Source organism: Balaenoptera musculus, chromosome 5 (assembly GCF_009873245.2).
Source record: "Balaenoptera musculus isolate JJ_BM4_2016_0621 chromosome 5, mBalMus1.pri.v3, whole genome shotgun sequence".
NCBI lineage: Eukaryota > Metazoa > Chordata > Mammalia > Artiodactyla > Balaenopteridae > Balaenoptera > Balaenoptera musculus.
In genome coordinates this window covers 117,168,072-117,240,160 of record NC_045789.1, presented here as the reverse complement: position 1 = coordinate 117,240,160, position 72,089 = coordinate 117,168,072, and the positions used below count along the sequence as shown (strand labels likewise).

Genomic DNA, 72,089 nt, shown 5'->3' with positions numbered 1-72,089 from the left:
GCTACCTGTTAACTATTTTTTCCAGATAAAATATGCAAGTAGATGTGTTAAAAAAAAAAAAAAAATTAACTGCACTAACAGTTTAAAGGTTGAAAGGGATCTACTCATTAATATGTAAAACAGAAGTGTATTTTGGTTCTCACTGCCATGAAAATAAGTGACTAAGATTATTAACAATGACATTAAATTTTGACTGATGATTACTCTCTCCCTAGTATCTGACTCCAACAATGCTTCTACCACACAGAGAGAGTGGTCCACTGAACCCTATCAGCTTCATTACCCAATACTCCTCTTAAACTCATTCCTAGAGCAGATGGAGATTTCATAGGGCCTGAGCTGCAGACAATTTAGAGGCCTTTCTTATGATGAAGAATAAAGAATTCAAATATAAAATTAGAAATGAAAAAGAATCTCAGATAAATATTCTAAATATAGCTAAAATTAAGTAAAAACGGGAAAAAGCTCAACAAATTGCAAATTTTAAAGTTAAAAAATACCACAAATAGCCAAAAAAACAGAAAAATAGCACATATGATATTAACTGTTTGACTCACCCTTTATTGTTCTTTATTTAACACTTTTAGTTGGAATTACTTCTTTTTATGATAATGGCTTTGTAATATAATTTCCTATAGAGAGACCAGAAGGATTTTTTTCCAGTATGAATGGTCAAAATTTTTGTTTTTAGTATTAATAGGTTATAAAAATGTCAACTTCCCAAATTGTGGTTAGTAATACCAAGTGATTTTTTAAATTGTCAAATGTGGAGAAAGCTATATCAGATTTCTTTCATACACAAGCTGAAAGGTTCAAATGACACTGTGTATGTTGTCTCTATACCTGTCCACTCCCCAGCCACATTTATCTAGTTGCAAATGCTATAAGCTACTTCAGTATCTCAGTGTGGCCACTGGCCCAGCACCTTTGTGTCAGGGCTCATGGTATGTGGTAGGAATATTCCTGGAAAACATTTTTATATTAGAACAGTTAACATCAGTCACCATACATAATTAAATTTTTTTTCTTGTGAGGAGAACTTCTACGATTTACTTTCTTAGCAACTTTCAAATACGTAATACAGTATATTAACTATAACCACCATGCTGTAGTTATATTCTCATGACTTACATATTTTATAACTGGAAATTTTTACCTTTTGATCCACTTTACCCATTTTGCCCACTCCCTACTCCCTGCCTCTGGCAATCAACTATCTGTTCTCTTTATCTATGAGCTTGGTTGTTTGTTTGCTTGCTTTTTTGTTTTTTAGATTACACATATAAATTAAATTATACGGTATTTGTCTTTCTCTATCTGACTTACTTCGCTTTGTATAATGCCCTTGAGGTCCATGCATGTTGATAATGGCAAGATTTTGTTCTTTTTTATGGCTGAATAATATTCCATTGTGTGTGTGTATATCACATTTTCTTTATTCATCCATTGGTGAACACTTAGGTTGTTTTCTTATCTTGGCTATTGTAAATAATGCTGCAATGAACATGGGGGTGCATACATCTTTTCAAGTTAGTGTTTTTGTTTTCTTTGGATAAATTCTCAGAAGTGGGATTGCTGGGTTGTCTGGTAGTTCTATTTTTAAATTTTTGAGAAAACTCCATAGTGTTTTCCAGAAAGACTGCACCAATTTACATTCCCACCAACAGTGCATAAGCGTTCCCTTTTGTCCACATCCTTGCCAACACTTGTTATTTCTTATCTTTTTGATAATAGCCATTCAAACAGTGAGTTATCTTGTGGTTTTGATTTGTATTTCCCTGATGTTTAGTGATATTGAACATCTTTTCACATACCTGTTGACCATCTGTATATCTTCTTTGGAAAAATGTCTATTCAGATCTTCCATTTTTCACTCATACCTTTTTTTGCTATTGAGTTATATGAGTTCTTTATATATTTCAGATATTAACCCCTTTCAGATACATGATATGCAAATATTTTATCTCATTCAGTAGATTGCCTTTTCATTTTGTTGATGATTTCCTTTACTGTGCAGAAGTTTTTTAGTTTGATGTAGTCCCACTTGTTTACTTTTACTATTGTTGCCTTTGCTTTTGGTTTCAGATCCAAAAAATCATTGCCAAGACCATTGTCAAGGAGCTTACCCACCTATGTTTTCTTCTAGGAGTTTTATGGTTTTAGGTTGTCTTTAATCCATTTTGTGTTAATTTTTGTGTATGGTGTAAGACAGCGGTCCAGTTTCACTCTTTTGCATGTGGCTGTCCAGTTTTCTCAGCACCATTTATTGAAGAGACTGACCTTTCCCCATTTTATACTCTTGGCTTCTTAATTTCTGCTGTTTTTAAGCCACTCAATTTGTAGTAATTTGTTATGGCAACCATCGAGTACTAAAACACCTTTCTAGACCTGAATGGGTTCAGAAAGCAAAACAAAGCATATGCATAAGCATACACATTGACACAAATGTACAAATACACACACACACAAACATGTTTTCTAACCTGAGGTGGGAAATGGCACCTAATTTTCTAAACTGGCACTCCAGTTTTTCAAGACATTTTGATTGTTTTAAAATGTTTGCGAGTTATTTGTATTGGAAGACAATTTTCCTTGGGTTTCTTTTTCTGTACCTTGTGTGAGCAAGCTATAGAATTTTCTTACTTTTAGGCTGTCTTCTCAAAGATGTTTGAGTTGAAAACAATCTTGGAAAATAAGGGTAGTATCTCTCACATAGGAAAGAACAGACATATTAACTACTCATTATCTAGTATTGGGATTCCTAAGCTCTGAGTCTTCTATAATGCAACCCTCTAAGCATGCAGGTGTCATCTGGTCCTCTTTATGTGGCCCTGTGAAAACTGGGGCTTGTGGCACCAGTGCAGTGGTGATACGCTGGCTAATTTTTTTGTCATGAGTAACAAACTGTTAGTCTCTGATCCAGGAGTCTCACATCTTCTACCAGCATCCACAAAACTGTGACAGGCTAACTTGTTAGCTTGCAAGTAGTATAAAGTCTTGACAAATTGGTCTATTTTTCAGTAGTTTTCTTAATTTGTATGACCATCAAACATACTCTCTGGCCTTTGTCTGTGTTATGAGTTGATGATGAATACTTATAACTGTCTGCTAAGCATCATTCCCCAGAGGACCCATAATATCTCATTCGGGACATGTCCCAAAATTGAACTCATAATTTTTCCTTCAAGTACTCTTTCCTCCCTTTTTGAAACCTCATTTAATGTGATCACCATTTCACACTTGAGTAGTACTTGCTTCTTATTTCTTCTGCTTCACAAAACCAGCTAATATTTCCTGTTAATTTTACTTCCAGAATTGCTTGTTATGAACTCCTCTACTGTCTCTGCCCTTGTGTTAGTCTAGGTCCTTTGAGAAACAGATGTGAAGATGGGATTAAACATATTAGAATATTATTAGGGGAATTATCCATGTGTGAAAAGGTGGTGTGAATTCTGGAACGGCTAGAAGAGCCGTTGGGCCATGATGCATGATTGCCCTTGAGAGAAAGAATAAAGAGTGGATGAGAGCATCCAAGAATGTCATGCAGTCTGAGAGAAGCTGGGAAAGCCATGGGAGATTCTCAAGGTCAAGCCAGCCCTCAGAGGATCTTCCTGTCCCCGAGTAATGAGCCTGCCTTAGTGTTCTGCTGAGAACTGCAACATTCTGGAGGACAGGCTGTGAGAAGTGTGGGTTGGCATAAATGCCACAGGGTGGCCTAAGTCACTTACTTTCCCTTTATTTAGAGTCTGTAAAATGCTTTCTCCTGATTGCCACAGCCTCATGCAGGATTGTGTGTTTTAACAATAGTTTTAATATTCAGCCTTACCCAGAAACTCCCTGTGCTAATCTGTCTTGAAACATGTTCTAACAGTTATGTTCCCTAAAGTAAAAAATCTGACCATTTACCTCTTCATCTGAAAGTATCAATATTTTCTTATTCTCAAACCTATCCTTCAATGTCCCATACTTTTCAAAGAATATGCCTACCTTGACATTTCAAGCAAGAAAATCCCAAGCTCTGCTCTCAAATTTGATTAGTTAATTGCACATAGCAACATTTTTGGGACCGTTTTATCCGATGTTTAGTGACATAACCAAAAGTTTATAAATTTTAGCATTGGGTAAGAGTTTCCTTGTGCCATTTTCTCTGCTTGGTGTTTTAAATTACAGTTACAGCACTTACAACTAGAAGTCTCTTGGTTAGGGCCCCAAGCTCCTCTATGCACCTTATCTTTCACTTCATTCCTCTCAGGCTTCCGATTTTGACGTTAAAATCTCTGAGGTAGCATGTCTGACAAATTAATTAGATCTCAGACAGCTCTTGTGGAGAATGTCATCCTCCTTGGGGCCGTGGAACTCATCCTTTCAGGGCAGAGACTGGAGTACACATGGAAATATACTTGCATTCTCATGGCTTTTGCCAGTAGTTAATATTCATCTAATAAAGACCTGGTTTTGTTCTCTTCATAAATTTCAAGTGGATCATGCATTATAGATGTATGTTCACTTTTATTATTTAAAGGTTTTTAAAAAATATAATAGGACTGCATATTTAAAGATTTTTGTTTTCTTTTTCTCCTTTTAGAATTTTTCTGATATTTATTATTATAGTTTTATTTTTCCAAATCTTAATTGCCTCATTCTCAATTATTTAAAGAATTAAAAAATAAAAGTAATTGTATTTAACGTTTTCAAATTTGGTTGTAATTTCATTAAAAATTAGATTAAATGTAAGTCAATAAAATGACATAGTATTTATATTTTCAAAGACTATTTTTACTGAAGTATTCAAAATCATATATTAAAGTTAAAAAGAATGATATACATTGTAATTGAAAAGTTAAATAAAATTAAATTAAAAATTTTAAAATAAAACAAAAGTTTTACTTAATTTTAGGCATTTTAATTAAGTCTTATGAAATATTTTCTTTTTTTTTGGATTGGAAGAATTAATATTGTTTTTTTCTTGTTTTGTTTAAATTTTTATTTATTTTTATTTCTTTACTTTTTAAAAATATCTTTATTGGAGTATAACTGCTTTGCATTGTTGTGTTAGTTGCTGCTATATAACAAAGTGAATCAGCTATACGTATACATATATCCACACATCCCCTGCCTCTTGTGTCTCCCTCCCACCCTCCCTATCCCACTCCTCTAGGCAGTCACAAAGCACCGAGCTGATCTCCCTGTGCTATGAAGCAGCTTCCAATTAGCCATCTGTTTTACATTTGGCAGTGTATTTATGTCAATGCTGCTCTCTCACTTCCCCCAGCTTCCCCCGCCTGCCGCCGTGTCCTCAAGTCCATTCTCTATGTCTGTGTCTTTATTCCTGTCCTGCCACTAGGTTCATCAGTACCATTTTTTAAAATTCCATATATATGCATTAGCATATGGTATTTGTTTTTCTCTTTATGACTTGCTTCACTCTGTATGACAGACTCTAGGTCCATCCACCTCACTACAAATAACTCAATTTTGTTTCTTTTTATGGCTGAGTAATATTCCATTGTATATATATGCCACATCTTCTTTATCCATTCAGCTGTCGATGGACATTTAGGTTGCTACCATGTCCTGGCTATTGTAAAAAGAGCTGCAATGAACATTGTGTACATGACTCTTTTTGAATTATGGTTTTCTCAGGGTATATGCCCAGTAGTGGGATTCCTGGGTCATATGGTAGTTCTATTTTTAGTTTTTTAAGGACCGTCCATACTGTTCTCCATCGTGGCTGTATCAATTTACATTCCCACCAACAGTGCAAGAGGGTTCCCTTTTCTCCACACCCTCTCCAGCATTTATTGTTTGTAGATTTTGTGATGATGGCCATTCTGACTAGTGTGAGGTGATACCTCATTGTAGTTTAGATTTGCATTTCTCTAATGATTAGTGATGCTGAGCATCCTTTCATGTGTTTGTTGGCAATCTGTATATCTTCTTTGGAGAAATGTCTATTTAGGTCTTCTGCCCATTTTTGGATTGGGTTGTTTGTTTTTTTTTGATATTGAGCTGCATGAGCTGCTTGTAAATTTTGGAGATTAATTCTTTGTCATTTACAAATATTTTCTCCCATTCTGAGGGTTATCTTTTCGTCTTGTTTATGGTTTCTTTTGCTGTGCAAAAGCTTTTAAGTTTCATTAGGTCCCATTAGTTTATTTTTGTTTTTATTTCCATTTCTCTCAGAGGTGGGCCAAAAAGGATCTTGCTGTGATTTATGTCATAGAGTGCTCTGCATATGTTTTCCTCTAAGGGTTTTATAGTGTCTGGTCTTATATTTAGGTCTTTAATCCATTTTGAGTTTATTTTTTGTGTATGGTGTTAGGGATAATTCTAATTTCATTCTTTTACATGTAGCTGTCCAGTTTTCCCAGCATCACTTATTGAAGAGGCTGTCTTTTCTGCATTGTATATTCTTGCCTCCTTTATCAAAGATAAGGTAACCATATGTGTGTGGGTTCATCTCTGGGCTTTCTGTCCAGTTCCATTGGTCTATATTTCTGTTTTGGGGCCAGTACCATACTGTCTTGATTACTGTAGCTTTGTAGTATAGTCTGAAGTCAGGGAGCCTGATTCCTCCAGCTCCATTTTTGTTTCTCAAGATTGTTTGGCTATCCAGGGTCTTTTGTGCTACCATACAAATTGTGAAATTTTTTGTTCTAGTTCTGTGAAGAATGCCATTGGTAGTTTGATAGGGATTGCATTGAATCTGTAGATTGCTTTGGGTAGTATAGTCATTTTCACAATGTTGATTCTTCCAATCCAAGAACATGGTATATCTCTCCATCTGTTTGTATCGTCTTTAATTTCTTTCGTCAGTGTCTTATTGTTGTCTGCATACAGGACTTTGACCCCTTAGGTAGGTTTATTCCTAGGTATTTTATTCTTTTTGTTGCAATGGTAAATGGGAGTGTTTCCTTAATTTCCCTTTCAGCTTTTTCATCATTAGTGTATAGGAATGCAAGAGATTTCTGTGCATTAACTTTATAACCTGCTACTTTACCAAATTCATTGATTACCTCCAGTAGTTTTCTGGTAGCATGTTTTGGATTCTCTATGTATAGTATCATGTCGTCTGCAAACAGTGACAGTTTCACTTTCTTTTCCAACTTGGATTCCTTTTCTTTTCTGATTGCTGTGGCTAAAACTTCCAAAACTATGTTGAATAATAGTGGTGAGAGTGGGCAACCTTGTCTTGTTCCTGATCTTAGTGGAAATGGTTTCAGGTTTTCACCATTGAGAACGATGTTGGCTGTGGGTTTGTCATATATGGCCTTTATTATGTTGGGGTAAGTTCCCTCTATGCCTACTTTCTGGAGAGTTTTTGTCATAAGTGGGTGTTGAATGTTGTCAAAAGCTTTTTCTGCATCTATTGAGATGATCATATGGTTTTTATCCTTCATTTGGTTAATATGGTGTATCACATTGATTGATTTATGTATATTGAAGAATCCTTGCATTCCTGGGATAAACCCCAGTTGATCATGGTGTATGATCCTTTTAATGTGCTGTTGGGTTCTGTTTGCTAGGAATTTGTTGAGAATTTTTGCATCTATGTTCATCAGTGATAAATTGGCCTGTGGTTTTCTTTCTTTGTAACATCTTCGTCTGGTTTTGGTATCAGGGTGATGGTGTCCTCATAGAATGAGTTTGGGAGTGTTCATCCCTCTGCTATATTTTGGAAGATTTTGAGAAGGACAGGTGTTAGCTCTTCTCTAAATGTTTGATAGAATTTGCTTGTGAAGCCATCTGGTCCTGGGCTTTTGTTTGTTGGAAGATTTTAAATCACAGTTTCAATTTCAGTGCTTGTGATTGGTCTGTTTATATTTTCTATTTCTTCCTGGTTCAGTCTCAGAAGGTTGTGCTTTTCTAAGAATTTGTCCATTTCTTCTAGGTTGTCCATTTTATTGGCACATTGTTGCTTGTAGTAATCTCTCATGATCCTTTGTATTTCTTCACTGTCAGTTGTTACTTCTCCTTTTTCATTTCTAATTCTATTGATTTGAGTCTTCTCCCTTTTTTTCTTGATGAGTCTGGCTAACAGTTTATCAATTTTGTTTATCTTCTCAAAGAACCAGCTTTTAGTTTTATTGATCTTTGCTGTTATTTCCATCACTTCCTTTTTCTTTATTTCTGATCTTATCTTCATGATTTCTTTCCTTCTGCTAATTTTGTGGGTTTTTTTGTTCTTCTTTCTCTACTTGCTTTAAGTGTAAGGTTAGATTGTTTATTTGAGATGTTTCTTCTTTCTTGAGGTAGGATTGTATTGCTATAAACTTCCCTCCTAGAACTGTTTTTGCTGCATCTCATAGGTTTTAGGACACTGTTTTTTCATTGACATTTGTTTCTAGGTATTTTTGATTTCCTCTTTGATTTCTTCAGTGATCTCTTGGTTACTTAGTAGCATATTGTTTAGCCTCCATGTGTTTGTATTTTTTACAGTTTTTTTCTGTAATTGATATCTAGTCTCATAGTGTTTTGGTCAGAAAAGATACTTGATACGACTTCGGTTTTCTTAAATTTACCAAGGCTTGATTTGTGACACAAGATATGATCTCTTCTGGAGATTGTTCCATGAGCACTTGAGAAGAAAGTGTATTCTGTTGTTTTTGGATGGAATGTCCTATAAATATCAATTAATTCCATCTTGTTTAATGTATCATTTAAAGCTTTTGTTTACATATTTATTTTCATTTTGGTTGATCTGTCCATTGGTGAAATCGGGGTGTTAAAGTCCCCTACTATGATTGTGTTACTGTTGATTTCCCCTTTTATGGCTGTTAACATTTTCCTTAAGTATTGAGTTGCTCCTATGTTGGGTGCATACATATTTACAATTGTTATATATTCCTCTTGGATTTTTCCATTGATCATTATGTAGTGTCCTTCTTTGTATTTTGTAATGTTCTTTATTTTAAAATTTATTTTGTCTGATATGAGAATTGCTACTCCAGCTTTCTTTAGATTTCCATTTGCATGGAATATCTTTTTCCATCACCTCACTTTCAGTCTGTATGTGTCCCTAGGTATGCAGTGGGTCGCTTGTAGACAGCATATATAGGGGTCTTGTTTTTGTATCTGTTCAGCCAGTCTGTGTCTTTTGGTTGGAGCATTTAATCCATTTACATTTCAGGTAATTATCAATATGTATGTTCCTATTACCATTTTCTTAATTGTTTTAGGTTTGTTTTGTTAGGCCTTTTCCTTCTCTTGTGTTTCCTGCCTAGAGAAGTTCCTTTAGCATTTGTTGTAAAGCTGGTTTGGTGGTGCTGAATTCTCTTAGCTTTTGCTTGTCTGTAAAGGTTTTAACTTCTCCATCAAATCTGAATGAGATCCTTGCTGGGTAGAGTAATCTTGGATGTAGGTTCTTCTCTTTCATCACTTTAAATATGTCTTATCACTCCCTTCTGGCCTGCAAAGTTTCTGTAGAAAAATCAGCTGACAGACTTATGGTGCTGTCCTTACTTATGACTTCTTATTTTTCTCTTTCTGCCTTTAGAATTCTCTCTTTAACTATTGCCATTTTAATTATGATATGTCTTGATATGGGTCTGTTTTGGTTCATCTTGTTTTGGAAACTCTGTACTTCCTATATGTACATATCTGCTTATTTCTTCAGGTTTGGGAAGTTTTCAGCCTTAATTTCATTAAATGCATTTTCAACCCCCTTATCTCTCTTCTCCTTATGGGACCCCTGTATTGTGAATGTAGATACACTTGATGTTATCCCAAAGATCTCTTAAACTGTTTTCATTTTTTACATTTGTTTTTCTTTTGGCTGTTCTGATTGGGTGATTTGTATTATTCTATCTTCCAGATCACTTATGTGTTGTTCTATATCACCTAGTCTGCTGTTAATTCCTGCTACTGTGTTTTTCATTTCAGTTATTGTAGTCTTCAGTTCTGACTAGTTCTTTTTTATATTTTTTAGCTTTTTGTTAAAATTCTCAGTGTTCATTTATTCTTTTCCCTAATTCACTTAGAATTTTTATTACTAACACTTTGAATTCTTTATCTGATAAATTATTTATTTCTGTTTTATTATTTGTTTTTTTTCAGGGCTTTTATCTTGCTCTTTCAATTAAGACAAATTCCTCTGTCTTATCATTTTGCTTAATTTTCTCTGTCTCTATGAAATTAGGTGAAATAGTTACCTATTGCAGTCTTGAAGGGGGTGTCCTTATGTGGGAGTGTCCCTATACAGTCTGCATGTGCCCTGTGCCTTTGGCGGGAGAGCTGGATGTGATGTGAACACAAGTCATGTCTCTCCTTACAGTGTGCTGGCAACTATCACCTTCCTAGGAAGTAGGGCCAGAGAAGGAGGGGCTAGTGCCAGAGCCAACTGTGAGCCAGGTTTCTCCTCTACCCATTGGTCATCACCACACTATCAGGTTCATGGGTGTGTCCCAAGTTGCTGGACAGAAGCCACGAGGGTCTGGTCCAAGCTGGTTCTGTTCTTTAGGTATGCGTTCTCCCCACTCCCAGCACCACCATTCTTGCTCCAGAAGGGAGCAGTGCTGGCAGAAAAGGGGCCCACGGTCTCTTGGCATGTGACTTAGCATGGGCTGCAGAGGTCTGGCTGCAGACAGAGGTTCAGGTTGCTTCTGATGTGCTGCTTGTGAAAACTATAGTAATGGCTGTCCCTGCCCTGCTCAGAGGCCAGTTCAGGTCTGAGTCTCCTTCATCCTTCACAGCCAATCTCTTCCTCTGTTCTCTGCTGCTCCTGCCTTGATGTGGAAGTGTGCCACATGGGAGGTGGTGCCCATTTATCTCTGGCTGTGGGTCAGAGTGGGAACTGTGGTGTTCTGGCTGCAGACAGAGTTCAGGGCTGCTTCTGATGTGCTCCCAGTGTAAGCACCAGTAACAGCTTTCCCTGCCCTGTTCAGTTGCCACTTTGGATCTGAGCTACCACTGTGTCTCATGGCTGAGTGCTTTCCTTGGTTGTGACAGCCCTTGGTCCAGTGTAGAGCTGCGATATGAAGTAAGCAGGCTGGAGCTTTCACTTGGCTCAGGCTGGGTCTCATACAGGGATGCTCATAGGAAGCCAGTCAACCACTAGTACAGTGTGAATCCATCCTGCCCACCCTGTTTCAGGAGTAAGCAAGTATGCACACACTCCTCACAAGCAGAGTCCAGGCTTCCCACAGCCCACCTGTTAATCCCACCAGCCTTCCAACAAGCCAAGGGGACTTGTCTTCCCTGTGTTTGTACCCAGGCCTGGATGCCCAATATGTGGCTCGAACTGTTCACCCTCCAGGGTGGATCTCCCTCTGTGTAATCTTCCTTTCCCTCTGAGTCCAGTCCCAGGGGCACACGTCTCAACCCTTTTCATCCCTTCTTACCTGATTCTATGTGGACATTTCTTACCTCCTTGGTTGTACAGGAGTCTTTCTGCCAGTTTACAGTTAGTTTTCAATGAAATTGTTCTACTTGTAGATGTATTTTTGATGTGTTCATGGGAGGAGCTGAGTTCTGTGTGTTCCTACTCCATTATCTTGATCAATAACCAAAACACTAGTACCTTCTACTCCTATCTCTTTTAAAGGAATGGAAATGATGACAAAAACCATTATAATGTAGCACTGGCTTTTGTTTTTATGAGTATATTATTTCTGCCATATTTTGAAATAAAAATATATTGTCATGCAACAGGGGAAGAGGTTTTTTGTTTTGTTTTGTTTTAGTAGTCATCTGACTAATGATTGCTGGTTTACTGGACGGGGAAACCTTACTGATGTCTTATGTATTCAGTATCCATTTTGACCAGGCCGGATCAGCCAGCAGCTAAGCACTAGCCAATTGGCAGGTAACTGTGGGCATCACATCCACTAAAACCTCTCCAAATAGCAGCAGACACTTCTTGTGATTTACAACAATCATACCTCTATAGGACATCTATCCAAGGGAAACATTACCTCTTAACCCTGGGCAGTGGGATAGATGTAGAGGGTTTAATTAAATGCCCAGTACCCCCTCTCATGGCAGCTGTTATACCTGACCACTGTGTGGTGAGAGAGACACACTCTTCTCATTCTTCCAAAATAAACAAGATGCTCTGTAAAGTGTTTATGTCAACATGTTTGCCACATATTTTACATAGTGGCTTGACCAAGCTCCTCCTTTTAAACTCCACCCTTATTGGACAACTCAACCACATCCAGTCAAATGTCCAGTGACATATTAATGCACCATACATCATGAGATCCCATTCTCATTTGTTGTCCTTTGTCCTCTAACTATAGGACTCTTTTTGGTACTCCTAGTTAATACAAATCTCACTCTTCTGCAAGATCAAATCCTAATCCATCTACCTAAACCCACGTGCCATTACCAACTAGGCTACAGAGGCAAGAAGGGTTATTTCTGACAATACAGCCACAGCACAATTATTGGATCAATAAAACATGATAGTATTTTTAATGTATTCATCCTGTAAACCAATAGTATTAATAAACTTTGTGGACTATTTGAATTTGGGGATGTTTTCTAAGTGTAAGTGTTTTTGAAAGGACAAAATATCAAGGACCATTTGGCATGGACCAAATATGTTGAACAGTTTTGATAGAACCAAATTTCAAAGACCTTTTGGCGTGAACCAAATGTTTCAATGGACATTTTGGACAGAACCAAATGTCTGCTAATTGTGTAAAGTAGACTGTCTTCTTTACTGTGGGTAGGCCTCATCCAGTTAGTTGAAGGCCTGAATAAAGAAAAAAACTGACCCTCCCCCAAGGAAGTGAGGATTCCTTGATTCCTTCTTTCTCTCTCTTAGTCTTCCATGTGGGACGTTGTTTTTTTCCTGCCTTTGGACTTCAACTGAAACATTGACTTTCCTGGATCCCCAGCTTGCCAACCACCCTGCAGATCTTGGAACTTGTCAGCCTCTGTAATCACATGAACCAATTCCTTCTAATAAATTTCTCTTCTCTCTGCCTTACTCTGTCTCTCTCTGTCTCTCTCTCTCTATATATGTATTTTAATGGTTTTGTTTCTCTGGAGAACTCTGACAAATACTTATTTCATGCATACACAGTTTAAAAATAGAACAGAATATTTAATAGTGAAAAAAATTCCTCAGCCACCGCATGCCATTGTTTGACTATTGTACTAACTTGTGGGTACCTTGGTATCACACACTCAGGCATCAAGAAAAACAGGAAAGCAGATGCTTGACACTGTACCTCATCATGCAAGAATCTATTACATTCTTGCTATCGGAGAGGAAGTATTTGACAAGTTAATTAAATTGTCTTTTTTCTTATCTAAGCACTTCCATCACACAGGTCCTCTCTGCAATGCAAAATAGTATTTATCTTCAACAATGACAGCAACACCTTCTGCAAACCTTCATGACATTCAGATATAGTTGTGTTTTGTTATGAAGAATTAGACATATAACAGTAGACATACATAGTGTATGTGAGTGCTGGCTAGTGCATCCCAAGTGAAAGAATTGTTTCTGTGGTGTGTGTATGCATAGATGTATTTCTATGCCCATAATTTCTGAGGCTCTTAAAAATGATGGATACATATCAGTGGTTCCTCTTGCCTAGGTGTCATGATGGTAGTGATAGAATCAGCCCATAGGTTTACCAAATTTGTTGGAGTTTTAAAACTTTAGGGCCCAACATTATGCTCTCCCTATATGCTATAGACTGAATGCTTATGTTCCCCCAGAATTCATGTTAAAATCTAATTTCCAATGTGATGGTATTTGGAGATGGGATCTTTAGAAGATAGGTCATGAGAGCAGAATTTATGCTGTTGGGAGGAAAAAAAAAAAAAAAAGAAAATCTTTACCCTTTTAAGTTCTTCTGGCTAGTCTAAGAATTAAATTGACATGAGACAGATTAACAGGAGAAAAAAGACAAAAGTTTAATAACATGTACACTTCCTGTACACGTGGGAGAGATCCAGGGAAACTGAGTAACTTGCCAAAATAGCCAAAGTCCTCACGTTAAATATTATCTTCAGCTAAAGACAAAAGAGAATGTTGGGGAAGAGGTTTGGGATTTGGAGGAAGGCAATTTATATGGAGATAAAAAAGCAGATGTTTGGTAAACAAATATTTGCTGGGCCCTGCAGAGACAATGGGGCAGAGTGGACTCTGGTTTCTCCCCCACCACACCTAGCCCATATTCTTTGTAGATGTCTCTGGTGATAGCACTCTTCTTGGAACAGACCTTTTATCTTAATTCTTTAGGCATCTAAAGGGGAGGTAAAAAGAGAGACTTCCCGAGTCTTCTGTTTCTTAAAATTAATCAGCCTAAATTAATCATTACGCTAAAGAGCATATTTTGGGGTGGCACATTTTGCTTCCCTACGGTGCCCTCATGAAGGAGGCCCCAGAGTGCTCCCTCACCCCCTTCCACCATGTGAGGTTACGGTGAGAAGACTGTCATTTCTGAGCCAGGAAACAGCTTCTTGATCTTGGACTTCTCAGTCTCCAGAACTGTGAGAAATACATTGCTGTTGTTTACAGGCCACTAAATCTATGGTATTTTATTATAGCAGCCTGAACAGACTAAGATGGTATAAAAGAGAAAGTAGACCTACTTGGGGAAAGACACTGTGTTAATCTTAGTGCTTCAATGTTAAGCAACAGACATGGTTTCTAATATTGCAGTTGTTACAGTCTAATGATGTGTACATGTGTTAAACAGATAATTACTCATAGAGTCTTGCTAGGAACTATATAGTAAAGTTACAAGGTACAATGGACATTTAATTGGTAGGCCGTGGATCACTGCTATGGCTGGGAAGATGAGGTATCATGATGATCTTGGGTGGCCTCAGCCTGCAGCGGCTTGAAGCAGGATTTCGGTTCCCGGCCAGAGATGGAAATCAGGCCGCAGCAGTGAGAGCGCTGAATCCTAACCACTAGACCACCAGGGACCAGTGGCCAGTGACAAGGCCCTGGTCCGTCAGCTTTGTAGAAATGAATTTCCACATGGAGACGGAAAGTAGTGAAACAAGTAAAGTGTTTATTAGGAGGGAAAAGGGTACTTGTGGATAGACACAAGGGTGGACTCAGAGAGAGAGAGTCACGCCCTCGTGGTAGTTTGAATCACATATATGAGGCATTTCTTCTGGGTTTCCTTTGGCCAATTATTTTGATTTGCCTGGTTCTGAGTCCATATTTGGTATATCTCAGGGTCCTGCTATGTGTGTGCATGCATCTCTTAGCCAAGATGGATTCTAGCGAAGAGGCCTATGGGTAGGTTGACATTACTTACTATGAGGTGGCGCCTCCTCCCTTTTTGACCTTCACAGAGCCTTTCTGCGTGTGTGTAGTTGGGAAGGTCTCCTTGACTTTGAGAATGAGGATTACGTGGTCTTTTGTCTCTTATCTGGGCAAGGCTCAGCTCTTCTCTCACTCTTGCTATTTTGGAGTATCTGTCCACAGGGAGAAACTCCAGTTGCTCAGCCTGGGGCCCATCTATCTCCTGCCTCAACGAAGGTTATTTTCTACTAGATACATATGTTAATGTTGAAGAAGGTGGTTTCCCAAAGTTAGAGGATTATCTGATCATATAAATGTTCTCTATTATGAGAATCAGCATTTAGGAATATTTCTGAAGAATGAGTATGAGTTAGGGCTGGAGTCTTCCCTTTGAACTTTATTGCCACATAATTTGTTCTTGGAGTTATGAGAATGTGTGAGGACCTCAGTGACAAGGTTTAGCGTGAATATAAGTGAGAAGAGTGTCCAGAACAATTTTAGCCTTTTATCTTCAGGCAAACAAAACTGAGCCATGCTAGCTAGAAAACAAAGTTTGGTTAGAATGATTAAAGCAATTTCAGAGTTTCCTTGGCAAAGGCTGTACCCTTATTATGTTTAGTTGAATTATGAATCATGCTTTTGTAGCTCTGTAGACTTCCACAGTGTCATTGTGCTCTGGGAACTGATTGTTCCCACAGGTGTTTAACCATGCCTCTAGGATGAAAACAGTTCAAACAAGTTAATGAAATCTTTATTATTAACTTGGGAAATTTTAGAACAAATTTCTGAGAGGAGATCAACAAATAAGTACATCAGCAAAAAGAACTATATCAATAATTTGGAAATTATGAGCCAAATATAGCACATTTAATATGTATCCATGTAGAGTCTGAAACCAGAGTTCCAGAAATAACTGCAAAATCTAACAGGTCACAATGCCTCAATAGAATCACATACAATTTAGGTATTTAAATTTCCAGTAAGTTGAGTGTGAGACAACAGTAAAAGGCAATGGCCAAACATGCTAATAAGTACTTTAATAGAAGTGTGGCCTCTAGAATGAAAGAGGTAATGTATTCATTTTTTTTGAGTTTTAGACAGGCAAATAAAAAGTATTATGATAAAATGGAAAACATTTAGAGGACAGTTACAGGAATGATGAGAATACACAAAACCAGGAGATTTTTTATCCTGTAAAAGAGAAAACTCAGTTGTCTTTATGTGAAAAATCATCCTGAAAAACTAGGTTAGACTTGTTCTTCAGGTCCTGGCTTTTATTTAGATAAGGTTGTCAAGAAAGAAAAGTTGTAGTAGGTGACATTTTATCAGAGAAGTGAGGAATGTGATGGGTTGAGCAGAATAAAGACCTGGAGGAAATAAGTTTGGTTTGAGAAAACAGCAACTCACAGCCTAAGGCCGGAATGAGAAAAGGGTGTGGAAAATAATAAGATTCTATACACATATACATGTGTTAAAAATACCACGTGTGTTGCATAACACGGATATATTCAACTATATATGTGCTCTGAAAATCCTTTCGACAAAGAGCAGTCTAGAGTCTTAGGTTATAGATGTTACTTACAGTGGAAGAAAGGTTGTATGAAGCTTTTTGGCAATGAGATCCCTCAAACAATTGGTGCTGCTTTCCTAAATGGTGGTTCAATAAGGGCAATTAATCCTTTAGATTATTTTCAATGATATAATCTAGAAAAACAGAGAAATTCTACTTTCTTTAGCTGAAAAAAAGTTGGAGTTGTAATGACTGTTTGAAAATTCATATCCATTTAAGCAAAATTATTGTGATTCAAGTTCATTTTCTATGTGAAATAGGAAGACTTAAAAAATGCAGTAAACAGTTGACTATTCAAAAGCAGATTATTGCAAATATTTCTCAAGTTTTGATTGACATACTTATCACCGACTTTGCTAAATTAACTCCTCTGTTAATATTGTCTCACCTTCTTGACTCCCAGAGTTATTTCAGGATAACGTTCTTGGGTAAATTTCAATCACACTTCTATAGTCAAAAATTACCTTTTGCTTGATTATAATTTCCTGAGGAGAGTCTTAAAGATTACATCAGATCTGTTCTCCTGTGTGAGTACTGCATTCAATCTTATTAAATAAATGAAAGAAATAATTTAAATTTAGCAGATGAGATAGTAGAAAGGTCTGTAGTTTAAAAAAAAAAACACTTTTTTTTCTAAAGCATAAGTATCTTCCTTAAGTCATATGATATTTTGCAAAGTATTTTCATATGTATACTGATTTGATCTTCACAAAAATGTTTCAGTAGAATAGGAATCATGTATATTATTTTGAAAATCAGAAAACAGATTCATAGATGTTCAGCACCTTTACCAAGTGAATAAGAACTGGAACCACAGACTTCTTACTTCCAGCCCAAGGTTGTTCATACTTTTAGTCAATCACTTTCTTAGAAATGTTTTACTGAAAAAAAGAATAAACTGATCAATTAAGAACAAAGAATGATCTAAGCAAACTGGATTAATATATGATCACAGATATCAATTTCTATGACATCCGACATTACATACTTTCCCTACTTTTTGAAACTGTCTTCCCTTGGCCTCCCAGAATCTGGATTCCAATCAATCTTCTAATCCTTTTTAATTCCTCTTGGTGATTTATCCTTTCACTCTCTGACATTCAGTGTTCAACAGGGTTTTATTCTTGCTTTGCTTTGCAGCCTGCATACTCTTCCTTAAGGATCTCAAATTTCTACTTCCAGAATTCACCTGCCTTCCCAACTTCCAATCTGTATTCTGAGTAGGATATATATCATCTATTGATGAAGTCTAGAAATGTTTACGAAAACAATTTATTGGAATGCAATATAAAATTCAACTAAAAATAAGTTTAAAAAAGTTTTACCAGCATCAAGGAACAAAATTTGGAATACAAGACTTTGTGATTAAACTTATTGACCTGTTCTAAGAATTTTTAAAATTCAAGAATAAGAACCTGAGAAAACTAACATGGTTATTATTAGCAGAAGGAGAGAGGAACTCAAGGATGGGGGTCCCTGTCACTGAAGTGATCAGCACCAAAGAGCATCAAAATATACACCCTGTGTAAACATGGAATTTTCTGTCTGTTCACTGCTCTAAACTTGGCACCTATAATCATGGTAGCCTATAGTAGTTGTTTAATCAATATTTTCTCAACGAATGAATAAAAACAGTGCTGGAAAGGAGGACTATTACTGACAGTGTGTATGATGGATATTCTAGCAAACTTTTTTATTAAATTCCATTTTCTTTAAAATGTATTCAGTTTTAAAAATGGCTAGTTTGGGAATGAATTTGTCCAGTGTGTTGTTCTTCCTTCCTCTAACCGAACATAACCATCAAATTCTATGACAACATCAAAAACCTTGTATATGACAAGCGTACATTTGAAAAAAGGGTTGAATGATATATAACATGTGCTTTTAATTCTTGACTGGATCAGATTAGTATCGATTTGCTTTGTGTTTAAAGCAAAATGTTTTATGCCTCTTTGAATGTATTCTTTCCAGCTCATTTATTGTTGATGGAGAACACCAAGTACCAGTCATAATTTTCTTATTTCATGGATATCCTGTTATCAATGGCAATTCTGAGATTATCAGAATAAAAATGAAGTGTGTAGAGAGGACCAGTTAATAGTAATGCCTAAGCGATGCTTGGGTGTAGATTTTAGAAAGCTTGCTTTTACAGATAATTGTGTTTTATTTATTGTACTTATTATTAATTAAAATGTTGTCATTTGCCTTTTTTTTGAAACAGAAAATTTTGCTTTATCACAGTGTTATGATTGGCCTAGTTTGACCATATGCCTGTTCTCTAGTTAGGAAAAGATGGGGAACCTAATAGGCCCACTTGATTTTATCCAAAGGCAAAAGATAAGTTTCCCAAAGGACGTTGGGTACTAATAGAGGAAAAAATTATTTTTTGGTCTATTTTCTTAAACAGCTGTTTTAATTATGTATTTTACATACAGTTCGAATTTCAGTTTCAGAGAACTAGGAAGCAGGAATTAAAGGAACAGAATGAGGATCTTTAGCCAAGTGATGAAAAGACTGAGAAGAGTTGGAGTTCATTCATTTTAGTGATATCTCTTAACAATATAAAGAATCCATGGTATTTACACTGCAAGATCACATCTTGTGTTTCTATAATACTGACAGACTATAACTGATATTTTGTAATATTACTTATATAATAAACAAAAATTTACCTACAACATTTTTTTTTAAAAACATCAATAGTGAAAACATATGGTCATATATCTTTGACATTGTATAAGGTAACTCCACACTGTATTTTGGTAAATTTGGTTTTTCTGAAAACATTACCAAAGACAAGCAACTATGGCATCCATAGTACTAAAAGTATTTACTTTCATCAAACAAGTTTTTTTTTTAATATTATTGAAATATAGTTGATTTACAATGTTGTGTTAATTTCTGGTGTACAGCAAAGTGATTCAGTTATACATATATATTTTTTTCATATTCTTTTCCATTATGGTTTATCACAGGATATTGAATATATTTTCCCTTGCATACAGTAGGACCTTGTTGTTTATCCATCCTATATATAATAGTTTGCATCTGCTAATCCCAAACTCCAATCCTTCTCTCCCCCATGTCCCCCCACCCCGGCAACCACAAGTCTGTTTTCTATGTCTGTGAGTCTGTTTCTGTTTTGTAGGTATGTTCATTTGTGTCGTACTTTAGATTCCACATAAAACTGATGTCATATAGTATTTGTCTTTCTTTTTCTGACTTACTTCACTTAGTATAATAATCTCTAGGTCCATCCATGTTGCTGCAAATGGCATTATCTGATTCTTTTTTATGACTGAGTAATATTCTACTGTATGTATATGTATGTGTATATGTATAAATATATATATATATACATATACACATACACACACACACACACACACCCCACATCTTCTTTATCCATTCATCTGTCGATAGACATTTAGGTTGTTTCCATGTCTTGGCTATTGTAAATAGTGCTACTATGAACATACAGGTTCATGTATCTTTTTGAATTATAGTTTTGTCTGGATACATGCCCAGGAGTGGGACTGCTGGATCATATGGTGACTCTATTTTTAGTTTTTTGAGGAACCTCCATACTGTTTTCCATAGTGGCTGTATCAATTTACATTCCCACTAACAGTGTAGAGGGTTTCCTGTTCTCTACGCTCTCTCCAACATTTATTGTCAAATGAGATTTTTTTTGTTTTTGAGAGAAAAATAAGATTTTAATTTTCTTGGTTTTTTTTTTTTTGAAGTTACCTGTAGGAGGAAAACTTTGAACTCAGTGGCATCCAGTGTGTATGTTGAAGGGGAAAGTGGGACTATGTTAGGGAAAAAAACCTGTCCTGTTGTATTTCCTTAGGCCATTAGAAGCATAGCAACAATTACTTTGAGTTTTACAAATCCCTGGGCTAATTCTTTATTGATCTGCTTGTGAAATTAGCTCTATAAATAGTATATGAATGAATGAAAATTAAATCAATAAATGCAGAAATTAAAATACAAACTAATAACCTTTATAAAATAAATAATGATTACTTCAATGAGGAATGACATTAATACATATGCATTGATATTAGCAAAACATTAATTTTCACAATGCTTACTCTTTTAAAATTTATTTAAATGCTTTTTAAAAATTTACAATTATATATTTTGACATACAGAAAATAATATAACCTGTGCTAGACTAAAAATTGGCTGCAAAGACTTGCCTTCCCAAGAAGAGATAGATTTTCTGCCCTTGACTCTGTATTGGCCACACAGCTTTATTTGGCCAACCAGACATTAATGAGCATATCATAGGCAGATACTTGAAAAATGCTTGTAAATTGGTGTTTATTCTTTTACGACTCTTGGAAGTCTCCCAGCACTGTGTAAAACACCCCTGGATAGCCTGAGAGAGAATGAGCGATTCTTCTGAGCAAAGACACAAGCAGCCTCCACCCCTCCAACCATGACCCTGACCCCGACCCCTGCTGTCCTGGTAGCTACTGTAGGTTCAAGTGTAAGACCAGGTGAACAAGAAGAACTGCCTAGCTGAGGTAAAGAGCCACTGTTTTAATCCATCAAGTATGAAGTGCAGTCAGCCCTCTGTATTCATGAATGTGGAGGGCCAACTGTACTATGCCATTTATATAAGGGACTTCAGCATCTTCAGATTTTGGTATCTAGGGTGTTCCTGGAAACAAATCCCACCCCACCCCCCATCCCCCCACCCAAAATACTGAGTGATGACTGTAGTTTGTTACATAGCACTAGATAACTGATACAGAAATTAGAAACAAGAGTGTTCCCATAACAGGAACAGAAAACTTGTGGTACTGAATGAAGGAACAATGGAAAATATTAAAGATGCTGTTAGCCTTTTCACTCTCCTGGGCTCCCTCCTCTGTTCCTTTCAGACTTGATAAGGATCCTGTCTGTTAACTTTGGGACTGTAGTATACAAGGTTTCAAAAGCAGTGTGTTGCATTGCGGACAATTTCTGTCACTGGTATTCCATGTGGGTAAGAGAGAAGAGGGACAATTTGTCACTTCCAGTTACCTCCTGACAAGGACAAAACTACTGTAGTACACATCCTACCAACTGACATTCTTTTTAAAACTCTTCTGATAAAAAGCAATTGTAAATCATGACTGTTTAGTACTTTTAGAGACTATGTCTTTTATTTACCATTGAATTGGTTTCTTGCTCACACAAAGGAATTGAGATCATCAAGGGGCACTGAGGAAATTCATAAAAGAAAAACCAAATTCTCCTACTTTATATTTTGCTTTGAATTTGTCCACGGGCTATTTAGTAGATACTGAAGATTACCTTGTGCACAACTTGGGAATTTTTGGAGTGAACTTGGGTTTGTTACTTAAAACTTTCTAAACCTCCTTGTTTCTCAACCATAAAATACATCCATTAAAAAATCACTTTATAATGTTTCTGTGAATATTAAATGAGATAAAGTATATAAAGTATTTCCTGAATAACTTATACTGTCATATGAATTTCGATGATGATGATATCAGTGGATATGTCAATACCTGAGGTAAAGTATACATGCTGTAATTGTCTTAATTCCCACATATATGTGTGATCATGTTAGTCAATAAATTTCCATAATTGGGGAAAAAAATGTGCTGTTAACAAAACCTGGAAAAATATTAAGCAAACTTTGTGGATGCTGAAAGTTGTCAAGTAAATGGCATGATGGAAAAAAAGGTCAAAACTGTCAGCGACAATAACTTGGAGACAGAAATGAACTAATGAACTTGTCATTGGCAACATGATTTCCAAGCAGAATGTTGAACGTGTCTATTGTTTTCTTTTATCTGCCTAAAATAAATAGGCTCCAGGAAGAGAGAGATGAGCTAAAGAAAGAATGATTCAGTTTGCCAGAAGAATTTAGAGGGAATGTAAATGGGCCAGAAAGTGATAAACTGGAAAATGAAACTGTTTGTCTTCAGCTAAGGGCAGATTCTTAAAAATAAATAAAAAACTGGAAGATGAAATCCAAAGAATTGCCAATGAAACTTTGCATCAGGGTCATGATGATCAAAGCAGGGTTATGGCATCAGATCAAATCTAGGGTGTTGGCTTTAGACCCTTTGTTAAGACCTCTAAAGATTTAAGTAGTTGGATATGTTCAAAATAGAGAAAAGTCTGTCTGGAAAACAATTAGTGATGTGGCTTTTATGAAGCGCAATGGTCTATTATCTGATACACAGATAGCCTACAAAGATTTTTAAAGGGAGTTATGTCAGTTAAAAGGATCCCATCTTGAAACAAAGGGACCAAGAAAATTGCATAAAAGCCTCTGGGCCTTTTATTTTCTATGGACAGAAAACAGGATGAGTAATCTTCTCAGCTTTTCACAGAGAAAAGGTAGAATTTCTCAAAGGATGAAGCCAAGAACCTGGTATGTGGAGTTAAGAGCCAGCTATGGAGAACGACAGGAAAATAGATATTCTTATGGTAATAGTAGAGAATCAGTTGTGAACTGGGAGCCACTTCCAGGGAAATGACTAGGTCCTGTCCCCAGGGTTAGAGAACCTAGCAATGTTTACCCAGGAGTAATTTATAATAGCTATGGACCAGTGACTGCTATGCACCTCTCATACATCCTCCCTGTGAATGGGTGTCAATTGCAGTTATGTTGCCCCTCTTTCATCATTGTATCATGTGTATGTGTGTGTGGGGGACAGATAGCAGATAACTTGCCATTTTAGTTCATAGGGCCGTGAATTAAGAGGAAGCACCAGAGGGACATCATCTGCATTCACATTAATAGAGACCATGAGATCCTTTACTTCAAGCTTGATGTGCAATTCAGTGAGATACTGGAGGATCCTGGGGTAGAAATGAACATATTTCAGGCAGGAGGAATGTGAACAGTTGTGATCAGTAGAACTGTGGTGTTTTTGCAGAAATGATGACAATAGTTTGAGCTCCTTCCATCAATAGATGGAATCTATTTCCCCAGGTTCACCTCTTGAATCTGGATTAGCCATGTGCCAAAGGCTCTTTAGCAAGTATGATGCAAGTAGAACCTTGAAAGATGCTTGCACACTGGACTTTACCTCTTGTGGTTTTTGAATCCCTCCTTCCACTTTTTGAACAAGCCTGGTGTAGCCTCCTGGCAGACAAAGCTGCCCTAGATAGGGCCTCCCTGTAGAGACCAGACCCATGAAGATCTGGCAGTTGACTACAAACACAAGTGAGCCCAGGGGAGACTTAGCAGTGGAACCCATCAGTTAAACTCATCCACAAAATCAAGAGCTTAAATAAATGGTGTGTTTTGAGCAAAAAAAAGTTTTGGAGTGGTATGTTATACAGCAAAAGCTAACTGTATAGCATCATCCTGGATTTAAAATTGCTGACATTTTGTTATATTTTCCTCCAATTTTTTTTGTAAAAAAAAAAAAAAAAACATTACAAATTAATCTGAAGTGAGAATCCTCTTCCCTTCTCTACCCAGAAGTAACCACCATCGGGAAGTTGGCTTGTATCATTTTTCTGCATATAACATATTTAACCTTTTGCAAACAATACGTAATATTTTATAGTTTTAACATGTTACACAAATGAGATCCACAGCACTTTTATTTTCTCTATATTTTAATTTAGAAAAATGAGTATGGTTTGGAACTATAGTCATTCATTCATTCATTTTTTAACATTGATTGAAAGACAAATTCACAGGATATACAGTAGTTGATAGAAATCTTGAAAACAAAAATGTATGAAAACTGGTCTCACTGAACCAGTAGAATGATAGAGTAGCTAGGGTGACACCTGTTAAATATTAAGTCACTCTTCTGTTGGTGAAATCATGTAGTTTCTATTCATTTCATTCAGAATAAAAGTCAAAGTCCTTACAATGGCCTGTGAGGCCCTTTGTGGTCTCCCCAGTCTTTTTAATCTCTTACTTCATCTTCTACTATTCTTACCCATCCTTACTCAACCAATAAATAATGGAAGACTACACGTAAAGTCCCTAGCCTTCTTTCCTTCAAATGGGCAATTCTAGGAAGCATTCTATGCATGTTTCAGAGTCCCTGCTGGACAGAATCCACACTGCCTATGGTAATGACCTCACCAATCTGCCTTTAATAAGCTTTGCCTTCCTCCCTCTGTCACTCTCCCTGCTCTGTCATCCAGCTTCCTGGAATTACCTCCCAAGTAAACCCAATTTCCTTGCATTGGGTACCTTGTCTTTGTCACTTCCTAAGGTGAGACCATTGAAGAATCTTTAATCAAGCCAGGAAGAGACTCCCTGGGCAATGGGAGAAGCTGTTTCTGCCAGGTGAGGAGACTTGGTGCGGTTTGAGGGCTTAGGAATTTGAAATGATCTCTGTCCTCCCAAAGCCTCCACTGTAGTTTGTCATCTGACACATGCAACTCAATCCCTGAATTTCAAGTCATCTTTGACTCTTCTCTTTCTCTCACACCGCTTGTCAGCTCTGCATTAAAATATATTCAGAATCTGATCACTTCTCACTTTGTTGCAAACACCCTGGCCAGAAACAAACAAAGATATCATTTCTCTACTGGAATTTTGCAGTAGCCTCCTAACTGATTTGTTTACAATCCTTCTCTCTATAGAAGAAGAGAAGAACTCTTGTTCTTTTGTGTATTTCACAAAAGAACAAGAGTGATCAAACATAATTCAGACCATTTCAAACATGTCATTCCTTAATACTCTGCAAAGGTTTCCATCCCCATTAAAGATCAACACTCTTACCATCAACCCCCTCCCCTCCTCTTTTTAACCTACATGGCCCTACATGATTTTGCCCCTGCTGTCCCTCGAGCTCATCTTTTATACATTTCATTCTGTTCACTAGGCTATAGGTACATATAACATGCCAAGCACATTTCCTCCTCAGCATCTTTGTACTTGCTCTTTCCTTTATGTAGAATGCTCTTCTCCTATTATCCATATGACATGATGCCTAACTTCCTTCAGCTTTATACTCTAATGCTATCTCATTAGAGAGACGTGGTGGACATGAAAATATGCTGCTCAGATTTCCTACCCTGGAAAACATAACTGACTCCTGCCCCCAACTGGTTCCACTACCATCGTGAGTCAAGGCTATGATTCCTGTGGGCTGTTCCAAGTCAGTGGCTGACCATAATGAGAGTACTACTGCTGGCCCATTCCTGTAGAATGAGAAACTCCTCATACAGCTAACTTTGGCTAGAGAACTCTTGTCTGCCTCGGCATAATTTTTTTAAAAACTGCTGTAGCCTGAGATTTCACATACTCAAATATTCTTCCTTGGCCCTCTCTTTCATAGGTGGTTTGAAAGCTCTCTCTACCTTCTCTGGCTCTGCCTCTTAATCCTTCACAGTTACTTTCCTTAATAAATCTCTTGCTCATCTAATCTTATCTTGGTGTCTGCTTCGTGGAGTATCCAGACTATCATAGGGCATTCCCTGATAATTTTCTGTAAAACTTTACCCCATCCTTCTAGTTTCCCTAGCCAGCTTCATTTTTCTTATTAATACCTATCCTCTTATCTATTTTCTGATCCTTGAAGACAGAGAACTTACCCATTTCTTTAGTTTCTATAATGCAGCATCTGTATTAGTTCCTTTTATGTGGTTGGCTAGAGATATCTGTTGAATGAATGAATGCATACAGAAAGAGGCCTAAAGCAGCTGTGGATTCTGCCTAGCCTGAAACACAGTAATGACGACAGCAGTTTCTATGTTGCTAAACAGCCCTGTTGCTAAATGACAAAAAAACATTTTAAGCATGTTATGAGAATCTTTTGCTTATCTAGTAATGGTCGAATAATAATTTAAAACTTTGAGCTGTTAAATTATTTTTTAAACTCTCCAGGACTGTTAGAAGCAGTCTATGCACAAAAGAGCCTTGGTATTTTTGATAGCCATTAAAGTGGTGTAAATAGTAAACACTGAATCCTCAAAAGGTTACTTTAATACACACTTCATTCCAAGGGACCACAATGATGAGTTAAGTCAATGTTTTGTCACTATGTGCCATGGAATACTCACATCCTTTTCCTAATGCTAATCAATTCTCTACTCACTGACTTCAAACTCACTCAAATGAGATGACCCATTTCAAATTCCCTTTTTTTTTTTCTCTTTTTTTTGGAGTGCGGGACGCCTGTAACTTCCTCCGATGTCAATTACTATATTGGTCATCCTCCCTACACTATGTCAGTGGACTCCACTCTCACAAGTTTAAACAGGAAGATTTATCAAGAAATATTAATAAGCTTCAAGGAACAATTCTCAGACCACAATATAGAACTATGTGGTTGAGCAACTAAAGCTCTGACACCCCCAGTACTTCCGTCACAATTAGAAAAGGACTGTCATAATAATTTATCTTACTTTATTAGTTTTTAAACTGTTTTGTTACTCAAAAAAGCTTTATTTTTTAATTTAGGTTTCTGGTTCTGTGCTCATGCCTTCATCACTTTGACAATGTTTCTGTTCCTCACTAAGGAAAGCACACTTGATCCTGTCATGGACTTATTTTGCACATATGCATCCAAAGTAGGCCTCACTGACATGTTTTTTTTTTGTTTTAAACTACCTCATAAGAATTTCAGTTCTCACAACATGAAGCCTTTATAGTCAGTCTGTGCACAGCCCACATGCAGATGTTGGTGCTTTCCCAAACTTCCTGTTGGAAAGGTAAACAATTCTATTACCAGAGGTTCAGGACAGCCTAGGTTTGTTAGAGGCTATATTGTCAGGTAACTTACAATAGTACATCAAACACTGGACCATTCTGAATGCCTTTAGGCATATCTCTGGAGGAACAAAGGGTCTCCGTTATTGCCAACCTCATGAACTCACTTCCCTTTCTTCTATGTGCTCCAGCAAGTTGGGTGCCTTATACCTGGCTGGTTTTCTGACGTAACTTACATATGAATCAGAACTCACACAGGTGCATCAAGTTGGCAGAACCTAAGTCACATGTCTGCCAGCTAGCAGAAAAGGTGATTGGAAATGTAGGGTTTCAATTTGGGAAAGTAAGATTCACAATTTAGGGAGCTATTGAAATATAGAAAAGGTGCTTGATAGCTTTTAGACAGCTCTTGGTGGCAGATTGCTGCTAAACTTAGTATCTAATATCTAATAAAATAATAGCAAACACAAAGAGTTTACTGGGTACCCTTGGTACTATGTACAAATTTGTTTCTATGAATTCTACATATATTAATTATTTTTATCAACACATCTCCCCTGCGTGATTGATACCATTATTTATCCTATTTTATGGATGAGAAAACTAAAGCATTGAGATTTTAAAGAACTTACCCAAGGTCACAGTGATTACACATGACAGAGCTGAGATTCAGACACAGGTAGTGGTTTAGAAGTCCAAATTCTCACTTTTAACCAATATATGCATAGCCTTTCTCATATGTGTATATAAACAACATCAGCAAATCAATATGGAATAGGCAAGAGAAAAAGAAAAATGGGTAGAATTTGTGCATAAGAAAGTCACAGGAACTGAACAAAGATGGTTAATAAAAATGGATTATTAATGTTATAGACAGAGCTATGATATAATTATTCATATTTCTTTGGTCCCAATACACACATTAACTGCATAAACCATATTCATCTTAAGAAACTGCCTTAGACATCAATTTCTCAAACTTCATTTTCTAATTCTTCAAATATATATTTCAAATCCCCTTCAAACTGCCCCATACTACTAGCTGTCAGAAGAGTTAGTCCTTAGTTGTAATTGTTTAGTTTTTTGGTGTTAGCCTTAGGAGGACATTTTGACATGTCCTCAGTGGGGTAGTTAGCATTCGTCACACACTAACCATTCAATAAAAGTTGTTATATATTGTTAAATGTAATAAAAATGTCTGCTATTGACTCTGTAAGAATTATTCAAAAATTCTAGTACCCTTTCCCTTTAGAAATTTCTAATATATAGTGACAAAAAGTAAAATAACATACTTTCTCCACACTAGAACCTGCTCTAATCTCCTTACTTAGAGTTTTATTCTATAACATATATTAGCATGTTTATTAAACCAACAGAGATTGAAGTTCTTTAAAAGGAAGTAAAGGAAATACTACAAATTGTAATGATTCCTAATCAAAGCAGAAGATAATGAAATCTTGCCAGACAGAAATTCACCCACCTAGTGGATTAAAATAGCAAGATGAAAAGGGGGGGAAAAAAAGATTCAAAGGGCTCTGATTTTCATGTTGAAAAAAAGCTATCCTTGGAAGATGAAATCTACCTTTGAAATAAAAGTGATTTAAAATCAGTCTCAATTAGGTTAAGTTGCACTTGATGGGATTTCCTTTCTCTAAAACTTCTTATATTAACTTCTCTATCTGATTTGACTATTGTGTGCTTTGCATATGAATGCATTCCTGTGTTAAGCTGTCTGAATTCATTTAAATTTGATTTAACTTGGTTAACACTAATAGTCTGTTTTGACAAACAAAAAAAATTGCTCTAAAAAATTGAAGACAGTAAAAGTACATGAAAGTTTTTATATCTGTCAGAAATGTATTGGCTATGAGATAGTATTAAAATTGCACAGGTTGAACAATTCTTGTAGAAATTTTCATATGAAAGACAAGCAAGGGTGAGAATTTAGTACTAAAGAGCAATCACAACGATATTGTAGATTGTAATGAGACATATGCTTTTCTTACTGAAGTATAGTTGATTTGCAATGTCGTGTTTCAGGTGTACAGCACAGTGATTCAGTTACACACACCCATACACACACACACACATACATTCTTCTTCAGATTCTCATCCCTTATAGGTTATTACAAAATATTGAGTATAGTTCCCTGTGCTATATGTTGGTTATTTTATATATACTTTTGGTTTTCAAACAATATCTGCCTGCTTTTGAGAGGAACTTGTGTGTATTTGGTTCTTTGAGGGAGTACCGTCAAATTTTCCCAGAACCAGACAAGACCAAACAAGACCAAGGGCTCTAGAAAATACCAGTGGGAAATGCTGATATGGGAGTATGAATGAGTCTAACTGCAGGGAGTCTGTTTTCTATGCTCAAGTCCAGGTTGAAATTCATTATTCTCCAGCCATGGGACTGGTCAGGACTCCCTCCCACAGAGCCCCTCTCCCAAGGAGTAGACCTGAATATGGTGCTCTCTGGGTAGCTTGTTTCAAGAAAAGAAGGAGGGCAAAAGGGGAAGGTTTACTTATTTCAAGAGTTTCTTTCCTAGGTTTCTGATTCTGTAAGTCTCTTCTCTCTACTTCCAATCTAAGTGGAGGAATATGTTAGGATCCAGCAAGATCCAGAGTAGCGCATTTCCAGGAGGGTGAAAAAAGTGTTACTCTCCAACAGTGTAGATCTGGCACTTTTGTATTAAGTTGTTAAGGCCTGCAAGGTTACCATAGAGCACCATCTGAGAAATGGTATGTGCTATGAGAAAGATGTTTGGAATCCAAGGTAGAGCTTGAAACTATTGGGCAGAATGAATTGACTGGTTAAGTGGTGTATATTTGCTTGATAAAAACAGATTCTATTAAAGCCTCATACTGGAGGGGAGAATACTATACCAACACAGGAAAACTGGGAGAAGAACTTAAGACACTATCTACTAAGGAGGGGCTTGGGGCAGTGGGGATGGGAGTGGAAAAATGAGGGCTTCCTATTCCTAGTGCTTTTCGTATATTTAAGACTTGTTTTGTTTTTTTCCTTTTCTGGTATTCATCTGTTCTCCTCTGCCTATTTTTCTCTTGGGATTTTGGTGTTTTTCTTACTAATTGTAGGAGTCTTTATATAGTAAGAAAATTAAGCCTTTGCTGTGATATGCGTTGCAAGTAGATGTTTTTTCCATGTGATCATTTCTCTTTTGACTTTGTTTTATTTATTTGTTTTATTTAAGGTGGTTATTTTAGACACACAGGAAAACCATATATATATTTAGAAACAGAAAACTAAAGTACAGCTATTTCACGACTAGCATCAAGTATGTGTGCATGTGTGAAAGAGAGAGGGGGGAGAGAGAGAGAATTATCCTTAATCTGTTTCAGAAGTATGAACTTCATTTGAGGGCATTTAAAATTATTGATCTTAGTCAGTTTTTTTAGTGGTCATTTATATCAGGAGTTGACTTTGATTTAGATTTTTTTTTTTCAAATGGTAAATGGTGTATACTTAGTACTTTACATTGATACCTATTTTGTCTTGTTTGTGTTGTATGTGTTTGTGAGAGCTGTTGGGATTGTATATATTTAGGAATTTAATTAGAGCTTTGGGGATTGGTTTGTGCAAAGGAAAGTGTAACAATTGGTTCAATATACTTTTATGGATAATTTTTTCTGTGCAGTACATTTTATACCTTGACAAAATAAGCAATTTAGGGTATGCAACAATGATTTAGGTATATTATCTCTATCTGCCAATTTTTACTTTATTTATATTTCATATCCACAATTTTAGTTTTCAGATAGATGATAATAGGATTTGGAGCTTGATGGATTGCTATGCTACTGTCTCAACTTTAATGAGATAGGTGATTAGTGAACGCTACCTCTGCTTTCTAAATGAGTTGCTTTCAATGAGGCCCATCAGGAACACTTTGTGAGTAGGCATTGCTTACTTTCTTTTAAGCTTAAGTACAGCCTTGTCACACATACTTTTTAAAATTCATAGTAATAAATTTTCAAATGATCATGTAAACTGAAAAGCAGTTTAAATTTCTACAATCTGACAAGATATTTTAGAAGCTCATAATTTTATTAACATGGTGATCTCAACCAAAAAACACAGCTGTTTAATTTATACTACTGGCCGACTTCTGTGCAATTAAACATATCAGTAAATGATAAAACTGCAGAAATTACATTAAAATAATGCTGTAGTCTAGAACTGATGATGAATCTATGCAACTCAGCCTAGTATAAAGACAGTCAAACCGACAATAACTTCAACAGCTTGCATTTTCATCATTTATACCATATTTGAAATACCACAGAGTGGAAGATGGATTTTAGCTTGGATAATTGGCGTCAGTGGAAAAGTGAAAATTGTTTCATGTGGCCCAGAAACCAGTCAACTAGTGAAAGTCCTAATTAAAATATAAGAAATATTTATTAAACTACTATTGGTGAGTAACAAAGATGTAAAAACATTAAGTAGGTTCTATTTTATTATTTTCAATCTTTATATTTAGCTCCAAGATAAATTTTACAAGAGATACTTGTGGAAGACAATGCTTTGTGGAATTGCTAATTCTGGTGTTTCATATAGAGGAGACAAACTATAGCAGATACAACACTTTTAGCTTCCATTATTTAAAATTATGAATACATATTTTTTTCTTAAAAATAAAAAGTGGCATACACTGTACTTTAAGCTAATTCCATCTTTGTGCACTTTTTCCCTTTGGAGAGAAAAAATAAAGCAGTATGCACTGCCTAATTAAAATAAAGAAAATATCACCCAATAGGCGTATTGAGCCTTGAAGTCTTATTTTACAGATTATTTGATATCTATTTACAAATCTGGATTTGAGTCTTTTAAAAATAATTTTGAGTCTGCAGTGCTTGATTCCAGGTCTTTATGGGAAATGTTTAGATCCATTCAACCCTAATAACTAAGGAGCCCTGCTCTAAAACAAAATAGGCTTTTACAGCTTTTTTAGAAATAAGTGGTTCCTAACTAACCTTCCTGCTGTGCTTGACAAGCCCAGTCTTTCCATTTTCCATACAGTAACTAGAGTAATCCTTTTAAAATAAAAATCTTGACAATATCAGGTACCTGTTTCAAACATTCGATACTTCATACCATGGACTCCAAATCTGACTCCAGGATTTCTTTATCACATTCTTGTTCCATCTTTATCACATTTCAATTTCCCTCTTCCTAGTTACAGTCTACCATGCTAACATTCTTTTCATTTCTTCAAAACAGTAAACACATTCCTGCCTCTTATGTTTTAACTCTTGCTCCTCTCTTTGTGAGAGGAGCCATAAGTGAGCCATAAGTGCTCAGGTATCTGCAGAGCTCACTTGATCCTTTGCTATGGGTCTCTGATGGGATGTCATATCTGAGAGCTTTGCATTCATCACTCCGTAAAACTGATATATTAGTCCCTCCCATATTCAAACTCTTTACCCCGTTTTATTCTTTTTACATCACTATAATTAACTTACATTTCTATTTCTTTATTATTTTTCTCTTACCACTGGAATGTAATTTGCATGTGTGAAGAAACTTTGCCCTTGTATTTACACTTGTACCCCCTATACATGTTTGCTATACAAACGCTTACTAAACATTTTTTGAATGAATTAAATAGTAATTAAATGAAACAAATAGAATGGTCAATGAATTAATTATCTGTAGTTTATGTAAAAAGTACTGGCATTTGAAATCAACCTAAGGAAATTTTATGACCATATTGATGAGGTTAATGTTTGTATGCAAAAATTAAATTTTGTTCCATAAAGAATGAGAGATGTTTCATCTCCCTTTTTCCATTCAGCTTTTTTTTGGGGGGGTGGGTGGGGAATGGTGTAGTGGGGCTTTTCTTTTTGTTCTGAATTGCTTATAATAACTCAGGTCTAGGAACTTTGTTTTCTCAAGTCCTCTTGCCTATGTGGTTCTGGGTTGGAATTGGCCAAAACAGGAACATATGTGGGGTTTAGATGGTAAAAGTGAAGAGGAAGCCATTACTCTTAGGTTGTCATGATGGGCAAACTGAGTGATATACAAATGCAGATGTGCCCAAAGGGCTTGAACTCCTATCTTGTCTTCCCAATCAGTGGCCCCACCCACCATTCAATAGTAACACAAGACAACTATCTAATATTTGACTGCAGCTTCCTCAGAGTTAGCAGCTTTCTCGGACCTCACTCTGAAACTCTTCTTCGAAGACACACTGGACTACCAGATTTTCACAGCTTCTAAGCTTTTTCTATAGAATCATAAATACCCACTCACATCACTGCTTCAGGTTATTACAATTAGTGATTTTCTCAGGAGGTTATATTTTTATATAACAGCCAGGATCAAACAGTATAGAAAGTATCTCTGACTGGCTACTTTGAAACCTTTTTTTCCCTAACTTTGCCACATTTGTGTAAGTACTCATTTCTATGGTAAACAACTTGTTCCCATAATACTGTTAGTGGCTCTGGTTTGATGACTAAAGTCTGACTAATAAAACTTTTATGACTGAATACTGGTCATCTGTCATTATACTTCTCTATCCTGTTTGATCCTGGCCACTATATGTAAATATAACCTCATGAAAAACAAGTTGTACTATATATGTATTTGTATATGTATATGTGTGTGCATAGATGTATAGCAGAACTTTAAAAATTTTTTAATTAAGCCGAAAATGGATTTGTATCCCTTTTCCTATCTTCAGATTGTTAGAGGAGTCTTCTACCATATTTTATAACTCTGAAATGGTTATAAATTCTAATTTTGTACTTAATAAGTGAAGATGCATAATCATTAAATCTAGTCAAACTGTTGTCACAGCACGCTCTTCAAATTTGCTGAATCTCCAAAGTAAATAAAAATGCCTTAGTGAATTAGAAGACCTAACAAGTATCCGTGTAAGATGCAGAATACATTTGATCTTAAAACAATCATGTTTATTCTTAAAATCTGATCTACCAGATAAACGAAGTACTTTTCAGTTTTAACTGGAAAAAACAGAGCAAGTGAAATATTTTTCTCTACCATAAAAAATTAATGTTCACAAGAGCAGGTTGGTGGATTTGGTTTTCTTTTTGACTCTTTTTCTACTTGAGAATATGTTTAGCCTACTGGAATATAATGTGTTTAGAAACACCAGTATTGTGTAGTCACATCGTATAATTTTACATTATTGCTTCATGTTTTTACTATTTTCCTATATTTTATTTGAGGTTCTGAGAGCAAGTAATAATCTGTATATGGTGATTTGTGATGAATCTACCTAAAGATATAAAATTTTTCTGCACCTCCATGTGCACACATATCTACTCTTATTCATGAACATCTAGCACAAAGTTGTGTCACCTTCTTTTCATTTACTCATGTACTCAAAAAGATTTATTGAATATTTATTTGTGCCAAATATTTAAAATATATCAGTAAATCACAAAGGTTCTCACTTCTATCTTCACTAAAGTTATAATCTAGTAGGGATTACAAACAACTAAACATATCATTTAAGTGAAGGGTGGTCAATGTGATTAAGAGGGAAATACAGTGAGTGTGCATAGTAAGCATATTGATATGAGTACCTAAAGGAATGTTATTTCAACTGGAATGTGACTGAAGGTTAGAATGTATTCAGATTAGGTGAAGTGGGGAGAAATGTTCCAATCATAAAGTCTGAGTTAGGATTCAGGGATATGAAAACACTTTAATTCATCTGGAGCATGGATTAAGACTGGGGATTGGTAGGCAACAAGGGAGATCAGAGCTAAAGAAGAATTAACATGATTTGAATGGAACTTTAGACTTTATCATGAGGGCAAGGGGAAGACATATAAGAAATGACATGCCAACATTAAAATTTATTTTCAAGAAGATTATCTGGCTGCTGAGCTGAGAATAGTGTGGGAAGAAGGGACAAACCTGGAGGCAGGGAAGCCAGTTAGAGAGCAACAGATGACTCTTCTAAACTCTGATAGTGAGGATGGAAATAAACATTTCTATCTAAAAGGTATTTACAAAGGGTAACATATAGGATTTGGTAGTTCAGGGAATGGGGTTGAAGGAGAGGAGTCAACTTTAACTCCCAGATTTTGAGTGTGAGCAAGTGGTCAGAGAGGCATCATTTTGTGCCATGTGGAATACAGGAGGCAGAGCTGTTTTTGTAGCTGTGAGGATGACAAATAGTTCATTATATAATTCTCAAGTAAGATTTATCCATCTAATCCTAAGTAGGATATAATCTATATAATTAGATTTGTCCTATAGGCAAGTGAAGAAATGACAAGTGAGGAGTTATCTGGAAGGAAACATGGGCTTAATTAGTATTTTAAACATTTTAAGGTATAAAATGTGATGATTTAATATACATTGTAAAATGATTACCACAATCAAGTTAATTAACACATCTACCTCCCCACATAGTTGTATGGTGTGTGTGTGTGTGTGTGTGTGATGAAAACATAAGATCTACTCTCTTAGCAGATTTCAAGTATATGATGCAGTATTATTACCTATAATCACTAAGTTTAAGGTGTAAAATGTGTTGATCTGATACATTTATATATTGCAATATGATTACCACCATAGCATTAGCTAACAACCCTCTCATGTCACATAATTATTATTTCATTTTGTGGTGAGAACATTTAAGATCTAGTCTCTAAGTAACTTTGAAGTGTGTATACTCCAGCTTTGTTGACTATAATCACCATGCTGTGCATTAGATCCCCAGAACTTATTCAGCTTATAACTGAAAGTTTGCACCCTTCGGCCAACATCTCCCCATTTCCCCCATCCTTAAGCCCCTGGGAACCATCGTTATACTCTCTGGTTCTATGAGTTTAACTTTTTAATATTCCACATATAAGTAAGTGAGATCATACAGTATTTGTCTTTCTGTGTCTGGCTTATTTCATTTAGCAAAATATCCTCCAGGTTCATCTGCTGGCACAAGTGATATTTGTTTTTATGCTATTGAGTTGTATGAGTTCCTTATATATTGTGGATATTAACCCCTCACCAGATATGTAATTTGCAATATTTTTTCCCATTCCATAGTTTACCTATTCATTTTGTTGATTGCTTCCTTTGCTGTGCAAGTTTTAAAATTTGATATTGTCCCGCTTGTTGATATTTGCATTTGTTGCTTTTGCCTTTGATGTCATAACCAAAAAAATCATTGCCAAGACCAGTTTCAAGGAGAATCTTCCCTATGTTTTCTTCTAGAAGTTTTACAGTTTCAGATCTTACATTTAAGTCTTTAATCCATTTTGAGTTACTTTTTATGTAAGGTGTAAGAAAAGGATCTAATTTCATTCTTTGGAGTGTGAATATCCAGTTTTCCTAACACCATCTATTGATGAGACTGTCCTTTGTCCATTGTATATTCTTGGCTCTTTGTCATAAATTAATTGACCATTTACATGTGGGTTTATTTCTGGGCTCTCTATTCTGTTCCATTGATCTTTGCATCTGTTTTTATGCCAACACCATACTCTTTGATTACTATAACATTGTAAAATAGTTCGAAATCAGGAGCGTGATGCCTCCAGCTTTGTTCTTCTTGCTTGAAATTGCTTTGGCTACTTGGGATTTTTTGTGTTTCCCTACAAATTTTAGGATTGTTTTATCTGTTTCAGGGGAAAATGCCATTGAAATTTTGGTAGGGATTGCACTGAACCTATAGATCTCTTTAGGGAGTATAGGCATTTTAACAATGTTAATTTTTGCATTTCATGAACACGGGATATCTTTCAATTTATTCGTATCTTCTACAGTTTTTTCATCAATGTCTCATATTTTCAGTGTACAGATCTTTTTCATCTTTGGTTAAATTTATTCCTAAGTATTTTATTGTTTTTGATTCTACTGTAAATGGGATTCCTTTTCAGATTGTAGTTGATGTAAAGACATTTAAATGATTTTGTATGTAGACTTTTTTTCAACTTTACTGAATTTATTAGTTCTTAGAGCTTTCTGGTGGATTCTTTAGGATTTTTTATTTCTTTTTTCATAGCATCATGCCATCTGTAGAGACTATTTAATATCTTCCTTTCTGATTTTAATGTCTTTCATTTCTTTTTCTTGCCAAATTGTTCTGGCTAGGACTTCCAATACTGTGTCAAGAGTGATAAGAGTGGGCATCCTTTTCTTGTTTCTGATCTTAGAGGAAAAGTTGAAACATCCTTGAATCCCAAGGATAAATATCACTTGATCCTGGTGTATGATGATCCTTTTCATGGACTACTGAATTCAGTTTTGCTAGAATGCATTGTGGAACTTTGCATCTATGCTCACCAGGGTAATTGGCCTATAATTTTCTTTTCTTGTAGTATCCTTGTGTAGGATATGGTATGACAGTAATGCTGGCCTTGTAAAATGTGTTTGGAAGTTCCCTCTTTAATTTTTTTGGAAGAGTTTGAGGAAGATTGGCTTTAAACATTTGGTAAAATTTACCAGTGAAGACATCTGGTCCTAGGCTATTCTTTGTTGCAAGGATTTTTGATTACTGCTTCATTCTCTGACTCATTATTAGTCTTTTCAAATTTTCTGTTTCTCCATGATTCAGTTCTGGTCAGTTGTATGTTTTTAGAAATTCACATATTTCTTCTAGGTAATCCAGATTGTTGGTATGTAGTTATTCACAGTAGTCTGTTACAATTTTTGTATTTCTGTGGTATCATTGTAATATCTCTGTTTTCATTTCTGATTTTATTTATTTGAGTCCTCTCTCTTTTATTTCTTCTTGTTAAATCTAGCCAAAGTTTTCTAAATTTTTTTGTACTTTTACAGAAAGATATCTCATAGTTTCTTTGATTTTTTTCTATTGTCTTTCTTGTCTCTAATTCATTTATTTCTTCTCTGCTACTTATTTTCTGTTTTCTGCTAATATTAGGTCTAGTATGTTCTTTTTTTCTAGTTCCTTGAAGTATGGCATTAGGTTTATTTTTTTGGGGTGGGGGGAAAGGAATAGCAACTTTATTCAGAAAACCAGAAGACTAAGAAGATGATGGACTAGTGTTCCAAAGAACCATCTTACCTGAGTTAGAATTCAGGCTTCTTTTATACTAAAAGAGGAGAATGTGTGCTTGGTTGTTGCAAAATTCTTGGTGCCAGAATCCTTTACTCTTGCAGCTGTCCAGGTAGGTCAGGACACAATGTTCCTATAAACCTCCAACAAGACAAATGTTATTCTCTGTTCTGCAACTTAAAAAAAAAAAAAGTTTGTATTGGAGTATAGGTGCTTTAAAATGTTGTGTTAGTTTCTGCTGTAGAGCAAAGTAAATCAGTTATAAGTATACATATATCCCCTCTTTTTAGATTTCCTTAACATTTAGGTCCCCACACAGCAATGAGTAGAGTTCCCTGTGCCATAGAATAGGTTCTCATTAGTTATCTATTTTACACCTAGTAGTGCATATCTGTCAATCCCAATATCCCAATTTGTCCCACCCCTCCTTCCCCCTTGGTATCCATAAGTTTGTTCTCTACATCTGTGTCTCTGTTTCTGCTTTGCAAACAAGTTCATCTGTGCCATTTTTCTAGATTCCACATATAAGTGATATTATACGATATTTGCTTTTCTCATTCTGACTTACTTCACTCTGTATGACAGTCTCGAGGTTATCCATGTCTCTGCAAATGGTACTATTTCAACCCTTTTATGGCTGACCAATATTCCACTGTATATATGTACCACATCTTCTTTATCCATTCCTCTGTTGATGGAGATTTAGGTTGCTTCCATGTCCTGCTATTGTAAATAGTGCTGCAATGAACATTGGGGTGCCTGTATCTTTTTGAACTATGGTTTTCTCAGGGTATATGCCCAGGAGTGAGATTGCTGGGTCATATGGTAGTTATATTTTTAGTTTTTTGAGGAACCTCCGTACTGTTCTCTATAGTGGCTGTACCAATTTACATTCCCAGCAACAGTATAGGATGGTTCCCTTTTCTCCACACTCTCTCCAACATTTATTGTTTGTAGATTTTTTGATGGTGGCCATTCTGACCAGTGTGAGGTGATACCTCATTGTAATTATGATTTGCATCTCTCTAATAATTAGTGATGTTGAGCACCTTTTTATGTGTTTGTTGGCCATCTGTATGTCTTCTATGGAGAAATGTCTTTTTAGGTATTCCACCCATTTTTTCATTGGGTTGTTTCTTGTTTTTTTGAGCTGCACTGTTTATTTTGAAGAGCTGTTTATATATTTTGAAGATTCATCTCTTGTCAGTTGCTTCATTTGCAAATATTTTCTCCCATTCTGAGGGTTGTCTTTTCATTTTGTTTATGGTTTCCTTTGCTGTGCAAAAGCTTTTAAGTTTAATTAGGTCCCATTTGTTTACTTTTGTTTTTATTCTCATTACTCTAGGAGGTGGGTCAAAAAAGATCTTGCTGTGATTTATGTCAAAGAGTGCTCTGCCTATGTTTTCCTCTAGGACTTTTATAATGTACAGTCTTACATTTAGGTCTTTAATCCATTTTGAGTTTATTTTTGTGTATGGTGTTAGGGAGTGTTTTAATTTCATTCTTTTACATGTAGCTGTCTAGTTTTCCCAGTACCACTTATTGAAGAGACTGTCTTTTCTCCATTGTATATTCTTGCCATCTTTGTTGTAGATTAGGTGATCATAGGTGCATGGGTTTATCTCTGGGCTTTCTATCCTGTTTCATTGATCTATATTTCTGTTTTTATGCCAGTACCATACTGTCTTGATTACTGTAGCTTTGTAGCATCAGGGAGCCTGATGCCTCCAGCTCCGTTTTTTTTCCCTCAAGATTGTTTTGGTTATTTGGAGTCTTTTGTGTTTCCATACAAATTGTAAAAATTTTTGTTCTAATTCTGTGAAAAATGCCATTGGTAATTAGACAGGGATTGCACTGAATCTGTAGGTTTCTTTGGGTATTATAGTCGTTTTCACAATATTGATTCTTCCAATCCAAAAACATGGTATGTCTCTCCATTTGTTTGAGTCATCTTTGATTTCTTTCATCAGAATCCTATAGTTTTCTGAGTACAGGTTTTGTCTCCTGAGGTAGGTTTACTCCTAGGTATTTTATTCTTTTTGTTGCGATGGTAAATGGAATAGTTGCCTTAATTTCTCCTTCCAGTTTTTCATTGTTAGTGTATAGGGATGCAAGAGATTTCTGTGCATGAATTTTGTATCCTGCAACTTTACCAAATTCATTGATTAGCTCTAATCGTTTTCTGGTGACATCTTTAGGATTCTCTGTGTATAGTATCATGTCATCTGCAAACAGTGACAGTTTTACTTCTTTTCCAATTTGGATTCCTTTTATTTCTTTTTCTTCTCTGATTGCTGTGGCTAGGACTTCCATAACTATGTTGAATAACAGTGGCAAGAGTGGACATCTTTGTCATGTTCCTGATCTTAGAGGAAATGCTTTCAGTTTTTCACCATTGAGAATGTTGTTTGCTGTGGGTTTCTCATATATGGCCTTTATTATGTTGAGGTAGGTTCCCTCTCTGCCCACTATTTGGAGGGGTTTTATCATAAACGGGTGTTGAATTTTGTCAAAGCTTTTTCTGCATCTATTGAGAAGATTATATGGTTTTATTCTTCAGTTTGTTAATATTGTGTATCACACTGATTGATTTGCATATACTGAAGAATCCTTGCATCCCTGGGATAAATCCCACTTGATATGGTGTATGATCCTTTTAATGTGTTGTTGGATTCTGTTTGCTAGTATTTTGTTGAGGATTTTTGTATCTATGTTCATCAGTGATATTGGCCTGTAATTTTCTTTTTTGTGACATCTTTGGTTTTGGTATCAGGGTGATGGTGGCCTTATAGAATGCGTTTTGGAGTTTTCCATCCTCTGCAATTGTTTGGAAGATTTTGAGAAGGATGGGTGTTAGCTCTTCTCTAAATATTTGATAGAATTCACCTGTTAAGTCATCTGGTCCTGGACTTTAGTTTGTTGGAAGATTTTTAATCACAGTTTCAATTTCAGTGCTTGTGATATGTCTGTTCATATTTTCTAATTCTTCCTAGTTCAGTCTTGGGAGACTACCTTTCTAAGAATTTATCCATTTCTTCCAGGTTGTCCATTTTGTTGGTATATAGTTGCTTGTTGTAGTCTCTTATGATCCTCTGTATTTCTGCAGTGACAGTTGTAACTTCTCCTTTTTCATTTCTAATTTTATTTGTTTTAATCCTCTCCCTCTTTTTCTTGATGAGTCTGGCTAAAGATTGATCAATTTTGTTTATCTTCTCAAAGAACCAGCTTTTAGTTTCATTGATCTTTGCTATTGTTTTCTTCATTTCTATTTCATTTATTTCTGCTGTGATCTTTATGGTTTCTTTTCTTCTACTTTGGGTTTTGTTTGTTCTTCTTTTCCTAGTTGCTTTAGCTGTAAGGTTAGGTTGTTTATTTGAGATTTTTCTTGTTTCTTGAGGTAAGATTATATTGCTATAAACTTCCCTCTTAGAACTGCTTTTGCTGCATTCCATAGGTTTTGGATTGTTGTGTTTTCATTGTCATTTGTTTCTAGGTATTTTTTTATTTCCTCTTTGTTTTTTTAGTTATCATTGGTTATTTAGTAGCATATTGTTTAGCCTCCATGTGTTTGTGTTTTTTACAGTTTTTTTCCTGTAATTGATTTTCAGTCTCACAGTATTGTGGTTGGAAAAGATGCTTGATAAGATTTCAATTTTCTTAACTTTATTGAGGCTTGATTTGTGAACCAAGATGTGATCAGTCCTGGACAATGTTCCATGTGCACTTGAGAAGAAAGTGTATTCTGCTGCTTTCAGATGGAATGTCCTGTAAATATCAATTAAGTCTATGTGGTCTAATGTGTTGTTTAAGGCTTGTGTTTCCTTATTAATTTTCTGTCTGGATGATCTGTCCATTGGTGTAAGTGGGGTGTTAAAGTCCCCCATTATTATTTTGTTATTGTCAATTTCCCCTTTTATGGTTTTTAGCATTTGCCTTATGTATGAGGTGCTCCTATGTTGGGTTCATTAATATTTACAATAGTTATATCTTCTTCTTGGATTGATCCTTAATCATTATGTAGTGTCCTTCCTTGTCTCTTGTAATAGTCTTTATTTTAAAATCTATTTTGTCTGATATGAGTATTGCTACTCCAGCTTTCTGTTGATTTACATTTGCATGGAATATCTTTTTTCATCCCCTCACTTTTGGTCTGTATGTATCCTTAGGTCAGAAGTGGGTCTCTTGTAAACAGCATATATACAGGTCTTGTTTTTGTATCCATTCAGCCAGTCTATGTCTTTTGGTTGGAGCATTTAGTCCATTTACATTTCAGGTAATTATTGATATGTATGTTCTATTGCCGTTTTCTTCACTGTTTTGGGTTTGTTTTTGTATGTCTCTTTTTTTTTAAATCCCTTCCTCTTTTGTTTTCTTCTCTTGTGTCTTTTGCCTAGAGAAGTTCCTTTAGCAATTGTTGTAAAGCTAGTTTGGTGGTGCTGAATTCTCTTAGGTTTTGCTTGTCTGTAATGCTTTTGATTTCTCCATCAAATCTGAATGAGAACCTTGCTGGGTAGAGTATTTTTGGTAGTAGGTTTTTCCCTTTTTCATTTGAGATATTGCTTTTTTTCTTAGTGTGTGCATTTATTGCTATAAACCTTCCTCTTAGAACTGCTTTTGTTGCATCCCTTAAGTTTTGGTATGTTAAGTTTCCATTTTCATTTGTTTTGAGATATGTTTTATTTCCATTTTTATTTCTTCTTGTTCCATTTGTTATTTGAAAGTATTGTTTAATTTCCATATATTTGTAAATTTTCCACTAGTGATTGGTTTCTAAATTTAATACCATTTGTGGTTAGAAAAGATACTTGATATGATTTCAGTCTTCTTAAATTCTTTAAGCCTTGCTTTGTGGCCTAACATATTTTCTATCTTGGAGAAAGTTCACTGTATGCTTGAGAAGAATATGCACTCTACTACTGTTGCTGGGTGGAATGGTCTCCATTTCTGTTAGTTTCATTTGGCCTATAGTGTTATTCTAGTTAGCCAGGACTGAGGTTGGCAGGCCTGTTACCTGAGGCATGGGTGGATATGATTCCTGATGGGTCCCTTTTGTGGATGTGCTAGTAGCAGGAGGGTTCTGCCTGATCACTGCTTAGTACCTGGGTAGGCATAACTACTGCTGGACTGCAGCTGGGCAGGCCTGAAACCAAGTCACAGGGCTGCTTCAAGGTCTGCAGTCAGACAGGTATTGCGCCTGCCTCTGCAGGAAAGATGAGAATGTCTCCCAGTAGATCTCTGGGCAGGCAAGGCTGCTGCTGGACTGCACCTGAGAGAGACTGAAGCCAAGTCACAGGGCTGTTTCAGGCTCTGCAGCAAGACCGAGATCAGAGGACCAGCCTCAGGGCACAGATGCGCATATATCCTATCTGGCCACTGGATGAGCAGGACTGGCACCAGGAGGGACTGGAATGAGATCATAGACTGCTTCAGGATCCACAACCAGAACTGAGGTTGGCAGGCCTGTTCCCCAAGGCATGGGTGGATGTGATTCCTGCTGGCTCCCTTGGTGAATGATGCGGGTGGCAGGACCAAGGCTAAACAGGGCTATAGCCAAATCCACAGGGGGACAAGGTTATTTCTAGGTTTGTAGCCAGGACCATAGTCAGTGAGCCTACCATCTAGGTATGGGCCTGCCTTCTAAAAGCTGCCCTCTTTGGTCTTGGGCTCTCCCAGGTTTTCACAGTCTTTTACCTGGATCCTTAAGCTCCCACACAGGTACTTTTGTTCATGCTTGGCTGCCACATTATTTTTGCTGATGAGGGGTTCAAGCAGAGGAATCTCCTATCTCACTGTCTTGCTAGTGTCACTCTCCAGGCCTTAAAGTTTAATTTAGTTCCACTTTTGTGTGAGAGAGATTTGGTTATGATTAAATGTAGATTTACAGAAACAAGTAAAGGGGGATGGAGAACTAATCAATACTTGCCTCAGAGATTATTAAAGCTGTCTAAATACTTATAATTGTGTCTAAAATGCACAACGTTATTTAGAATTAGCTTGCATTAATTTGGCTTATTCTTTTAAACACCTAAAATATTTGTGAATTTGAAGAAGTAAAAGCAAACTTTCTAAATTGTTATCAAATGGCTAAACAAATTTAATTTCTTCTTTCACCAGGATAAAATTGGTGATGATTTCTTCCAAATTTCGTGGATATACACATTCAAACATATATTTTTTCTTCTTCAATAAGTTCCTGTTCTGAACAAGCAAATAATTAAGGATCAAAACACTTCTGTGGAGGTAGAAAGAGAAATATTCTCCAGTGTATATCTCTAGGAGGAATCTTAATAGGGAAAAAGAGGTCAATAAAATAAATACATCATCTTCATTAGGTATTTTGTTTACTCAAGTTTGAGGGGTTTTCTTTTCCCTCAATGACAGATTCAAATGTTAAACTTTGTTTATATGTTCATGTAATGACTCCAAACAGTAGAATAATTGGTTGATGCCAGTTGTGTACATTGTTCTCAAATTTTGTTTTTTTTTTACTTTGCATATCCAGAAAGTGTTAAAGTCGCCTTGACTTATATAAGAACAGAGGACGGTCATAGCCTACTCCCTGAGAATCTTATCAAGGTTCTATAAACTATGAAAGAAACAAATATTTATAAAATAGGAAAATACAAAAAATGGGAAATAGAATGCTTTCTATGCATCTCCTTATTTAGAACACATAAACCTTTGTTATATGTGCCCATATTGCACTCTTTGGCATATAACTATTAGTGCACATTATGAAACTACATTTTTATATATTAATATGCTACAAAGTGTGGTGCAACATATATGAAATTCCACAAATCTTTAGAGGCTAAAAATAGAGAAAAACAGTGGGCAAAATCTTATTTTCCTTCCTGGAATGAAGAATGCTTAATGAATTTGTGAAGAAAGAGCTTCTATAGGAGAGAAGACATGCTCTGACAGAATATGGGGAAAACTGTCCTAAACAGCTGATTTTGTTTTATCATAAAAAATGCATGGCTCTGTAAATAAGATCTAAGGAAATGAAGATCTGTAATCAAATCTCTCACAAAAGTTTTCTAAGCATGGATCATTTCATTTCTTTGCAAATATTACAGCTAATTAGCTGATGTTGATTCCATCAATTCGTTTTTCAGTCGTTCTTGGGATACTGTTAAAGTAGGCTTTGATATTATACTGACGATTCTCTAATGATGATTTTCTTTAATCATGACATTGTTAAGATGGTGCCAAAAGATCTGAAAAGTTCGAGGTTTCTGGTTACCTCAAAGAACACAGGAAATCAGGTTTGTATGTTGAATCCCAAAGTAGCATTTGAGGCCTGAACTAGAGTGGGAGACTCCATGATGACATGGTTCAGTGTTTGGATATTCATTTTTGTATGTTCTTTTTAAAATTTTTCTCGACTGTAGGGCAATAAAATATAGCTGCCATAGGAACCAAAGCACAAGATATTGACAAGGGGAAATAAGACTATGAAGCATTTATTTCTGACAAGAAAAATGAACATTAATGACTGTCACATACATTTCTCACAAATTCTTTCTACCAAATACATCAATTCATGGATTTAACTTTGGTGGTGGTCATTATTGGTATTTCTTCTCTCAGCTTCCTTGCTTCACAGGCCCTAAAGTAGGTCTATTGATTTATTTTCTTTTTAAAAAGACTTTTTTACAGCAGTTATAGATTTATAACAAAATTTCAAATGTTGAATCAGTCTCACATATCTGGGGTAAATAACACTTGGTTGTGATGTGTAATTCCTTTTATACTTTCTTGGATTCAATTTGCTAATATATTGTTGAGGTTTTTTGCCTTTATATTCATGAAAGGTGTCGATCTGTATTTTCTTTCCTTGTAATGTCTTTGTCTGATTTTGGTATTAGGATAATGCTGACCTCATAGAATGAATAAGGAGGTATTCCCTCTACTTTTATCCTCTGAAAGAGATTGTAGAGAATTGGTAGAGTTTCTTCCTTAAATAGTTGGTTGAATTCACCAGTGAATCAATACAGCCATGGTGCTTTCTGTTTTGAAGTGTTGTTAATTATTGATTAATTTTTTTTAATTTATAAAGGCCTATTAGGACCTTCTGTTTCTTCTGTGTGAATTTTGGCAGATTGTGTCTTTTAAGGAATTGGTGTATTTCATCTAGGTTATCAAATTTGTGAGCAAAGAGTTGTCCAGATTATTGATTTATTATCCTTTTATGTCCATGGGATCTGTAGCATTGTGCCCCCTTTAATTTCTGATACTAGTAATATGAGTTCTCTCTCTTTTCTTCTGCTTACTTAGGATTTAATTTGCCTCTCTTTCTCTAGTTTTCTATGAAGGAAACTTAGATTATTTACTTTACATGTTTCTTCTTTTTTAATATATGCATTCAATGCTATAAATTTCCCTCAAAGTTTGATGTTTGATTTCTACCTACTGGATACATTTATTTCTTTTAATTTAATTTTTCTTCCATTTTTATTGAGATGTAGGTGACATACAGCACTATGTAAGTGTACAGCATAATGATTTGACTTACATCATGTAATTATTATCATAATGAGTTTAGTGAACACCCATCATCTCATATAGATACAGTATTAAAGAAATAGAAAAAAAATTTTTTCTTTGTTATGAGAACTCTTAGAACTTACTCTCTTTTTTTCCCCCCCTAAGCTTAAATACATGTTTATTGAAAGCATTCATTAGTTTACATACTGAATGGGACATAATTCATGTATTCTCAATGACACATTATAAAATGCATTTATGAATTTCTGAACTAATATCAATTACAACATCACTAGTTCAATATTTTATTTAAAATAATATTTTAGCCCACTAAGATTGAAAAAATATTTAATCAGTATATGATTCCATTATGACACAGAGTAACACAGTAATAAAAATGTACATATTGTAGATGGACTACCTATAATTTCACAAGGTACAGCCTTACTTTACTTTTTAAAAATTTTTTATTAAAGTATTGTTGATTTACAATATCATATTAGCTTCAGGTGTACAACATTGTGATTCAGTATTTTTATAGATTATACTCCATTTAAAGTTATTACAAAATAATGGCTATATTTCCCTGTGCTGATCAATATATCCTTGTTGCTTATCTATTTTATACATAGTAGTTTGTATCTCTTAATCCTATACCCCTATCTTGCTGATCCCTTCTTGCCTCTTATCACTGGTAATGATTAGTTTGTTCTCTCTCTCTATCTCTATGTTTCTGTTTTATTATATATATTAATTTGTTTTATTTTTTAGATTCCACATATAAATGATAACAGAATATTTGTCTTTCTCTGACTTATTTTACTAAGCATAATACACTCTAGGTCCATTCACATTGATGCAAATAGCAGAATTTCATTCTTTTTTATGGCTAATATTCCATTGTGTGTAATATTCCATTGTGTGTGTATACACACACATACAGAAACACCACGTCTTCTTTATCCATCCAGCTGTTGATGGACACTTAGGTTGCCTCCATATCTTGGCTACTGCAAATAATACTGCTGTGAACATTGAGGTACATTTACTCTTTTGAATTAGAGCTTTTGTTTTCTTTGGATATATACCCAGCAGTGGAATTGCTGGATCATATGATGGTTCTATTTTTAGTTTTTTGAGGAAACTCCATATTGTTTTCCATAGTGACTGTGTCAATTTACATTCCAACCAACAGTGTGCTAGGGCTCCCTTTTCTCCACGTCCTCACCAACATTTGTTATTTGTAGACTTTTTGATGATAGCCATTTTGACAGGTGTGAAGTGATATCTCATTGTGATTTTGATTTGTTTTTCTCTGATGCTTGGTAATGTTGAGCATATTTTCATGTGCCTGTTGGCCCTCTGTATATCTTCTTTGGGAAATTGTCTTTTCAAGTCTTCTGCCCATTTTTAAATTGGGTTGTTTGTTTTTTTTTTAATATTGAGTTGTATAAGCTGTTTATATATTTTGGATATTATCCCCTTATGGGTCATATCATTTGCAAATACTTTCTCCCATTCAGTAGATTATCTTTTTGTTTTGTCATTAGTTTTCTTTGCTGTGCAGAAGCTTTTAAGTGGAATTAGGTCCCATTTGTTTATTTTTGCTTTTTTTTCTTTTTGCCTTAGGAGACAGATCCAAATAAAATATTGCTACAATTTATGTCAACGAGAGTGCTGATTATGTTCTCTTTTAGAAATTTTATAATTTCAAGTTTTACATTTAGGTCTTTAATACATTTTGAGTTTATTTTTGTGTATGGTATTAGAGAATGTTCTAATTTCATTCTTTTACATGTAGCTGTCCAGTTTTCCCAGCACCACTTATTGAAGAGACTGTCTTTTCTCCATTGTATAGTCTAACCTCCTTTTTTCATAGATTAATTAACCATAACTGTGTGAGTTTATTTCTGGGCTCTCTATTCTGTTCTATGTCTGTTTTTGTGCTGGTGCCATGCTGTTTTTATTACTGTCTCTCTGTAGTATAGGCTGAAGTCAGGGAGAGTATGATTTTTCCAGCTTTGCTATTTTTTTCTCAAGATTGCTTTGGCAATTTGGGGGGTCTTTGTGATTTTATATATATTTTAGGATTATTTGTTCTAGTTCTGTGAAAAATTTCATGGGTATTTTGATAGGGATTGCATTAAATATGTAGATTGTTTTGAGCAGTATGAATATTTTAACAATATAAATTCTTCCAATCCATGAATACAGGATATCTTTCCATTTCTTTGTATCATCAATTTCCTTCATCAAAGTTCTATAGTTTTCAGAGTTTTGTTTTTTTTTTTGTTTTTTTCAGGTCTTTCACCTCCTTCATGAAGTTTATTCCTAGGGATTTTGTTCTTTTTGATGCAATTTTAAATGGGATTTTTGTCGTTGCTTTCTCTTTCTGATAGTTCATTATTAGTGTATAGAAAAGCAGCAAATTTCTGTATATTAATCTTGTATCCTGCAAATTTACTGAATTCATTTATTAGTTCTAATAGTATTTTGGTGGAGACTTTAGGGTTTTCTATATATAGTATCTTATCATCTGCAAATAGTGACAATTTTACTTCTTTCCTTCCAATTTGGATGCCTTTTTCTTTTCTGATTTCTGTGGCCAGGACTTTAAATACTATGCTAAATAGAATTGGGAGAATAAATATCCTTCTCTTGTTCCTGATTTTAGAGAAAAATCTTTCAGCTTTTCACTGTTGAATATGATATTAGCTGTGGATTTCATAAATGGCCTTTATTATGTTGAGATGTCTTCCCTCTATACCAACTTTGATGAGAGTTTTTATCATGAATGGATGTTGAACTTTGTCAAATGCTTTTTCTGCAGTTATTAAGATATTCGTGATTTATTTTTTTCCTTCCTTTTGTTAACATAGTGTATCACATTGATTGATTTGTGAATATTGAATCCTTGCATCCCTGGAATAAATACCACTTTATCATGGTATATAACCCTTTTTATGTATTGTTGAATGGAATTTGTCCATTTCTTCTCTGTTGTGCATTTTATTGATGTATAATTGTTTGTAGTGATCTCTTATGATCCTTTGTATTTCTTTCATGTTGGTTGTAATTTCTTTTCCATTTCTGAGCTTATTGATTTGGGCCTTCTCTTTTTTATTCTTGATGAGTCTGGCTAAAGGCTTATCAATTTAGTTTATTGTTTCAAAGAATCAGCTCTTAGTTTCATTGATCTTCTTTTATTGTTCTTTAGTCTTTTTTTCATTTATTTCTTCTCTGATCTTTATCGTTTTTTCCTTATACTAACTTTAACTTTTGTTTAATTCTTCTGTCTCTAGTTCCTTTAGGGATAAGGTTAGGCTGATTATTTGAGAGATTTCTTGTTTCCTCTGGTAGGCAGGTGTCTCTATAAACTTCCCTCTTAGAACTGCTTTTGCTGTATCCTACAGATTTTGGATCACTATGTTTTTGTTTTCAATTGTTTTTGTCTCCAGGTATTATTTGATTTCTTCAGTGATCCATTGGTTATTTAGTAGCATATTGTTTAGACTCCACGTGTTTGTGTTTTTGCAGTTTTTTTACTTGTAGTTAATTTCTTGTGTCATAGTGTTGTGATCGGAAAAGTTGCTTGATATGATTTCAGTTTTCTTAAATTTACTGAGACTTGTGATCTATCCTGGAGATTGTTCCATGTGTACTTGTAAAGAATGTGTATCCTGCTATTTTTGGTAAGAATGTTTGATACAGATCCATTAAGTACATTTGGTCTGGTATGTCATTTAAGGCCAGTGTGTCCTTACTGATTTTCTGTCTGGATGATCTGTCCATTGATGTCTGTGGGGTGTTAAAAGTCTCATACTATTATTGAACTACTGTCAGTTTCTCTGTTTGTATATGATAATACTTGCTTTATGTATGTAGGTACTCCTATGTTGGGTGAATTTTTATTTGAAGTTGTTAGATTTTCTTTTTAGATTTATCTTTTGATCATTATGTAATGTCCTTATTTGTCTCTTGTTACAGTCTTTGTTTTAAGGTCTATTTTGTCTGATGTAAGTATTGTTACCCCTGCTTTGTTTTTATTTCCACTTTCATGTAATATCTTTTTCCATTCCCTTATTTTTAGTCTATTTGTGTCTTTAGATCTGAAGTGAGTTTTTTTTTAGGCAGCATCTATAAGGGTCTTGTTTTTATACCCAATCATCCACCTATGTCTTTTGATTGGAGCATTTCGTCAGTTTAAAGTAATTGTTGATAGCTATGTTCTTACTGCCATTTTGCTGTCATTTTGTGTGTTTTGCAACTTTTTTTTGTCTCTTCTTTTGCTCTCTTCCCTTGTGATATGTGTTTGTTTGGATTATTTCTCTTTTGTTTGTGTTTATGTATTATAAATTTTTGTTATGTTTGAATTACTATCTGTTTTTGTAAGCATATCATTATAGATTTTTTTTGTTTGTTATGCTGAGGTTTATATATAGACACCCATATATATATATATGATATTTTTTTCATATATATGTGAAATTTTTTAAAGTTGCTGATCTTTAAAGTTTGAACCCATTTTAACAACCCTGAGTTTTACTCTCTAACTCTCACATTTGCTATTTTTGACATCATATTTTACATCTTTTTGTTTTGTGTATCCCTTAACTATCAATACTTATTTTGAATAGAGATGATTTCACTCCTTTTGTCTTTCCTTCTAGCTTTATATGTGGTTGAATTACTACCTTTGTTGTATATTTACCTTACCAGTGAGATTTTTTTTCCTTTTGTAATTTTCACATTTCTAGTTGTGGCCTTTTCTTTTCTGCTTAGAGAGGTCTTTTAACATTTCTTGTAAAGCTGGTTTGGTGGTACTGAGATCTTAGCCTTTGCTTGTCTGTAAAACTTTTGATCTCTCCATCAAATCAGAATGAAAGACTTGTCAGGGAGAGTATTCTTGGTTGTAGGTTTTTCAATTTCATCCTTTTAAATATATCATGCAGGACCCCTAGGCTGGGGAGACAGATGTGGGTTTAGACTCCTTTATCCTTGGGGAGAACCTCTGCAATTGTAATTATCCTCCCATCTGTGTCACCTACCCAGGCATATGGGTCTTGACTATATCACATCTCTCTCCCTTCTACCAGTATTGCTGTTGTTCCTTCTTCATATCTGTAGTTGTAGAAGATCTTTTCTGCTGTTTTTCTGTTCTTTCTCATCAATAGTTGCTCTGTAAATGAATTTTGCTGTGCCCATGGGAGGAGGTGGGCTCAGGGTCTTTCTATTCCACCATCTTGGCTTCTCCTTCTGGATATGTTCATTTCTGAGAGGGTACTATTGAAGTCTCCAACTATGAAAGTGAATTCATCTATTTCTCCTTGTAGTTCTATCATTTTTTACCTCACATAGTTTGATCCTCTGTTGTTAGGTGCATTCACGTTAAGGATTGTTATGTCTTCTTGGAGAATTGATCCCCTTTTCACCATGTAATACCCTTCTTTATCCCTGGTAACTTTCCTTACTTTGAATTCTGCTGTGTCTGAAGTTAATATAGCTATTCCCACTTTATCTGGTTAGTGTTAGCATGGTATATTTTTCTTCATCTATTTATTCTTAATCTATATGTGACTTCATATTTAAAGTGGGTTTCTTGTAGACAATGTATAGTTTTGTTTTTTGATCAACTCTGATAATCTGTCTTTTAATAGGTATATTTAGATCTTTGAGATTTGAAGTGGATATTAATATAGTTGGATTAATATCTACCCTATCCATTACTATTTTCTATTTGTCACCCTTTTTCTTTGTCCTATTTTTGTCTTCCACTCTTTTTCTGCCTTGTATGGTTTTAATTGAGCATTTTATATGATTCCAATTTTCTCCTTTTTAGCATATCAGTGTAATGTACCAGTTATACTACTTTTACTTTTTTTAGTGGTTGCATTAGTGTTTCCAATATACATTTACAGCTAATCCAAGTCCTGTTTCAAATAACACTGTACCAGTTCTTGGGTAGTATGAGTACCTTATAATAAAAATATAATTCTAATGACTCTATCCCATACCTTATTTCACTGCTGTCATTCATTTAATTTATATATAATCATATACAAATATATATATGATATACATAAGCATACATAATCAAATATATTGTTGCTATTATTATTTTGAGCAAACTGTTATCTGTGAGATCAATTAAGATAAGAAAGAAGAAATTTTTATTTTACCTTCATTTATTATTTCTTGGATGCCCTTCCCTTCTTTATGTAGGTCTGTATTTCTGACCTATATATTTTCCTTCTATCTAAAAAACTTATTTTAATGTTTTTGGAAGATAGGGCTACTGACAACTAATGCCCTCAATTTTTCTTTGATTGGGAAAGTCTTCATTTCTCGTTGATGTTTGAAGAAAAATTTCACAGGTACAGAATTCTGGGTTGTTGGGGGGTTTGTCTGAACCCTTTAAATGCAATTATTCCTTGAACAATACAGGTTTCAACTCTGAAGGTCCACTTACACATTCATTTTTTAAAATGAAAACATATTATAGCACTATATAATTCAATCCACAGTTGGCTGAATCTGTGGATGCAGAACCATGGATACAGAAGGCCGACTCTAGCATTATACTTGGATTTTTTACTGCAAGGATGATAGGTACCCCTAACCCCTGCTTGTTGAATGGTCACCTGTATTTTGCTCCATTATCTTCTTGCTTGCAAATTTTCTCAGGAGAAGGCAGATGTAATTCTTATCTTTGTTCCTCTGTAGGTAAGGTTGTATTTTTCCACTTGCTACTTTCAGGATTTTTTTTTTTAATCCTTGATCTTCTGTAACTTAAAAGTAATTTGTCTAGGTCTTGGTTTTTTTTGTTTTGGTTTTTTTCCTTTAGCCTCCTTAATGTTCTATAATTTTAATTTTCTTGGATCTGTGGTTTGTTGTCTGACATTAATTTGTGGGAAATTCTCAATCATTATTGTTTCAAGTATTTCTTCTGTTCCTTTCCCTCTTCTTTTTCTGTTATTCCCATTAAACATAGTTAACCACTTTTGTAATTTTCCTACAGCTCTTGGATAGCCTGTTCTACTATTTTTTGGTCTTTATTTTCTTTGTTTTTTAGTTTTCAAGGATTCCACTACTGATATATTGTCTAGCTCAGTGGTCCCCAACCTTTCTGGCATCAGGGACCAATTTTGTGGAAGACAGTTTTTCCATGGAGAGGGGTTGGGGGGTGGGGGGGGGGATGTTTCAGGTGGTAATGTGAGCGATGGGGAAGGTCAGATGAAGCTTCGCTCACTCGCCCACCACTCACCTCCTGCTGTGTGGCCTGGTTCTTAACAAGCCATGGACCAGTACCAGTCCACGGCCTGGGGGTTGGGGACCCCTGCTCTAGCTCACAGATTCTTTCCTCAGCTGTGCCCAATATACTAATGAGTCCATCAAAGGCATTCTTCATTTCTGTTACAGTGTTTTTGATCTCTAGCATTTCTCTCTGGTTCTTAGAATTTTCATCTCTCTGCTTACATTGCCCATCTGTACTTGCATGCTATTTACTATCCATTGGCGCACTTTATGTAATACTCAGAGTTGTTTTGAGTTCCTGGTCTGATAATGCCAGCCTCCCTGCCATGTCTGATTCTGATGTTTGCTCTGTTTCTTCAAATTGTGAGGATTTTTTGCCTTTTGGTATGCTTTGTAATTTTTTCTTGATAGCCACACATGAGGTACCAGCTAAGAGGAACTGCTATAAATAGGCCTATATTAATGTGGTGGGGGGAGAGGGAGGATTCTGTATGATTAAGTCTCAACCTTTTAGTGAGCCTCTGTCTCTGGACTGTGAATTTTGCAAGTGTTTCTCATTTTTTTTCTTCCTACTTTGGATGTTTATAGTGGGCTGGAGCTGGGTATTTCTCTTCCCCAGGTCAGTCTCCAGTAATACCCCAGTTTAGGTTAGGCTCTGCTTAATTAATTTCCCCTGACAACAGGTCTTGTTAAGAAGAGAAGAGTGCTCTAGTGTATTTCAAAGTGGTTCCTTTTCCCCACGCCCTGCCAGAAGACCCAGGGAATTTTCCCATAATATTTACCATGGGAACCTCGTAAAGTTCCTTATAAATCTCATAATCTTGTGTCTCCCTTTCTCCAATAACTGGGTCCCCTGGTGTTTTTATGTCTCAGAATTGTCCACTCTGAGTCTCCAGAAATTCATCAATTACAATTTAGGTTTTCCTATCCTGTGAGTGGTTCCTGAGGCAGTTTGCTCTCAAGTAACTCTGCTTCAAGGATAAGCTGTGATTCCATATTCAAGAGTCTGTCTCTCCAATCTTAGAGGTAGTGGTTTGCTTTGGTCCTTCCCTCTCTTATCCAAGAAGAGTTGTTAGTTTTTTCAGTCTGTTCTGCTTTTACTTGTTATTAGGATGGAGTGGTGACTTCTAAGCTGCTTACATGTAGAACTAGAAACTGAGAAAGTAGATTATCTTATAAGTACAAGTGCCAGAGAACAGAATTCAATATGCTATATTCATTTTCAGTGGCTCTCAGCCACGGTTATTTTCTTTTACTGACTTTCTCTTCATATGCCACCAAAATTAATCACAAAATTTTTAAACTGGACAAAGTTAAAAGTGGACTCTTTTGCCAAGAACTTAAATTTAAATAACAAAACAAAATAGGTCCAGAACTCTGAAAATAAAGTAGAAACCTCATAATGTAGTTTCTAAGGAGAGGAAAAATCCTTAAGTAATTATATTTTCTGTTGCTAATCAAAATTATAATTTTACAAATAATGAAAATAAAGAAATATTTTAAGCTCTTTATGTATAAATTTGTGCATCTCAGCCTGAACATTGTTCTTTTTAAAACAATAAGTAAAGGAGGAATTATTTTTAGCCATGCACTTAAGTCTCTTTTATGCCAGTTTTCCACTTCGTCTCAACACACTTCTCACTAACTAGCTACCTTGACACATAATTTAGGGGAGAAAAATTGACCCATTTGAATAATTTTTGTAAATCCATATAGTACAGATAATACACAGAAGATTTTAGGCATTTATCTGAGGTCACAGAGAAGTATTTAATCTGTGCAGGAGAGAAAGATCAGATGAAGGCAGACCCTCAAATATAAACGAGGTGGGGCATTTCTAAAGTTACTAAAATATATATCACATACCTGAACAAAGAAAATAATTCAGTTTCTTGGTAAGAACAAACATTTGGGAACTACCAATGGTTATAAGGATGCTAACGTAGTAAGTCTAGAACTCTCCACCATGAGGTAACAATAGGCCTAAGAGGTGAGTTAAAACTAAAGCTGCAGTGAGTTAATCAAATGGCCTTATCTGAAGAGAGAGGTGGAATTAAAACATGGTAAGATTTAATACCTAACAGGTGTTAAAAGAATACATGGTATTTTGTTTTAGGGCATTCTCACTGTTTCATACCAAACCTGCCTTTGGCAGTGGACAAGGCAAATATACTGCACCTTACTGTTGAGAAATTTTTCCCACTGAATTCATTAATGGTGAATTTATATTTTAATACAATTTTTTTTCTCTTTATAAAATAGAGCAGATTTATTCAGATTAACTCTTTTGAACTCTGTTAGTGCCTTCAATTGTACAGCAGGCTCTAGTATGCCTTTTATCCCACTGGACTTTAAAAGTAAATATTCCATGTTTAACATTCATGTAGTTTAATTATATAATTAAACTGTTACTTTAAATTTATATTAACTAGAAATATTTTAGATACATTTATTCATATATGTATTATATATGCATACACATGCATACATATATTCATATGTTATTCTTTAACGGTGAAAACTACTCATCTGAATTTGTCTTCATACAAGACCAAAATAATAATTTATTATTAATATAAAATAAAATGTCATTTATAAAGTACATACCAAGTACAGGTGTTTTTCAAATATTTTTATCTATCTTGGCTCTGTTAAACCTTGCCATAACCTTATAAAATAGATCATACTTTCTATTTTCAAATATGGGAACTGTGGTACACTGAGATTAAATAACTTGACCAGAGTAATTTGTTGGTAGTGATGGAGTTGGAATTTAAACCTACAAAATCTGACTTTTGAATCTGTCTGCTTCCTAGTATACTACATTGCCTCCTCAGCTGTGAATTAGATATGTTCCTAAGATATAATACCAGGAATAGATGGGAGAGTATAAAAATTTTATTTTTAGTTATCTTTGATTAAAGACAGATTACAAAAGTGGGCATTTTTACATTATGGAAAAAGAGCATTGTCTATATGGCTAGCAGGAGCTGTGAGATAAGGAGTCTATAAAGTTGTACTTGCTTATCTTAGACTTGAGTGTAGTGACTTTGAGACAAAATATTTCAAAGCTCAATAAATTTCCTTTCTGATTTTACTGGAATTATTAACCCCCAAACTGGTATTTAAAAACAGCAAACATTCAGTAGACAAAAATGGATACATTGAGCAACCATGTTTCAGTAGACTGTTAAAGACAGAACAAGGGAAATATATAGCAGGAGGAAAAGAGTGTCTCTCTGGTGATATCAGAGAATAGTACATAGATGCAATCACAAGGTTGGGCAAAGATATTCCAAAACCAAAACAGCTTGCAGGAAGGCCCTGATTCATTTGTCATTTCTGGGTTGCTAGTCATTTGCATGATTGTTCTCAAATCAATTTCTTGCTCATCCTCTGCTCTATTCTGAGTAGCTAGAGGGTAACCGCTGCACTGTATCCCAAGTTCCCTTGCTCACTGGCTCTGGCAAATATCACAGGGAGAGAATGGAGGCTGGAGAGCCAGAGAAGCTGAGATTTTTTTCTGTTTCTGTCTATGTCCCTGGAAAGGGCTCTATTTCCTCTTTGCTTCCCCATTTTTTTCTGTTTCTGTCTATGTCCCTGGAAAGGGCTCTATTTCTTCTGTGCATCTAGTTCCTATGGCAGCTCTTCTTCTGTTTTAACAGTTCCTGCCTAGTGGCTCAGACTCCTGGGCTCTGGCAAACTAAGAGATGGTAATGGTTTCCTTCTCTTGCTAAACTCTGGATTGTCTCACAGTGTCTCATTGTTCACTTTTTCAATTCATCTAATAACTTCATAACTGTTCTCCATAACAAATTTCCTACATGAAATTTCAGTCTGGGCTTTGTTTTCCTGACTGGACTCTATTGATATAATTTATCTGGGTAAATAAGTAGGATAGGAGTTATAAGAAAAATACTTGTTTCAAGTGCTTATGGAAATTCCAGGTGTTATAATTCATTAAACAGATGTTTTGACTGTTTAAATAGGTCTGGAAACAAGAAGTGAGGCCAGGACAGGAGTTAAAAGAGAAAATTAGCACCATATTGTGAATGAAATCACCTATACACAGAACATAGAGGAGAAAAATGTCTGAGCATAGATGTTCTAAAGGAATCAAATCAAAGGGTGAGCTGATGAAGAAGATTGGTAAGGAAAACTTGATGAGGACATGAGAGAAAGATGAGAAATATATATATGTATATGAGAATTATATATATGTATATATATAATTCACCAACATACAGTATTTAGAGAACTCCAGTAGAGATAAGGGCTGAAAATTTTCCACTGGATTTGGAATTTAGAAGGTAATTGGTCTTATTAGTAAAGAGAGGGAAATTTGGGCGAGAGGTCTGGAGAAATATGCTAAAGTTGGAGATCTATTGTTTGAGAAGAGGGAACTGCTAAAATAAATAGTTAAACGAAAAGTATTAAGGACTGAAAAAGCATAATCTATTTTTATTCCATTCAGAATTTCTCAGTTTTTTGGGCATAATATTTGATATGGTCAGTTGTATCAACAAGTCAAGTTGGGTTGACAAAAAATGCAAAAAGGAAGGCTCTTGAAGGTTCTGGTGATAGTAGATTAAAAAAAAAAAAAATCAGACACGGATCCACAATCAAGAAGAATGTGAGACAAATAAGGAGTTAAAGCAAGGAATAAATTGTTAGTCCAGTGGGCTGGGTATCATTTCAGTGTAGAAGAGGGGGAGTTCTGTCATCTGAAAGGAAGATGCCACCATTGCTCATGACTGATGTAGGTGTAGGAGAAGGAACAGCCACCATCAAAGATGGCTGCAAGAAAAATAATATCTTTTATGAACAAAGAGAGGTATAGGACAAGGGGTTGTAAAAAATTATCCGTGTGGAGATTAAGGATGAAGGAGAGTTTATTTATGATGGACTGGGGGAATCCAGTGACCATAGTGGTATGGATGTGAGAAATGTCAGTAGTGGAATGATGAATTTGTGGGAGTAATGTGTAGAGTAGTATAGAAAGGATAGAGTGACTGAACGATTACAGTCATGATTGCATTGTATCTCCTGTCTCGTACTTCTGAACCACTCTAAGTTATGAAACATCCAAGGGCTCTCTCTTCTGCCTCTGATTAAAATGGAGGCCCAGGGCACTTTATGTTCTTTAAAGTTATCCATATTGATTTTTATTTATTCTCTCACTATCTTTTAAGTTTCTATACACTTGAGTACATGTATATGTATGTACATGTATATGTGTGTATGTGTGCTTGTGTCATCCTGTCTCAGCTATTCTAGAAGACTTTAAAGATAATGAAGTACTCATTTGTGAATTAGACGTTCAGACAAAGTTAAGAGTGAAATTTAGGGAGAAGGGGTTAGCAAGAACTTTTTTCTGTCAATTTTGTTTTCCGTGTGGCTTATCAAAGAATTGTCATCTTACCTACAGATGTGCATAAACAAACACACATGAAAGAGGGAAATATATTAATTATGAACTCTGGAACTCCATTTAATGGTGAGATTCAGGAAAAAAAAAACTAATTACAATTTAAGTTATCTACAGGACATGTTGGTGGTTTCTACCTTGTGATGCCAACTTGGTGATCCTCTTATACATCTTTATACCAGACTTTTCTTTTTGCCAGGTGTCTACAGAGACGGCCAACTCATCAAACCAAAATACGTTTAATCAGGAAACGTTGCAGATAAAAACATTGCTAAACTTTACAAAAATAATTTGAAAAAGGTTTTGGATTATAGACTTGGACTATTTCATACTAACATTTCCTTTCACTAGCAATTATAAATGACATTTGGCAGTTTCAGAAAGACCACCAAAGCTTAAATCAAACATTTGAAGAATATCGTCTCTATTCATGCAAATGATTCCTAAACACTGTGCAATAATTTGTCTGCATTGCTTCCAAGAAAACATTCCAAGCAATATTTGAAAGAAAATAAAATCCTAATCTTTTACAGTTCCACTGCGTTGAATTCCAGGAAGAAAACTCAAGCACAGAGTTTAGTTGTCCTCTTACAGGAATCATTTACCCAAGTGTATGTTATGCAGGTATTTAGCTACATAAGCCTGGGCACAAAAGCCCAGGTGTCTTCAAGTTGAAACAATACTCTGTCCTCTTTTCCTGGACTCCTTTGTCCCTCTTAGGCATGAGGGCAAACAAACTGAGAGATTAGGTCAAGTTCACTCTAAACAACAACAAAAAAACCCCTCTTGAAATTATGCACAAGTTTTTTCTAAATAAAAGGGAGACAAATAGTTCTGCCAAGTTCTTTTACATTTTGTGTTAGGAAGAAAAAATAGCAAAGCTAAAAATATAAAGTAAGAAATATGGAGCCTAAGAGAGATACATCATAGCAATTCTTTTATTTTTTTCTAACTACTTTTTCTATAGAAGATCAAATTTATTTGGAATTTATAGAGGATGCATATGCTTGCTTACAATATGGAAAATAAAAACAAGATAAAAGGGCAGGAAATGGAAAGAAAGAAAATATATTAAAACTTTGTACTGGGTAATGTGTTTGATATTTTTGTAAACATTTAGTCTGCAATTTTCTGAAATTTTTATTAATTCCACCATAATTTCCATGGGGAAAATGTTCTCACAGAATTTACTTTGAATGCAAAACACCTAAAACAGAGTAATCATCCTAAATTTCCCCTTTTGGAAGCTATTGGAAATAGCATCAATGCCTCTACATCGCCTGATAAATTTCTGAAAATGTTCAAAAAGATGGTAGGAAGTTTTTGGAGGAAGAATATAATTATCATACATTATAATCTTCCTATCAGTGCTTGAATTCCATTTATATTCTAGATTAATATTCATCAGTTGTGTGTTTCTTATGGTTTCCACAAGAAATTACCACAAACTTAGTGGCTTAAAATAACCGAATCTTATTCTCTCATAGTTCTGGTGGCCAGAAGTTCAAAATCCAGGTGCCAGCAGACACTCCTTAAGAAGCTCTAGAGGCAAATTCTCTCCATGCTTCTAGATGCTAGTGGTTGCTGGCTTCCTTGGCTTGAGGCCACAGCACTCCAATTTCTCTTTCATCTTCACGTCACATTCTCTTCTGTGCCTGCCTTCTCCTCTGTGTCTCTTATAAGGTCCTTTCTCATTGGATTTAGGGCCCATTTGGAAAATCTGACCTGGATCTTAACTTAACTACATCTGCAAAGATTCTTTCTCCAAATAAGATAACTTTCATAGGTTTCAGGGATTAGGATTTGGAAATATCTTTTGGGGGTCTATGAGTCAGCCTACTCTATCTACCATCTGTAATGTCTCTGGTGAAAAAGACTTATTTTTTTTTCCAAGATGACCTGCTCAAGCTCTGATGCCTGCCTTTATTTCATTGAGCTGAAATCTGCTTCCTTATAGTTCTATCATAATGGTTCCAATTCTGCCATTTGAGGCCCCATAGAATGAATATACTCTCTTTTCTACAACATAGTCTCCCAAATATTTGAAAGTTGTAATTTCTCCTGAAAATGATTTTGGTTAAAATTGAGACATTCCTGAATTCCATTTCCCTTTATTTCTGGATTTTTTCTTTTTCATCTTATTCCTAGTGAGCCACTCTGTTTCCTTCAGGACTGACTTGAGGCCTATTGATAGCTATGACTGAGTATTTTACTATCATATTAATCACAAAATGCCACAGTGTATAATGTAATAATACATTGTCTCTTTGCAGTGCATTATTCTATTTCAATATTTATATAAGCATCAGGATAGATTATATGCTATTTCCCTAGACAGATTGAATTTAGAGGATTATTTTTTAAAACTTACTGCTGTTTCTTCTATTTGTACTAAATTTCCTTGGTAATTTATGGCAGGTGTAATTCCTATTCTCTCAATAGTTGGTGAGACCCAAACAAAAGTATTAATTTCATTCTCAAGAAATCACATTCAATGATCTTAGAGGCAGTACAGAGCTACAGTTAAAGTATCATAAGACATACTCTGTGGGGTGAGAAAACATTGCAAAAGGAAGAACACACAAGCATATACAGGAAAGTTGATTTCAAATGTAGTGACAAATGAAGAGGTGTGCTCATATAAATTTAAGGGAAAGTAATTTAGAAATAAATGATAAAAACTAATTGAAATATGCTATTATATTACTATTAATGCTGTTTGAAATCATTCTTTTTTAAGTCATTTTATTTCAATTCATAATAAATGTAAACCATAATTTAGGTTTAAGAAATACATAAAATCTGCCAAACTATTGTCACCTTAAAATATATTAAAGGTAATTCCAGACTTTTGGATTTTCTGAGCACTGAATCCTTGATATATTATCAAGAGTATAGATTTGTAAATATTCTCATATTTCATGTTAAAATATGGGCAAAAAATTATCTCAAATATATTCAAATGACCCTTACCTTAGTTGCAACAGAAAGGATCATGATGTACGTAGTGTGGTGGACATAAACACATACACAACATTGCCAATTTAATTTCCAACCTACTTTCACCAACATATATTTTATATTAACATCAAGGACTTGTCCCTTGGAGGTAATTAATGTATTGTAAAATGAAATGAATGAATGGCCTTGGTATTCGTTACCAAAGAATTTGGTTTGACAAACTATACTACTAATGGAAATGCTAGGTGTCAAAGTAAACACAGACAAGAAGATAATGTGTCAAAAAGTATAATTTTTTTTGTGTGTAAAGTCCCAAATAATGTTCCTGACCAACAGGCAGCTTTCTTCCTAGTGGTCACCAAGAAACACAGATGATTATTTTCTCCTGTACTATATACTTCCCATCATGGCTTCCAAGGTCTCTGTGCTCATCCATATTGAACCAAGGATAAGAGCATGAAGAGTCAGAGTGCAGGCTTTTATGGGTTAGGCCTGGAAGTGGGGCATGAGGCTTTCACTTTGTGGCCAACCCAATATATTGACTAGAATTTAGTCATATAGTTACACCTAATGGCCAGGGAGTCTGGGAAATATGGACTAACCTTTTGCACATAGAGAAGAGAAACTGGTTTTAGAGAAGAGCTACCAAGTCTCTGCCATATCAAGTAAAATGCTTTATTGAAAAATACCATTTAAATTAATTTATTGGTTTTACGGTATATGGTAATAGTTATTTAGGAATCATGGATAGCTATATAATTTGTGGGGCTCAGTGCAAAATTTAAAAATGGAACCTCTTGTTCAAAAAGAAGAAAAGTACCACTAAATATACTAAAATATAAAACTTTTTAAATATATTTTAAAAATCTTACATTACTTATAAACCTAGTAGGAGTTAATAGTGATACATGGTTTTAATAGTATATACTGTATCTGATGAACCCTCCAGGTGGAAAAAAAATTACTGGACACAAATATAAAGCAACTCTTATAAGGTATTTAAGACAGCAATCCAAACAGGTAGGAAGTTTTGCAGGACCATGATCCCTAAAAGGAAATAAGCCCCTAAGATTAGCTCAAATTTAAACTTTTCCCAGAGTGCATTACTACAATTTTGGTTCAGGGAAATTGGACCTAATCAGAAAAATGCAGGGTCAGAAATGACAGAGTGCAGAATGCCCAGGACTGGCCAGGAAGTTAAAACACGCAGGACAAAAGTCCAGAGAGAAGATATTTTCTGGGCATGCACAGGATGTGCACTTCAGGAAGCAAACAGCAAAGAGTAACTGGGAAGTTGAAGAGTTGAGAAGAGATCTCAGCAACTGTGTAATCCTGATGAAAGAGAAAGTGGATTTCAAGTCTCATCATGGTGAAAGTACTTCAGAAAACACCTCAGACTTTCAACTGTGATGATGGTAGGACCATGGCTTAGGAGTAATGGTCACTCCTCAAGAGCAAATGTTGAGCTCTACTATGACATATTTTATATTGTGATATTTATACCATGTTGAGCTCCCCATGGTGAAGTCCATGTGGCAACGAACTGAGCACGGTCTCCAGCCAACAGTCAATGAGGAATTGAGGCCCTCAAGCAAGAGCCCATGAGAAACTGAAATCTGTCAATAATCACATGAGTAAGCACTGCTGCCCTGATGATATCTTGGTTTCTGCCTATGAAAGTCTCTGAAGCACAAGATTCAGCTAAGTTATTCTCAGATTTCTGGTCTATAAGAACCACGAGATAATAAATATTGTTTAAACCAGTAAGTTTTGGAGTAATATTAAATAGTATTGAATAATAGAAAATAAATAAGTAAACATAATAAAAGTAGATAACTAAAGTGGTTATAATACAAAAGTAAAACTGAAATAGATTAAGTCTTAACTAAGCCTCAAATCTAGCCTAGACAGAATGAAAGTGATCAACTGGCATTCTGTCTGCCAAAAATAACATTGACCAGAGCCTGTACAGCTTTTAATACACGATGTTTGGCATCTGCTCAAAATTTATGAGACATGATAAAAATGGGAACACATGACTGACAAGAAAAAAATAATAACAGGCTAGATAATAAAAAGAGACCAAGAGTTTATTAAAAGTTCAAAATAATCACTGACTTTAAAATAATCAAGTAGGGAACATGTAAAGTATATAGTATGTCTGTAAAGCATGTAATATAATTTTAAAGCATAATTTTGAGCTCTAAACGGACACTTTAGAAAGGAAGAAATGTTAAGTCATTGATTAAAGCTTTCAGTTCAAGAAGTTTGCGGGGGAAAAAAGCAAGTTAAGCTCAAAGAAATAGAACAAAAGAAATAGTAAAAGTAAGAGGAAAAGGCCATGAGATAGATATAAAATATAAAATAGATCCAGAATTTGATTCTTTGAAAATTTTAATTAAATTGATAAATCCCTACCAAGTCTTATCAAGAAAAACAGATAACATAAATTGTTTATACCAGAATAAGCAATAGAGCATCAATCCAGATCCTACAGATAAAAGGATATTATGACTAATGTATACCAATTAAGTTAAAAATTTTGAAATAATGGACAAATCCTTATAATACATAGCTCACCAAAATTGGCATTAGAAGAAAGAGATAATCTGAATGGTCCTATTCAACAAATTGGATCTGTAATGGAAAACCTACACCCACACATGCATGCACATACATGTATCTTTAAGCTCACATGGTTTACAAGGAATTCTTCCAAACATCTAAGAAAGGACTTGTATCAGTCTTATCAAGTTCTTCCTAATAATAAAATTGGAATGACTTCCCAAATCACTTTGTGATTCTACAATAACCTTGACACCAAAACTTGTTGAAAGCAGAAATTAGAAGCAGATATCTCTCTTAAACATATACACAAAAACCTAAATAAAATGTTCACAAACGAGGTTCCTAATTCAAAGTGGTATATAAAAACATTTATAGGTAATCACCAAGTAAGTTTAATTTCGTGAATGTGAGGCTGGTTTATACTGAAAAATCAATGAAGTCATCACATTAACAGATTAAATAAGAAACAAAATGTATAATCATCTTAAGGTATGAAGATAAAGCATTTGATAAAATTCAATACTTTTTCATGATAAAAATTCTTAGCAAACTTTAGAAATAAAAATTTTCATTACATGATAAAAAGAATCTTTAAAAAAAAACCCTACAGCTAAAATTATATTTAATGCTGAAATAGTCAATATTTTCCCTTTCAGGTTGGGAAAAAGACAAGGATATCCAATATCACTTCTAATCAAATCTGAACATTATTGCCACTAAAATAGGGTAGGAGAGAAAGAATAAAACACAAATATTGAAGATGAAGAAGTAAATATTTGGAAAATCCAACAGTATCTCAAACAAGCTATTATAATTAATAAGCAAAATTAGCTAGATCATGGGGTACAAGGTTATCAAAAATATTTCTATATGCTAAAAACAATTGGGAAAAATCCCATTTATAATATTACCCAAATCATAGATTATTTAGGGATGACTAACAAAAGATATGTTAAATATCTATGAGTTATAAAGTATTATTGATTGACATTGAATGAGAGAAATGGAAGGATAAACTATATTTACTGATTGAAAAATTAAATATTTAAAAAACACTAATTTTCCTAAATTCCTCTGTAGGTTTAATGGAATGATTATCAAGATCCCATAGGCATTTTTATGAAAATTTAATAGATGATTCTAATATGTATATAGAAATGCAAATGGCCAAGAACAGTCAAGACAGTCTTGAAGAAGAAAAGATTCAGAGCACATATTACCTGAAATCAAGGGTTTAGAAATTAAGACAGTGTGGTATTTACTCAAGGACAGATTCAGAATATAGAATTCAGAATTACACCAACACATATACAGTGATCTGATTAATGAGAGGACTTCACTGCAATTTAATGATAATCTTCACAATCAGTTGTGCTGGGTTTGTGGAATATCTCTTTGGAAGAAAATGAATTTTGACTCATTTACTTGAAACTTAGGTTTCAGCTGCCCCAATTTAACTAGAATTACACAAAACAGAAAAACTTGAAATGGAAAAATATATTCCTTCTAAGAAGAAATACTAGATAAGGAGTTTGCTAATTACAGAAAAATTGGAGAGAAGGGACAAGCTAAAGTTCTGGGACATTGGCATTTAGTCAGAGGTTATACACACATAAGGTACATCTGATTGATCTGGAAAGCTTTTTAAAACACATATTCTTGGGCCCTAAACAGAAAGGCTCTGATTTTGTAGTCCTTTTACAGGACGTGGACACCTAGATTTTTAATGAGCTCAAGAATGTTCTAGTATACATCAGGGTTGTCTACACTTATGGCATGAAGTTTTGGATAAAAATGATAGTACCAGGCAAGGAGCTATCTAGCCATTCTTTGGAATTTCTCTGGGTCCTATTCTATAATCCTAATAGGGTGACAATCAAGAAGTAGTTGAAAACTGGATGTGCATACACTGACATGACAAAACTAGTAAATGTGTTTTGAAAGATAATATGGTCCAATGTGTCAAAGTTCATAAGCTGTGATTCAAAAGTTTATTAAATTATACTACTGAACCATGCCTCACTGATTGTATAACAACAACCACCACAACAATAATAATAATAATGTGGGTGCTCATGGAAGTCGGAAGTCCATTGTGTAGTCTCTGCTGTATTTTAACTGCTGAATTCATATTAGCTACTATTATATGTACTTTTTTGAGGCAAAAGTTGGTAGACAAAAACAATGAGAGGAATAGTCAGACTATAAGGAGATTTACCAAAATGTTACCAGTGTTTTCTTGAGTAGTATAATTCCTGAATTTAAATTTTGTTTTATATGTCTCCATGTTTATTTTTTATTTTTCTAATTTTCAAAAAAATCATAACATTACTTCTATAATCAGAAGAAAAAGAAAATGAGAAAATTGTAAGTTTCACTGAAAATTTCGTGTGATAAAAATATTAAGATAGAATAAACAGGAGAATAAACACCATATAAATTGCTCATGTATATGGAAAAACGAGGAAGACTTCATGAGTTCTTCAGTTTCCATTTTTCAGGAATACTGGACTTTGAGGGCAAAGGGAATTTTGACTGGAGTATTTATATCATGATAGTAAGTTATTTAACTTCATATTTTCTAAGCCATTCTTATAGATTACCTCAAACCTATTGTGGCTGAATAATGGCCCCCCCAAAGAAGTCCATGTTCTAAGAAGTCTGTGAATTTTACCTTCATGTCAAAAGGGACTGTCAAATGTGGTTAAATTAAGAATCTTGAGATGTGGAGATTATCCTGGATTATAACGTGGGCCCAGTGTAATCACAAGTATTCTTACTAGAGGAAGGCAAGAGATCAGAGTCAGAGAAGACAATGTGACAATGGAAGCAGAGTTAGTGAAGAAGACATAACAATACTACACTTCTGCCTTTGAGGATGGAGGAAGAGGCCATAAATCAAGGCAGGCAGGGGGGCCTCTAGAAGGCAGCAAAGGCAAGGAAATGGACTCTTACCTAAAATTTTCAGGAAGAAACAATCGTGCTGATACCTAACCTTTAGCCTAATGAGATTGACTTGGGGCTTCTGACCTCTGGAAATATAAGATAATAAGTTGGTATTTTAAGCTATAAGTTTGTGGCAGCTTGGTAAAGCACCAATAGGAAACAAATACAGATATTCAAACTCTTTTTCATTTTCATGAGTTTAAAAATCCATTAGAAATAATCCAATTCGTACTCATTCCTTGTATAAAATCCAATTAAATTCATACCTTGCACATAAATATGTTAATTTTTATAACTTATTTTTTCATAGAGGCATACTGGTGTAGGAAGAATTTCAGAAGTCTGTGTGCTGCTTCCAAGAAGTATTTATGAAAATCTTTAGGACTACCTGATATTTTATTTAAGTCAACATGTGAAAAACATTTTTGTGGCAGATTCCCCTAACTTGGTATGACTTTATAAGACTATTCCAAAACCATAAAATAGTTGACTGTGAATCCTTATCATTATTAGAAAGTTCTGTATTCAGACAACTAGAACTTTTTGTTTGTAGATTTACTAACATTACAACAATATAAAAACTATTTGCTCAGTATCTTAGCTGAAAAACTTGGGCCCTTATTTAATATACTTTTCTTGGATGGAAATCACAGTCCGTTCTCCTCTGAGTTGTTATAAGCAATGATTAGAATTGAGGACATCAACCTTCCCTAGAGAGCTGTGTTTTACATCAGGTAGACAATCTGGGACCTTCATATCGATGTGTTTTAGAGAAACTTAGGAATTATATCTCCTTGTTGTAGGACAATGACTCTAAATTGAAATACTCCTATTACATTAAAACTTCCTTTACTTTAGTTATATAATTAAAAACTAAACAATTTCTGGGACAACTGAAGCTGTAAATCCACAGAGGTCAATTCTTGTATGTAGGAGAGGAAAAGTGAGGTTCCAGGTTGGAAATCTATGCAAAAGTGAATAAATATCACTAGGTAAAAAAGACATGTTTAGGAGAATCAGGTCCTACTCCTATAACGGATGCAATAGTTGAGCCAGCCTCCCATGAACTAGAGAGGATGCATACTGCAGAATGTAATGTTTATTTAGGAACTTGTGAATTAAAGAGTCTAAATATAAACACAACTTATATATGATTACAAAAAAAATGTAATTTATAAGACATGGATCATTGATCTATATTTGAATTCCTTATTGCATGGGGTCATTTTCCTTTAAAAAATGATTTTTGTAGTCAAAATGCCTTCACTTCTTTATGTCATGACCTTTACCTTTATCTCTTCCCTTTGAAAAATTATATATATATGTACATGTATATATGTATATGGCATATAAAACACACATATATAGATCATTTAAAAATCATATATGTAATCAATTAATTCTAAATACAGTCTTAGTTTCATTCTTTCATTCTATTATTGTTAAAGATGAGATTGGCATAAAGGGGTAAATGTGCTTTAAGAAAAAAATGTCTGCTAAGTTTGCATTTTCTCCCTGGTAGTCTGTCCTGTTGCATTTCTGATAAACCATGGTTGTCATGTGTTTAATGAATTTTCTTATGGCAAGCTAGCATCTCTTTGTTTAAAACTACTCACTGCTTTCAGTTGCGACTGGCTGTTGATCACAGCTTTGGTACAGCAAAAGGCTTGTGTCCAATCCCTTCATCCCTTCCTGCTACTTTGAAATGGACTATTAGGTCTGTCACTTAGACAATTAGATAAATAATAACTCTTGGGTTTATTGTTTTTGAAGGTCATTTTTTGCAATACCTCTGCAGTGTCTATTAAAAGACTGATCAATATCTGTTGGATAGAAAACATAAATTCTTTTTTGAAAATTAATTGAATCCTGAGACAGAAGAACACAAATATAAAAAATACATTGCCTTTAATTCCTTTTCCCATTTCCAAAGTTCACAATCTGCTGGGAGATGTTTGTTAGAATGATGTATGTGTTTAATTTCATATAAATAAGCAATCTAAGCTTTGAGATCTGATGCATACTTTGTGCATTACTACTCTACAAATTAGTTGTGATCTACAGTTTCACTCATTTTTAGAGAAATAGAAGTTTGTCTTTTTTATTCTTTGATTTATATTATTGATCTGGGACCATCTTAATTTTCCTGTAACCACGTATATCTTCATAATGTCATAGGAAACACTGGGCACCTCGCTTCGCTATTGCCTTGGCACTTTCATCAGCTTCTTGCCTCGTGTCCTTCCAGCAAGGCAGCAACTGAAGATCAATGTGGAGAATAACAAGGACCTCTCAGGGCTGTAGAACCTCTCCTCTTGAGTACCATTGCTACATTTGTTCCACAAAAAGAAATTTATGAATACTACTGTTGTATCTTTATGACACCATAAGCTAGCTTTAAGGCTTGGAGTAGATAATTTACAACACTTCTGTTTTGCTAAATCCTGCCACAGTTTTTGTCTCTTTGTTTATGACTTGCACCTAACTAAACAAGTTCACATTAGTTATAAGCATCTTCAAAGCACTACCTGTGATAGGTTATTCATTTGCTTAAAAGAGTTGACAAAATTCTGACACGAAGTTTTCCCAAAATACTGTCATTGTATTTGTGGCAGTCACAGCTACTGATGCAAAAACAAATCATGATCCTTTCCGCAGTGTAGTCATTGCTCAAGACTGGCAGCCCGACCCATATTAACATTTCCTAGCAACAGAAGGTGAACGTAAGAAACGCCTGTATTCCCAGCCAAAGCAATTAAGATGTGAATATGATTTTTCCACCTTTTCTATTCTCAGTTCTGCTGGCTGCATGGCAATGGACAACCTTGAAAGCCACATGTTGCAGATGTCAGAGATTCTGTCGGACCCTGTTCTTGAATTCCTGTCACCAGCCAAGTCCACTGCCTTTTCCCTTTCCTGCCACAGATCAGGAACATACACTTCTGAATTCATGTGATTGAGAAACAAATTTCTATTGTTTTAGGCCACAGATATCTTTTTAAAAAAATTTTATTGAAGTATAATTGATTTACAATGTTGAGTTAGTTTCTGATGTACAGCAAAGTGACTCAGCTATACATGTATACATTCTTTTTCATAGTCTTTTCCATTATGGTTTATCCCAGGATATTGAATACAGTTCCCTTGCTATACAGTAGGATCTTGTTGTTTATCCATCCTATATATCATTGTTTGCATCTGTTAGTTCCAAGCTCCAGATCCTTCCCTCCCCGGCCCCCACCTTGACAACAACAAATATATTCTCTATGTCTGTGAGTCTGTTTCTGTTTTGAAGATATGTTCACTTGTGTCATATTCTAGATTCCACATATAAGTGATATCGTATGGTATTTGTCTTTCTCTTTCTGTCTTACTTTTCTTAGTATGATAATCTCTAGGTCTATCCATGTAGCTGTAAATGGCATTATTATGTTCTTTTTTATGGCTGAGTAATATTCCAGTGTGTGTGTGTGTGTGTGTGTGTGTGTGTACCACATCTTCTTTATACATTCATCTGTTAGTGGGCATTTAGGTTGTTTCTGTGTCTTGGCTATTGTAAATAGTGCTGCAGTGAACATTGGGGTGCATTTATCTTTTCGAATTATAGTTTTGTCTGGATATATGCCCGGGAGTGGGATTGTTGGATCATATGGCAACTTTATTTTTAGTTTTTTGATGAACCTCCATACTGTTTTCCATAATGGCTGCACCAGTTTACATTCCCACCAGCAGTGTAAGAGGGTTCCCTTTTCTCCATCCCCTCTCCAGCATTTATTATTTGTAGACTTTTTAATAATGGCCATTCTGACTGGTATGAGGTGGTACCTCAATTTAGTTTTAATTTGCATTTCTCTAATAATTAGCAATGATGAGCATCTTTTCATGAGGCCACAGATATTTCTATTGTTTACCTTATCTAATACACTGCTGAGTATATTATTATCATCATCATCAATATTATTATTTAT

General features: G+C 35.0%; 1 pseudogene; it reads right to left on the bottom strand.

Moving 5' to 3' along the window:
* Positions 1-26,488: 26,488 nt before the first annotated feature.
* LOC118895341 lies at positions 26,489-27,557 on the bottom strand (annotated as a pseudogene).
* Between the last annotated feature and the right edge of the window lie 44,532 nt (positions 27,558-72,089).